Below are 71,378 nucleotides of genomic sequence, written 5' to 3' on the forward strand. Positions count from 1 at the left end.
AGATACCCCACTCCTACTGTTAGGAGTCCCACAAAAACACCAAGCTAACAACTCTAGCATATTTACAGAGGACTCAGTGCAGACCCATGCAGGCTCTGTGTTTGTCACTTCAGTCTCTGTGAACCCCTACGAGCCCTGCTTACCTAATTCTGTGGGCTGTGTCCTCCTGGTGTCCTCCACCCCTCTGGCTCCTACAATCCTTCCTCCTCCTCTTCTCAGGGGAGGGACCCAATGGAGACATACAATTAGAGTTCTCTCTCCACCTCATGTTTCGCTGTGGGTCTCCGCGTTTGTTTCCTTAAGCTGCTGGAGGAATCAGCTTCTCTGATGACAATTGGGCTAGGCATCGATCTATGAGTATAGCAAAATATCATTGGAAATCATGTTTCTGATTTTTTTTCTATCATAGGTCTCTGGACTATCCAGTTCCTGGTCATCCAGGCAGCTTTGGGCATGGGCTCCTTTTCTTGATGTGAGCCTCAAATTAAACCAGACATTGACTGGTCAGTCCCACAAGTTCTGTGCCTCTATTGCCTGTGCACATCTTGGATATATTGTAGGTCAAAGGATTTGTGGCTGAGTTGGTTTCCCAGTCCCACCACTGGAAGTTGCCTGGCTACAGGAGATGGCAGATTCAGGTTCTATACCCATCTTTACTAGCAGTCCTTGATAGAGTTACCCTAGTAGACTCCTTCGAGTTTCTACTGAACTAGGTTTCCACATTGCCCCCAAATGTCCTCCAATTCCAGTCATTTCTCCACTTATAAGTGAGTATGTATTATGTTTGTCTTTCTGGGTCTGGTTTACCTCACTCAGGATGATGTGTTTCTAGTTCCATCCATTTGCAGCAAATTTCATGATGTGTTGTTTTGTTTTGTTTTTAAACAGCTTAGTAATATTTCATTGTGTAAATGAACAACATTTTCTTTTGGCTTTTTTGAGACAGGGTTTCTCTTCTATAGCCCTGACTGTCTTGGAACTCACTTTGTAGATCAGGTTGGTCTAGAACTTACAGAGATCTGCCTAACTCTGCCTCCCAATTGCTAGGATTAAAGGCATGTGCCACCACCATCCTAATGTACCACATTTTCTTTATCCATTCAGTTGAAGAACATCTATGTTATTTCCAGATTCTAGCTATTATGAATAAAGACAGTATAAACATAGTTGAGCAAGTGTTTTTGTGGTATGATAGAGTATCTTTTAGGTATATGCCCAAGAGTGGTATAGCTGGGTCTTGAGGTATATCAATTCCCAGTTTTCTGCAGAACTGCCATATTGGTTTCCATAGTGTTTGTAGAAGTTTGCAGTCCCACCAGCAAGTATTCCCCTTGCTCCACATTCTAGCCAGAATTCTAGCTATCACTTGTGTTATCGTTCTTAGCCATTCTGATAAGTGTAAGATCAAATCTCAAAGTAGTTTTAATTTGCATTTCTCTGATTGCTAAAGATGTTGAACATTTCAAGTGTTTCTCAGCCATTTGAGATTCCTCTATTGAGAATTCTCTTTTTAGCTGTGTACCCCATTTTTAATTGGATTATTTGGTTTACTGATGTCTAGTTTCTAGAGTTCTTTTTATATTTTGTATATTAGCCCTCTATTAGATGTGGATTTGGCAAAAAATATTTTCCCATTCTGTAGGCTGCCATTTTGCAATATTGAAGGTGTCCTTTGCCTTACATGAAGCTTTTCAGTTTCATGAGGTTCCATTTTTAAAATTTTAATTATTTTGATCTTAGAGCATATAACCATTAAAGAGACATTTTAATTGCAAAACACAACAAACCTAAAGAAAACTATGTAAAGACAATAGAGACAGGTTAATAAAGGGTTATGAAGAGAACATCAAAGAAACCAGAATAGGGCATCCAGAATTCTATCACCTCACGTATGCTATTAAACAACCTTCTGCACTACCATATTCACTCTGTGGTATCCACTAACTATTTTCTTGATCTTTCTTCATAGGAATAACACTAGATACCAGTCCTTAAACAATGAGATAATGCCTCTTTGGGCTCTATGTAATTGGCATAACACACTATACATTCTTTAGCTTTTATTTTTCCATTCATTATTACATTTTTGTTTCATGAAAGTTCTTGTGTGTGGCTGTGGTTGACTGATTTTCACTGTGGTGATGATGACCGTACCATGACTCATTCATATTTTCTGCTAGTGATGATGTTTTGTTGTTGGGTTTTTTGTTTGGGGTTTTTTTCTTTGTTTTATTGGCTTTCTGAATTTGAGCTGTTACTAACCATTCTACTTAGTGTGTTTTTCTGTGCTCCTCCTCTGTTCACAGCCCCTCCTGTGCAGAGTGACATTATTTTTTAGATGGTTAGGTTGTGATCATTTCTCCGTTCTAACACCTAAGAACAATGACTCTACCCTCATTGGAAATAAAGAAAAATTTAAATTTCACAAATAAAGAATAATGTACAATGAATACAACATCAGATTATAACAACATAGCCTAACCTAGTGAATGATGAAATAGTCATAAGAATAACAATAATAAACTTTGTAAATAACCAAACTTTTAAAAGAGATAATTCAATGAACGCATTTGAGAGTCATAGCAGAAGAATGAAGGCAAGACTTGCAGGGATGATGCTATTTATACACACGATGATGGGTAGAGAGATAATTTGTAAGGATGTGGCAGAAGACATTCCAGAGCAGAGGGAATAACACAAGATTGCAAAGAAAAGGAAGGAAGTACGGAAGTACAGTAGGACAGAATGAAGGAAGGAAGGAAGGATGGAAGGAAGAAGTAGGTACAGGAAGTACAGGAACCTGTGGTAAAGTCACTTAGGCAAGTGCATAAAAGACTCTAAAAGAGGGCATTTTCAGTAACCTATTCAGTGAATTTTATTTAATATCTAAAAAATAGACTCAAGAAAATTTTAACACAACAGTCAATAAAAAGGGCCATATCAGATTTCAGGGAGAGTATAAAAATTAGAGGGGAATACAACCAACCAGTAATAACATTTTAAAAATGCAAAATTGACCCCAGGACAAATCTTTGTAAAATGCATATAAAACCAGCAAGATTGAGTCTTGTTAAGGAAAAAATAAAATTTCCTAAACAAAAGATTAGTGACAGTAGAAAAGTAGAAATGAGCTAGCCACAGAAGAAGAATGAACATTCCAAGTAAAAGAAAGAGCTCTGCAAAGGACCTAAGTGGACTGGGTGCAGAATAATAGTAAGGAAAAGGAATGTTGAGCCAAAATTTGAAAGATTTTAAAATGCCAAACAAAGACATTCCATCTTAGACATTTCAAGTTCCATGTAGTTGCAGATTATGGTCTATTTAATTCTTTATCAGATATAGAATGTTGGAGATGTTCAAATCACTTGCTGAGTTTACCCAAGAACTGACTTTACTTTTGTAGATATAGAAGGTAAGGCAGGGGTGGAGTGTGGCAAGAGAAATGAAGGGTGGAGTCAAGTAAATTATAATAGGACCTGGGTAGTAGTAATATGAAACATAAGTAGCGAGTGTAACCAGAGATGTCTGATGTTCTGGAGGATGAACTGTACCTAGACCTTCCAAAAAGCCTTGCAAGATGAAGGAGTGACTGAATTACATGACAAAGGTGGAGTAGGGGACAAAGGGTTATCTAAACAAACTCAATGAGGATGAATGTGCAGCCAATTACACAGCTTCCTATAGCCATCTCCCAACCCTATAATCGGACCCAAGGAGGAGTGTGGTAGCTGCATTTATTGACAAACATGCACATGATTTCTAGTTTCAAGGAAATTTGAGAACTCTTGACATAAAGAGGATAGGAAAAGAAAATGACATGTGCAATGTATAGGCATACTAGAGCGCCCAGAGGGAGACAGGAAGGAGACATTGTGAAGGTGATTGCTTAGATGGGATAGAAGAGTTGAGGATTCACCTGAGAAGCTTTACTGGGCGGACTAAAGAATTCCACACCTAATGGGGAACTGAGGGAATATCGGGCAAGGAAGTAACTTTTTACAGGGAAAAATAATCCAGAGAAATTGAGAGAATGAAACAGTGTTTCTAAGGAAGGGGGCTGTGTTTAGTGTCTATTTCCATGACACACCTAAGAAAGGGCAGGTGGAAAGTGAATTTGAGCTTCTTGGTACAGTAGACCACTTTAGTTAGGGAGGGAACTATACTGATATCTCTCTCTCTCTCTCTCTCTCTCTCTCTCTCTCTCTCTCTCTATATATATATATAATATATATTATATATATATATATATATATCAAATAACACAAAGCAGGTTCTTAGGCTGCTAGAAATGGAGAGCTCATGTTTCAAAGAAAGTTGTCACGATTAAGAATATAGGTAGAGGAGTTTCTGATATCGAAACCATTGGAATTGCATCTGTGTTAGGATGTAGTTAACAAACGGATCTCACACAAGTATATGGAGAAATTGATTTCTGTAAGTAATATCTAAAGAAAAACCAGAGAAAGAGAGTCAGGGATATGAGCAGCTGAATTTCAGTCTTTGCTATTCTGACCAGCTAATGCTCTGTCAGATCCTCAAGAGCTGAAAATTTTTTTTCTGTTGTGATTGGATTGATGAGATATATATTTGTCACCTATTTAGAACATTTACACACAGTAAAATTCTAGAAACTCTGCTGTTGCTTGATTCCACCAGCTAACATAAAACATTAATAAAACTTCAGGTAGACTGTTGAGCCTTAAATTTAAGAAATCTTGAGGGCTTGGTGAGTAAAGTGCTTGGTGTACAAGCCTAAGGACCTACGTTCTAATACCCAGAATGCACAGAAAAAGAATGGTGTGTGGCAATCATACCCACTTTACCCTCCAGGAGAATGTTTGGAGAATCTCGTAAGTCACATGGGAGACGTTGGATACTTTTCGGGTTCCTGACATGAGTCCAGTTGATTGTCACTCATCTACTCTGAGTGGTGTCCGGTATCATGCCAGTGGAATGACATCCCTGCCTGCCCCACCTACAAGGAAAGGCCTCTTCTTCGTTGCTGTGCAATGGCTCATCAGGCATCAAACAGCTCCTTTCCTCCTGTGTCACAGCAGTTTAATGAGTGAGTATGCGCGCTCTACACTGAGAAGCCCAAAGCACTTTGGTATGTGTGTTTTTTTCCTATCATGACTGAAACAAGAAAAAGAAACCTATAGAGAGAAAAAAAAAGCCTAATGCTTCTACTATGGGTGCATTTACTTCAAATTGAATAGTCAAGACAGTAATAACCAGTGTCCAGGTATGTCCCTTGATTCTTACATTTTGAGCCAGGTCTGCGCTGGCTGCTGGGATTACAGTCACTAAGAAAAACAAGAAATCATCGTGAGGCCGTTCTCGATTTTGGAGGCTCAGCGCGGAAAACAGTGGGTGCGGTTTCCGAAAGAGGACCTGAGTTTTTCTAAATCGTGAAAGCGAGAACCTCGGCTCCAGGAATTGAGCGCTACCAGGTTTCCCACCAACCCTGAGACTGAGGAACCTCCCGGGCAGCTAGCGCTTTGGTCGAGGACACTTCCCAGTACTCACCCAGGTCCCGCCCCGCACGCACACCCCGCCCCGCAGCCCCGCCCCGCACGCACGCCCCGCCCCGGGTCTGCGGCGATGCCCCGCCCCCTGCCTTTGCGGCGATAGAAAGATGGCGGAGTTGGACATCGGGCAGCACTGCCAGGTGCAGCACTGCCGGCAGCGAGGTGACGGTGGAAGCCCGATCCCCGGCCGCGGGAGACCTGGGCCGGGTTCTGACGGCCGGGGCGGTGGCGGCGGGTGAGGGAGGACGCGGGGCGCGAGTGGCCCTCAGGGGTGGCGGTGGTGCTATTTGTTGCTGTCCCACGGTTTAGGGGCGAAACTTGTGGCCCCCTCGATTTCCGCTCAGATCCTAAAGCAGACCTTGTAGACTTCTCGAGGTTTCCAAGTCAAGAAGTTTTGCCCAGGAAGCCTTGGGCCACGAAATGGCATAGACCAGAGTTCCAGTTCCCTTCAGTCCTTACCACTCAGACCTTGGAGCATCCATTGTCTCTGGCCTTTTCTTCAGTTATTTTTATTTTTATTTATTTATTTTTTGTCAGACGAATGAGTTGAACATCAGTTTTTGACTGTGTTCGTAGGTTTTTAAGTCTCGGGGTTTCTGATCCCCAAGCTATTCCAGTGGGTCCTTAGGGACTCCCTCCTCCCCCCTGCCCCACTCAAGCATTGTTTAATTATTGCTGTTTGAATACACAGAGCATTGATTTTGGTGCGGGATTCCCTTAAGTGATTAGTGCATTTTTGGAAAGGTTTAATAAATAATATGGTGATGGTCTCTCCACTGAACAGAGACACCGACATAAACATAGATCCTGGCAGTAGGTGTTATATTCCTGTGGCCGGCAAGTACTTCAAGTCTTAGACTCACAGACTGCTCAGCCTTTGCCTACTGGATTACACTTCAAATGTGTATACAGGGCTTCAGCTCGCTGCAGCTTCAGTCAATTCGTAGCAAGCCTTGTATCCAGCTCTTAGATTTGGCCTGGATTTAGTGTGACACCTGTGGTAAGCAGAGACAGCAGGACAGGTGATATAATTCATTGTCCTTTACTATTGACTGTAGTTATGAACCACTTAACAGATTAAAATTTGTTTTCATGTGGTCCTTTCCTATGGAAACTTAGCTGGGTTTGACTCTTACATTTATGTACATCTGGTCAGGCTGACTAATGTCTAAAAATGTCTACCATCTGTGATACAGCTCATCCTTTCGCCTTTCACATATCTTTAGTGTTTATTAGTCGAGTGTTAATCCAAGTGTCTCTTGGATTAGTAGAAAAGTTACTATCGTTGTCTAATACTTTCCATATCAGAGAATTGATACTTGTATGAACTTCCCAAAACACATGTATGTAGACAGCATTAGGACGAAATAACTAATAAAGTATGATAGACATAGATGCAGATCAGGTTGATACACATCTGCATGCATACATACACACGCGCGCACACACACACACACACACACACACACACACATATATATATATATGATATATACTATATAGTATATATTATATCCATGGCTTTACTATTAGGTAATCCATTTAGTATTGCTAGATTGATATGGAGTCAGAATTAAAACCCGGAATTTTTATGACAAATGCAGACTCTACAGTGTACAGTCCTCAAAACCAGCACCTCATAAATCTCAGAAACAAAATGAAAAAGAAAAATACCACCAAAAAGGTGATTTTTATGATTTAACAAAGTTATTATGAGTAATGTCAACCTCCTGTTGATTAAGCCACTTTTTCCTAGAGTTGAAAGTTTCGAAGTTTTGGCTTAATAGAGATTACATAATGACTTGCTACACAGGGACAGTCAAAAGAAAATTTTGCTTATAGAATTGGCCAGTAGCTTCTTTTTGTATAAGAAAAGTAAATCAAAGTCAGATACTGACCAGTACCTACCATGTTTTCCTCCAATTTTAGATTTTCTTCCATTTGTATGTGATGGTTGTTCAGGAATATTTTGGTAAGTTAAGTTTTTTATGTAGAATTTGAAAATAACTTCGGTATTTGTCAGTGTGGGATTAATTTCTGAAAATTAGAATGATTTTTAAAGTAGTTCTAACTAGCCATTGACAGTTGATGTTTAGCATTGTTGTCACTTGTGGAAAACTCAAGCTGACTAGTTATAGGCTCTAATTAGTTATACATATTATGTCATTAATCTTTGAAGTTCCAAGAAATGCAGTCATAAATGTGGATTTTAAGATTGGGTATCATAATTTACAATGATAAAATAATGTCCATATATAAAGAATATAGTTTTTAGAAATCCATCTATGGAGACTGGAGAGGTAGCTCAGAGGTTAAGAGCAGTGGCTGCTCTTCCAGAGTTCCGGAGTTCAAGTCCCAGCAACCACATGGTGGCTCACAACCATCTATAATGAGATCTGATTCCCTCTTCTGGCATGCAGGCAGAATGCTGTATACATAATAAATACTTAAATCATTAAAAAAAAGAAAGAAATCCAACCATGATTGTTCTCTGTACTTTAATTAACAGATGAAAAAAGTCCAACCTATAATGTTCTTAAAATGGATGGTGTATTGCACACATCACTTGTAAATATGACCTGTGGACAATTCAAGGTTTTAAGAAGACATGCCTTGACATTGCATATCCTCATTTAACTGAAGTTTCCATGCACTTTAAAGATAACTGAAGTGGTGCATTGGTTTTACTCAATTGTAGGTGAACATTTAGACACTCCTTTCTGTGGATTTCAGTTGGTTTTTACATGAAAGTCATTAGTGTAGTGAACATAATGTACCTTAAGAATGTGAGATGTTCAAATAACCCAAAATACTTCAGTTATCATTAAATGAATTAATTGATTGTATTTAAATAAACACTTTTTTGAAATCATTTAAGCCTTGAACACAGAAGCAAGGACTCTCATGGTTGCCCTGAGGTATGTTTAATTTTCTCTTATCTGACATAATTTATATATTTGTACTCATGTTAATTAGATTTAAAGCTAGTCGGTATACCAGACATTTAGCATCCTAAACTAATTATATATGAAGAATCTTTTGCTGCATTTCTGATATTTTTCTGTTTGAAGAAAATTGGCTCTGATTGGTATTTACACATTTTTATGCTCATAATCTTGATTCCTAACATTTCTGTTTAGGAAGCCCACTCATAGCACTAGGCTATGTATGATACACACTGGCCTCAGTGCCCACATCATACTGTCTTTCTAGGTCACTGTTCTGGTCATTGTAGTGTTCATTTTAACTGGTGTCTGCTGTTAGGATTCTGTGGCAGTCAAGGTTTTGGACCCAGTCAGCCTTAGACCACCTTAGTCCAACAAAAGAAAATCCTTATCCTGATTCCAAACATGAATAGATTGGGAGGGGAAGCCGAAGACAGAAACCAAATTACTACCCTATCACTACTAATAAAGGACTTAAATTAGTGCAGAGCCAGGTGGGTCTTTTGAGGAAACTCGGAACAGCTGTCCAAAGTCTGATGTTCAGATACTAGTTGGCATCACTTCTCTCCAAGGCAGGACACTGGGTTAGTTGAGAATTCCCCACACTGAAATGGAAACACCAGCTTGTAACTTGAGTAACTTTCAGTTGGTTTATCCCATTCATGGAGCCCTATTGGAGAATTTTCACTTTCATTCTCTCAGTTATAAAAAAACCGAGTTTGCATGGGTGTTAGTCCACATCTGACCCTTGTGTGTGATTTATTTGAAGAAAGTAAAAATTACCTAACTTGTTAGTATTATGTAAGACTGAGTAGAAAGAATGTATTATATTTAGGGTTATAGTAATTTATAATTCTTATTAAAAAATACATCTGGCCCTCTATGATTTTTTCTTATTATACCATTTGATTTTTATAAATAGTTCTTACATTAGCAGATACATTTTCAAGAAAAAATAATTTTACCTTTAGGTCATTGCAGCAAATTTGGGAAAAAGTTTATGTTTTTAATTATAATAGATGTTCCATAAATATAATGAATTTTCCTATGGTTACAGATTTCAAGCAATCATTTGCTTAGATTTACTTAATTCTAGAACTCTAGTTTCTCTATGCTCAATAATAATGTGGTTAGTCGGTTTCTTTCGTTCCTTCCCCCCCCCAAAAAAAAACCATGTTGTGTTTTGATGTAATGTTTTCTGATAATAAAATATTCCACTTAGCATGTTAATTAGTTTACAATTTTGAAAACTGCCTCATGTTACAGGTACGATTTTTAAGGGTTCTGTGTCCTAAACTGTTGTTCATTTCTTAAAACTGGCATAGGAAGTAGCTATGACTCCCTGTTTGAGGGTTGATGAATTGGCTACCTGGGCAAGGGCATCTTTATATGGCAATGTAACAAAGCAGAGAGTAAAACTGTAGGCAATAAACTAGGCACAGTGGTATACCCCTGTGATTCCAGCACTCAGAGGCTGAAATAGAAATACTTAAAAATCAGAACCAGCTGGGGTATTACATAGCAAGACCTGGTCTCAATAAAAAGATAGGGAAACTGAAAAGTCATTTTAATTTAACTTAAAACAAAACACGTCAGAAAAGTTATGACAAAGTGGAACAATAAGCGTAGTAATCATTTCTCATACAAATGTTCCTTGTAATTTGTATGTGAGAACATATAACTTAATCTAATAAACTTAAACCAAAATGATATGGGTGATGCTTTCTAACACTGGTTTTTGTGGTATTTTAATTGGGAACTATAGTTCGGTTTCTCCTGTTACTGTTTTAGGTGAATATAATCAAGGAGAGACCAAAGACAGATGAACACAAATCTTACTCGTGTTCATTCAAGGACTGTCCTGAAGTAGAGCTGGTGGCAGTGATATGTCCTTATTGTGAGAAGAACTTTTGCCTAAGGTATCACCTGGACCATTCAAGCTTTACATAACTGTTTAGTTGTACATGAGCCAGTGACAACTCTTCTGTTATTTATAGACACCGTCATCAGTCAGATCATGGGTGTGAAAAACTGGAGCTCCCAAAGCCTCGAATGGCTGCCACACAGAAACTTGTCAAAGACATTATCGGTGAGTTCTAGCAAATATGTGTGGCTGCTTTGCTTCCTGGAGTACATCTCTTACTCCGCTGCTCCTGCCTCTTATGTGTGATCACCAGTTATAGAGATTTCGTTAGCAGCCCAGTGTAAGAACTTGCATTCTTTTCTAAAATTTTGTTTTAAAATTATTTGTATGGGTGTTTTGCCTGCATGAATGTATGTGTACCGCTTGCATGCCTGATACTCTTGGAGGCCAGAGGGGATTTGGATCCCCTGGAACTGTAGCTATATACAGCTAAGAGCCATGCAGGGGCTGAGAATTGAACCCAGGTCCTCCGGAAAAGTAGCCAGTGCTCTTAAGAGCTAAACCATCTCTACAGCCCCAAGGATGTACATTTTAATAACATTAGCATATTTTGTACAAAGCCTTCCTGACCAGTGAAAATCAGGAAATTGTAGATGATCTCATTTGTTCGGTAGCTTAGGTCTATTGTTAAGGATTATAATTAGGTATGTTGATGAGGTTGGCATGATGGATGGCTTTGTCTACAGAATACATTCTACTAAGGTGATTTGGCTGTGCTGTGAATGTCAACGGGGCACCAGGAAAGAACATTGCTGTTTCTCTGGAAATATGTTAGTTCAGTAGAACTTTTATCCCATATTAATGGTGGGGCCTTTGTTGAAACCACAAGTGTTCTATAAAAGCATCAATGGCCACTTTAGATTGAATCGGTTAGGCCAGAAAGAAGTAAGTACCTGTGAATTTATTTAAGGTAGAAGTTACTTAGATTGACCATTAGTCATGTAAATATACTTAGCTGTGCTGTGCAATTTATGTATGTTGAAGGCCATAATGGTAAAGTTGGACATGGTGCTGTATGCTTTAGTCCCATCAGAGGCAGGCGGATCTCAAGCCAGCCAAGGTTACCTAGGGGAGACCTTGTCTCAGAACAAGAGAAAAGAACTAAAAGGAAAAGAAAGTGAAGAAAAAAGGAAAGAAATTCTGGAAACTTCGATGGGAAAGTGCTTACATGCTTATACTTCTTTCTTCCTTAGACTCCAAGACAGGAGGGGCAGTAAATAAAGGAAGGAAGGGTGCAAAAACCAGCGGGACAGCCGCAAAGGTGGCTCTGATGAAGCTAAAGATGCATGCTGACGGCGATAAGTCACTGCCACAGGTGAAAAAACAAGCGTGTCAAATGGTCTTAAAGTCTCCTTTCTCTTCCTCCCTGCCATTGAATACAACTTAAACCTAACGTAGCATTTCTAAAAATCATGTGCTGTAGAGTCTGTGTAAATACTTCATATTGCTGTATTTTTTCCCTTTGTAAAGATGGAAACCAACCACACGTAGCTGCCTTTCCCCCACTTTGCATCATGTTTTTACTATTTATCTGTACTCAAGGTGTGGTCTAGTTCCTTCAGTAGCCACACGTTATTCTGTTATATGACTGTGGCCTACTTTACTTCTGTAAGTAAATCTCAGATTTAGTCAATACATTTTATTAACACCTGTTCTCCAATGAAAATCCAAGTGTTTGGGAGGGGAACTTCTCTAGAGAGTATCTTTAGAATCCCAACACCTAGGAGACTGAGTTTAAGAGTTCAGAGTTAACTTGAGCTACAGAGTGAGTGACAGGAAAAAACTAATAGTTATATACCTTAATACAGATTCATTAATTAATATTTAGCCATTTATATGTGTCCCTGCATCTCTGCTGCTGTGATAAAACACTGACCAAAACCAATTTGGGGAGGAAAGGGTTTATTTCAGCCCCCACAGTCCATCATTGAGGCACATCAGGGCATGAACTCAGGCAGGAAGTGCTACTGATTGGCTTGCTCCCCCTGCCTTGCTCAGCCATCTTTCTTTTTTTTTTTTTTTTTTTCATTGATTTATTTAGTTCATAAATAAAGTCATGCACAATTATGATACAGAATACAGTATGTTCACAATGGCATGGCTAAATTAAACCAATTAACATGTTATATCACACATATTCATCATTTTTGTTTTGAGAACACTTAAAGTATACTATCTCACAACTTTTAAAATATAGCATATTGTTATCAACCATATTTATCATGCTCTCAGTAGACCTCAAGACTTCACAGAATCCATGCCTCTTGTCCAACTGCAGTTTTATATCCTTAAACCAATCCTTTCCCCATTGTTAAAAGTCCCACATTGAAGCCTAATAGCCACAATTCTGCTCTCTGTTCCCATAAGTTCATCATTTCTAGGTTACACATAAAATTGAAATTGTGTGACATTTGTCTTCCAGTGTGTCACTTTTTTTTTTTTTTTTGGCAAGCATATAACTTTACTACTTACTAAAGATGAAATCAAATTTGCATGCACAGGTGAAATCAAGTTTTCATGCACAGGTGAGCACTAACTGAAGCACCTTGGATTCATCACATATTTGAGTTTCAATTAGCATATATATATATAGAGAGAGCAATAATGGCAATATATTATACATCAATAACAGCAACAGCTTTTCCAGGTTCTGTAGTCCTTTGAACAAAATTATAGAGACATCCAGCACACTCCATTTTAAAAAAAAACAAAAACTAAAAAAACAAACAAACAACAACAACAAAAAGCAAAAAACACAATCCCAGAAGACAGCGCAGTTCTGTTACTCTTGTGGTACTTGGCACCATTTTTTTTTTAATTAGTTTCTCAGTCATCATCTGGGAGGAAACCATTCTGAGCAACATCATTAAAAACAGCTCTGATAAAGCATGGTCACTACTGTGTATCATAAAGCAGGTCCACATATGAGTGAGTACATATCATGTTTGTCTTTTTGTGATTGGGTTACCTTGCTCAGAATGGTTTCTTCGAGTTCCATCCATTTTCCTGCAAATTTCAAGATTCCATTGTTTTTTTCTGCTGAGTAGTACTCCATTGTGTAAATGTGCCACAATTTCTCTATCCATTCTTCAGTTGAGGGGCATCTAGGCTGCTTCCAATTTCTGGCTATTACAAATAATGCTGCTATGAATATGGTTGAACATATGTCCTTGTTATATGAATGTGCTTCTTTGGGGTATATGCCTAGGAGTGGAATTGCTGGATCTTGTGGTAGACTCATTTCCATTTTCTTGAGGAGTCGCCATACTGATTTCCACAGTGGCTGTACAAGTTGGCACTCTCACCAGCAGTGGAGGAGTGTTCCTCTTTCTCCGCATCCTCTCCCGCATAAACTGTCATTGGTGTTTTTGATTTTAGCCATTCTGACAGGAGTAAGATGGTATCTCAAAGTTGTTTTGATTTGCATTTCCCTGATGACTAAGGATGTTGAACACTTTCTCATGTGTCTTTCAACCATTTTAGATTTCTCTATTGAGAATTGTCTATTTAGTTCTGTACCCACTTTTTAATTGGGTTGTTTGGTGTTTGGGGACTAGCTTTTTGAGTTCTTTGTATATTTTGGAGATCAGCCCCCTGTCAGATGTGGGGTTGGTGAATATCTTTTCCCAGTCTGTGGGCTGCCATTTTGTCTTGCTGACTGTCTCCTTTGCCTTACAGAAGCTTCTCAGTTTCAGGAGGTTCCATTTATCAATTGTTGACCTCAGTGTCTGTGCCATCTTTCTTATACAGCCCAGGACAGCATGCTCAGGGATGGCACGGTCCACAGTGGGCTGGACCCTCTTCCATCACTTAGCAATCAATCTAGAACAGGACACACAGACATGCCAACAGGCCAATCTGATGGAGGCAATTCCTCAGTTGAGGCTTCTTCCCAGCTGTCTCTAGTTTGTGTAAATTCAGTAAAACTGACCAGCACATGTTACATGTGTGTTTGTGAATATCTATATAATATTTATATATATGTTGAGTGGTGAGGGCTATAAATGAAATACAGCATGTTTCAGATAGTCATCTCTGAATGTATGCCCATTGCAAAGTAGAAAAAAAAAACTGTGCTATTACTGCTGACCCTTTATTAAAATGTGCATCATATTCCGTGAAATATGTGATGTGGCTTTTTGCCATCTTCCTACTGATAAATACTGATTCTGTTGCTTTTTTAATTTTTTTTTTTTTTTTTTTTTTTTTTTTTTTTTTTGGCTTTTTGAGATAGCATTTCTCTGTGTAGCTTTGGAGTCTGTCCTGGAACTCCATTTGTAGACCAGGCTGGCCTCAAACTCAAAGAGATCCACCTACCTCTGCCTCCCATGTGCTGGCATTAAGGGTGGGCACCACCACCACCTGGCTTATTCTGTCTCCTCTTTGATTATTTTCTTTTTGAGATATGTTCTTATGTAGTCCAGGCTGCCCCAGGAACCTACAATTCCTTTTTGTGCCCCTTTATGCTACCTTCTAGATGACCTTCAAATCCACCATCTCATTAACTAAGCCTTTAATTGTGGATGACAAATTTGCTTAGCTTGACTTTCTTATTTTAGAAGTCATATATTTAGCTTTTGTATTTCTTTTTGGATATCTACATCTTGTTTTCATTTTATAACATGTTCATGGGAAATATTATATAATGTCTTTCACTACATCCCAACTTTAATGTTCTTTAATATTTCTGTTATGTTCATTACTTTAAAATTTAAGATTATTGATCCCACAAGTTCATCTTGACTTTGAGGGACTTCCTGTATTTTTCTCTCTCCTTACTTTCCAGTCCCTCCTGTAGTTCACTGTTTTCCCTCTAGCCCAGCCATCCAGAGTATTAGTTTCAAGCCTAAGCTTGAGCTAAGTGATGCTTCTGCTCTGGAGAGATTCTGAGGTTGTTGCAGTGGCAGGCAGTGAGCTGGGAGAGCTCAACTCTGTGGTCAGGGAGGCACAGCTATGCTTCTGTACCTTCCCCTGTCCTGCCGTGTGAGCAGTCTCCAGACCAGCGCTCAGCAGTCAGTCCCTTAACCTGCTCTGTAGATTCTAGTCTCCCTGAAATCGTTAGTTAAGAAAAAATAAATTGTAAGCTGGCTCATAAGATATGGAGTCCAACACCAGGCTCTCCATAGGCCATGAGCACCCAACAGTCATGTCTTTATCTCTGTTTACTTCCCACTTGGCCACCATTAAGCTCAGCACCACCTGTTCTGAAGCCCTGACAGCCTGTGTGGTTTGTTTCTGTTTCTTCTTTCTTATGTATTTTGTTGTTGTTATTGTTACTTATTTAGAGACTTGGTCTCCCAAGCTGTTCTTAAATTTACAAACTTCTGAACCTCTTGCTTCAGTTTCCTGTCAGCTCATTTTTGATCCCAAGATATTTTTAGAGGCTATAAATTTTCATTTTCCCTTTCCTATCTGCACTCTTGCTCCTTTCCTTTGGGAGCAGGGCTGGTGGGGCTAGAAGTGCACCAGCTCTTCGGCTCTTTCTCTTTTCCTTTGATTTTTTTTTTTTTTTAATCTATAGTACATCCCACTGACCTTCAACAAATCTGAATTCCTTTCTGCTGAGACAGGAATTGTTTTCACTGTGTTATTTCTTAAAATGACTCTGATTGTTCCCTGACATTTTCCATTAGAGATGCTTCACTTAGAGCAACATTTTTATTGTTCAGAAGTTGTCCTATGAAGACAGTCTCCCTAAAGCAGTTTTTAGGAATTGAGGAAGACCCTATTCCCCCTATTTTTTTAATAAAGTTAATTAGGTAACAAATTACAAGTGAAGAACACAGTGAGGCACAGATTATGGTAGAGATCCTATCTCTGAAACCCTGTTTTATTAACAAAGTATTTTCCTGGGGCTTTATTGTACTTTAGATTTTCACTTTCTTTGTTCTCAAAAATCTTGCTGCCTCCAATAAATAGTAACGTCTTTCACATACAAACAAGTGTTTTGTATCAGAAATATTGTCTTGAGAGTGACAGGAACTTGACTCTAAGAAGTACAGTTGAAACCAGTTTGTTTCAGAAGAGAACACAGCAGGGGGCCCATGTCTAGGGGTTCTGATGTTCATGAATGATCCATCAATTTTGTTGATTTCTCTCTGTTCGTGTTGAACTCATTCTTAACTGAGGAGTGGCTGAGGGATAGGAGGGAAGCCTATAGTCCAGGTCTGAATCACTGGAACTCAACCCAGAAAAGAGAGAGCTCCTTCTGCCCCAGTCCCTGAACATAAAAGGGTCACACAACTGTCGTTACACAGATCACCTAACTAGGGTTTGGGGTCCTTGGCACATGCAGATAGTTAGATGGGCTGCATGATTGGTTTACTCACTAAAACTTACATCATTATAGTGTTTTCCTTCTTTGACCAAAAGAAGAAAGGAAAGGGTACCACTAGCTGAAAAAGGAATGTCTTATTTTACGTGTCTAATCTGTTAACTTTTGTTTACACAGACAGAAAGAATTTACTTTCAGGTTTACTTACCAAAGGGGAGCAAAGAGAAGAGCAAAGCCATGTTCTTCTGCCTCCGATGGAGCATTGGAAAGGTCGTGGACTTCGCAGCTTCTCTAGCCAGTCTTAGAAATGAAAACAACAAGTTGACGGCGAAGGTAACGTGCAGTCACCATTCATCCTTGGGTTCTGGGATGTGTCCATGAGTGTGTGTTATTACCACTATGTGATTTGTTTCTCTCCCAGCAGAAGCTGAGGCTGTGTCACATCCCTTCAGGAGAAGCCCTGCCCTTGGACCACACTTTGGAAGCGTGGATCAATAAGGAGGACCACCCTTTGTATAACGGAGGAAATGTTATTTTGGAGTATCTTAACGATGAAGAACAGTTTTTAAAAAATGTTGACTCTTATTTGGAATAGTCACTCAAGGATTAGAGTCAGAATTTACAAGCAGAAATCATTCTATATAGATAGTCAATTTCTTTTACTACAGATGCGTTTTTAAAACTCTAAAAGTTGCTTTAAAGTTTAACTGTGTATTGGTAGTTATGGCAAAGTATTATTTTTTTTACTGTTTCTGGATTATGCTGTAAAAATATCAGCAACTGGTCGTTTCTGTTAGGCCAGTGCCAGCTACTGACTGGCTGCTGTGGCACGCTCTGTACCACTTTCACCCTAAGGTCCGGCTCACATGACACCCACCTTTTCGTGATTTTGCCATTCTTGTGGCAGATGCATCAGTACTTGTTGCTTTTGTTTTAAGAAAGTCCTATGATTAAGTCTAGTTGATTACAGGGCTAGAAAACATAGCCTACTGTATACCTAAATGATGAAGTATGAATTGATATATGCACATGAATTACAGAATCTTAGACATCCTCTCATTCAGTCTTCCAGGTATTTGGATAAGAAACCTCAAACCTAAGAAGGGAAAGTTATTTTCTTTGGTATCATGTAATTGCACTGAATATATTTCTGGTAAAGAATTTTCTCCAATAGGAGTCACCTTTTTGTTGGTATGACTATATTACAAGTGAGAAGGGCAATAAATGGACTGACTTTGTTACAGTCTTTTTCATTGTAGCAAAGCAAAACATACACAGAAATTATTGTATTTTACCTGTAAATTGAAGTAAGTCCTCTTGTGGAATGCTTTTTGGCTATACCTGAGGAGTAGTTCTATCTATGAGTGTGTTCTATGTATAGTGGATGAAGAACTAAACCAGAGAAGGAAATAAAGTATTTTTAAATGCCCCCCCTTTTCTGTGCCAATTTTTATGACTTTAGGTTTAATTAAAAGAATAAACAGCATGTTCTTTTGATCTTCTTCAGCTCCATCTTTTTCACATACATGTGATAAATAGTGGTAACTTCTGGCTTTTGTAAGGTTCTGAATTCATTCCTTCACATAGTTACCTGCATACCTACTTGATACATTAATATCTAATTGCTAAAATAGGCACAATGAAGATATTATACATATACTTAGAATTGTCATACAAAATTGTAATGCCAGTTACAAATAACTGAATACACAGTATAGCTATGTCCTAATAGCTGTTTTATTGGAAACTATCAAACTAACGATAGAAATAATCTTTTAAAAATCCATATACCAGAAGTTGGTTTTGTTTTTCGTTTGGTTTGGTATTTTGTTTGTTCTTTTGAGATACCAGAAAGTTTTAATACCACCAACCAGAACTATACATTAATCACAATTACATGCACACAATAGGTGCAAGCATATATAATTGAATGAAAACTAAATATGCCAGAAAAATAATACCTACTGAGGAGAGGGCAAATAAGGCTGGCAGAAATTGAAACCTACGAAGGATGAAAAAAAAAATGTCTTCTCTCTTTGATCAGACAAAAGGGACAAGGCTATTCAGAGGGGACCAACAACAATAGGTACACTGTCCTTAAGCTAGGTCAGGTCCTAGCTTTTATAAGGTCTGGAGGATACCAGGGATGGGCATTCTTGGTACTAAAGACTGGCAGCTAAAGCATGCTTAGTCTAAAGAGGACAAGGTGTGGGTGAGAGTCTCACTCTCCTAATTCCCTGTGTCCAAATCACTGAAAGCAGAATACTCAGGACTTCGAGTTAAGTCTGCCTAATGAAATGGTAGGGTTACACTGTCCCCATCCTCCCTAGTGGTTTTTTTTTTTTTTTTTTTTTTTTTTTGTCACTTTAAAGTTCCTTGGGACACATGAGTGTGGTGGCTCATGCCTTTAATCCCAGCACTCAGGAGGCAGAAGGCAGATCTCTGTGAGGTCAGGACCAGCCTGATAAGCATATCGAGTTCCAGGACAGCCAACCAGAGGTTCACAGTGATACTCTGTCCCTAAAAAAGTTCCTTTGGAATTTTACTCGTGTCACCCAACAGAGCTTAATCCTAGTCCCTGTCCTCACCACTGGTAAATGTGTTTTTCTTAATGTTCCACATGGAAATAAATGAGTGACGCCCAACTCTACCATGTTTGAAAGACACATACACAGTCTTTTAAAAAATCCGTCAAACTGAAAATGCCATGATGAAGCTGATTACTTTTTATTCTAACACACACAGTAGACATTTGTAGTAGTGGGGAGTTGATCTGAATTTTTACTGCTTGGCATCGTCTCATTTGGGAAATACACACAGCTGAGTTTGTGGATTGCTTTTCCTCAGCCATGGCATGGCTGGGTCAGTTGACTGATGCCCATGCCCCTAGCTGTGCATAGTGAGTCATGTTACTAAGAAAAAACGAGACCATTAGAATTAAGGTCAGTAACTTTCCACTATGGAATTCCAAATGCGGAGTAGCAACAACCACCTAGCCAGGTTATAAACCTTTAACTACCTACTTAGGTTTTCAAGTTAACCTGATGACAGTGCCAGATGTTTTCCTACATACAGACATCAAGAGTAGTCTAAGGGTTTGTTTTGCCTGATGGAATTGCTCTAGAACTCCAAAAAACAATTAGCATCAAGGATGTTCTTAAGGCCAGCCATTGTAGCCCCTGATGGCAGCCACATGACTAACCTCAAGAGAGCAAAGTTGTACCTCACTTGGTCACTATGACTTTCTGTTAGGGCCCCGGTGTTATTATAGGAGTGAACCAGGGCACCTTCTTCAAGTTCCAATTGTTTGCGTCCCTGAACAGGGAATTGGATTAGGGACGGACACATGGATGGCAGCTGGAAAAGATAGTTTATTAAGAGAGTGTTTCCAGGGCACTGGAGAAGGGTTAGGAGTTTATTGGTGCCTGTTCAGAGCAGATTGGCACATTAGTACCACACATTGTTTTTCCAGGCATGCTCAGTTAGAAGACAGTCTTGGTAAGAAGGGGCTTCCAGTCTTTCGTCTAACTGGTATCTTTCTTTCATATGCCCATTTTCACTAATTCTCTCTTTCTCTGTCTCCCTCCCTCCTCCCCTACACCCTTCCCTCTTCTTCTCCCTCAACCCCTCCCCCTCCTTCTCTATCCCCACCACACACTTACCCATCATACCAGTATGTAGACATGCTCTTTGCTTCTGACTTGGTAGAAACGGAATAATGATCTCCAAGCATTAGTATCTATCTTAGACTTTTATTCCTGGCTGCTTTTATTTTATTATTTTCCTTAGGAAGAAGGAGAACTAAAAAAAAACTAATAACTCCAAAATCTTATCCTCAGGTAACAAGGAACTCTGGGAAAGAAATTGGATTTTTGTTTGTGGTGGTGATACCTATTAAACACAAGGCTTTATTTTTCAGTTGCCCTAACTACAAGTTAAACTGGTTGTGTCACTCACTAGACAGCTTTATATTCGTTCAAAGTACAGCAGTTCCTCCTCTTGGACCTTGACCCAACAAAGCCCAGTTGTTACCTAACTCACATTTATGCCTTCTGCCACTGAAGACCTTCAAGAAGAATGGCCTTTTGTTTTTTTTGTTTTTTTTAAAGAAAAAAAAAAAAACCTAAGTTACCACATATGGTTTATCTAACCGTTCAAAATGTTTGGAAATTTTTTTCTAATCCTACTTCTGTTGGTGACACCAGGAGAAGCAAGGAAGTCGTTTCTCAGTTTTCTGAATATACAAAATACAGAAATACTGTCATTTGCAAAGACAGAAGAAACGGTCGTTGTAAGGTCCAGTTATAAAGATAAACGGCCTAACTCCAGCTACCTTTTTGTAAAATTAGAAGATCCAAAGGTGCTTCAGGTGGTGAACGTGACCAAGACCTTGCTGGATGTCACAGACTTTACCATCAGCCTAATGACTTCCCCAGGGGAGACGAATCTGACCATTCAACTCTGGGATTCTGAAGGTAGGCAAAAAATACTCATCGAAGAGATAAAGAATGTTAAAGTCAAAGTGCTGCTACAGACAAAAGGCAGCCTCTTCCAGGCACCGATGCATGTCAATAGATACATCTTGATGCTTATTTTATCAATGGTCCTTTTAAATAAATGTGCCTTTGGCTGCAAGATTGAATTCCAGGTACTTCAAACAGTATGGAAGAAACCTTTGCCAGTAGTTCTTGGGACAGTTACACAGTTTTTTCTTATGCCATTCTGTGGTTTTCTTTTGTCTCAGATTTTTGGATTGTCCAAAGCACAAGCTTTTGGATTTGTACTGACTTGCACATGTCCAGGAGGAGGTGGGGGGTATCTTTTTGCTCTCCTTCTGGAAGGAGATATCACTTTGGCCATTTTGATGACTTGCACATCAACAACCCTGGCTCTGATAATGATGCCTGTCAATTCTTACTTATACAGTAGGCTATTGGGATTACCGGGTGTATTTCATGTTCCTGTTTTAAAGATTGTTTCTACACTCCTTTTCATCCTCACACCAATATCGATTGGTGTAGTCATCAAGCACAAAACACCCCAAAAAGCAGCCTGCTTAGAGAGAGTAGTTCGGCCTCTGAGTTTGACTTTAATGTTTGTAGGGATCTATTTGGCTTTCAGGATGGGATTGGTATTTCTGAGAATGGCCAACTTAGATATGCTTCTTTTGGGGCTTTTGGTCCCTGCACTGGGCTTTTTGTTTGGCTATTCCTTTGCTAAGGTCTCCATGCTACCTCTTCCTGTTTGCAAAACGGTTGCTATCGAAAGTGGGATGTTGAATAGTTTCTTAGCCCTGGCCATTATTCAGCTCTCTTTTTCACAGTCCAAGGCCTATGAAGCCTCTGTAGCTCCTTTTACAACAGCCATGTGTTCTGGATGTGAAATGTTGCTACTCCTTCTGATCTACAAGGGTAAGAAAAGAGGAATCCTTAGCACAGGAACTGAAAAAACTCCTCTAGTCTAAACTTACAGCACTCCTAATTCTTGCTCTGGCTGAAATACTGTGGGAAATTCAAACTATGCATAAATAATGCCTGCTCTAAAGTTACCTTTCATCTGGCTAAAAGCTTGACATGGGCGGTGAGGAGATTATTTCTTCTAATACCTTTATGTGTATGTTTTATATATTTCTGTGTGTAACATATAGGTGTATAATACGTTATACACCTATATGTATGTCATATATGTTTGTATGTATATCTTATATGTGTCATATATGTGGTCACATATATATTCTATATAACACATAAATAGAATACACACACATATATGTTACCCATAGTAAGCACCTAATGACTGCTACAGTATATATTGCAGTTTGATAGTTTGCTAAAGATTTTACAATCTTTTAATGAGGAACAGCAATGGAAATAACCAGTGACTTGTGTATATCCTCAGTTTTTAAGGAAAAAGTCCTTACGATGGGCAGAAAATGTTGACTCAGGGAATGGGTATGCAAATTCCTATCTGGCATTCCCACTAGCTCATTTGGAAGCAGCATGCCTGGAATAAACGCAGCAGCTCTGTTTCCACAGCCACATGTGCTTCTGACTTCTATACTCCCCACCAAAGGTACTGCCACTTATCTGGAAAGGACATCTCCTCCCTCATCTGTCCCTTTTAAAGAACAGTCAACTTTATTATCGTGAAGTGTTTCAGTTAGCCTGCTCCCTGTTCCCAGGGCTATTGCTCTTGTTACTGGTATATTGCTTCTTCCCCAAACCTTTCCAAAGTGGCTTTGGTTTCTTTCTTATAACTCCAGTCAATCACATGAATCTTATAAAAGTCTAACTTGGATCGCATAATTTCTCTGCAGTGAAGCCCATTTGCTATGAACATAAAGCTCCTATTCCCGGGTAAGTCATTTATCACCCAAATTTAATACAGCTTTCTGGTTTGTTCCCTGCGGCTTCTTTACATTCTGTGGGTTTCTTTTGGCTCTGCCTAGGGAACACGCTCTTGTCTTATACAGACTTTTGCTTCTGTGTAAAGCAGAGGCGAGTGGCTCACAGGTAAATCTTGTGTAAGCTAACCCAGTTGTTTTATAGCAAATTTTGTTCTGTTTAATCTCCTTACTCATCCTTAAGCATGAAACCCATTTTGATTTTTTCCTATCACTCTAGCACATAATTTCCCATATGCTTATTCAAACAAACTGTTAAAGCACAATCTAGGACTCAGATGAAGACTATGCTTCAAAAGTAATCGATTAGTCTTCGGTGGGGTGTGTAGTTTAGGAGGAGTGCTTGTCTGCCATATTTGAGGCTCTGGATTTTAACACTGCAAAAATAAACACACACACACACACACACTCCTACCTCTATATGCACTTCATGGGATAGATTTTTGCATCATCAAAAATTTATAACTGAAATTTTCAATGCATTTTTTAGTATTTAAGACAGTCTGTATTCTTGTCAAAGACAATGTGGCCATTAAGCTTAAAAAAAAATACCACTCTTTAGAATATGCCTTTCCCTATTTGCTATTTCCTTGTTGTTGGAGGCAAAATAATTACCCCACAGTCCAGTTCCCTTATTTTAAAAAGGTGGAAATAATGATGTCAACTCCATTAGATTGCCCTGGGAATTATATTCAACTATACATATACTGTGCTTAGCAGAGCACAGGGTTAACTATATTAGTTTTGTTGAGTTTAAACTGTTGACACTGACAGATACATACTAGTGGTTTGAAATATCAATTAGATAACTATGTTTGGAGCCTAAACCTTTAATATTTTCCTATTGTTGTTCTTGCCTATAGTATTGTGGTACTGGGAACTTCTGTTTTCTACTGATAAAAGATAGACAAATCTGTTCTTTCTTATGTCACTAAGTCTAGTGTATAAAAAACAAGATTCATAAGAGACCTGATGGTGTGATGGTGGATGGCTATCCTGATTTTAAAAGCAATGATTGCCTCCCTGGAATATTTGACTCCTTTTAATAGAAATGTCTATTCAGAGGCTCAAAATATAAGCATATTTATATAGCACAAACTTAACTAGGCACCTCTTAATGAACGTAATTTGCCAACTGCAAGCCAGGAAACCTGCCTTTCTAGTTGTGCTTTATGATCAACCTTATGACACTGAGAGTATCCGTTTTCAAATCTGTAAAACCTAGACAGGTATCATGCCCCCCCCCCCCCGCCTCCATCTCTGTCTCTATTTTTCTCTCTCTCTGTCTCTGTGTGTGTGTGTGTGTGTGTGTGTGTGTGTGTGTGTGTGTGTGTGTGTGTGTTTAAAATTTCTCTATCATCTCAAGAGTCTTTCTCTTGTCATGTATGGAGGTCTCTACAACCATCAGAATCAACTTTCACACACTCAATAACAGGGTTTTGTACATTGTGGCACCAGCTTGTAGCATTGCCATAATGGAATCAGAACATCAGACACTTTTGAGCACTTTACTTTCAGAAATCACTTGGCAACAGAATGGACTGTGCTGAAAAACCTGAGTTGCCTTACAATAATAGTTCTAAGAAGCATCGGAAGCTGCTATAAAAAAACAAAACAAAGCCGGGGGTTGGTGGTGCACACCTTTAATCCCAGCACTCGGGAGGCAGAGGCAGGCGGATCTCTGTGAGTTAGAGACCAGCCTGGTCTACAAGAGCTAGTTCCAGGATAGCCTCCAAAGCCTCAGAGAAACCCTGTCTCAAAAAACCAAAACAAACAAACAAAAACAAAAACAAAACCAGAGTTCCTGTTCATCTGATTAGGAAGCTAGCATTAGCTTTAATGTAAATGAATCATATATATATATATATATATATATATATATATATATATATATTCCCTTGTTTATCTTACTTCAAGATGCTTACATTGATTTTAGTGGCCTTGCCAAGGCAGTGGGACAACTTTAACTTATAAAAGGTTGAAGGTTGATATTTTTTTAAGTGCTTGGAGAATTCCATTTGCTCACAATCCATGCCTGTCAGCATACATTTGATAAGATTTTTATTTCAAAATGGAATGGATAACCCAAAACCCTAGTTCTTGAAGACCTTAAAAAGAAGTATTTGATAGAGGTATCCAAATCAGTTTCTTAAGGTAACATTCTTCAGAAGAGCAAAGGTAAGTTTTGGCTCTTTGTGGAATTTACAAGTTGGATTCAACATTCCTGCCACTCATCTCTCAGACATGTTGCACATCATTAATAATTTATTTTCTTTTTATTAAGTCAAGAGGAGCAATGAATTCACAAGCAATTATGCAAGGACATTGTGGTCCTCTTGTGGGTAGGTCATGTGTGTAGAGTTTTCCACTTAGGAGTAACATACCTGCATCATACCTGACCTACCATTTCATGTAAATAAACATTTTAAGAACCATACACTAGCCTGTGTTGCCCATACGGAGCAACCTGGTTGAGCCATGTATATTCTCTGTATGTGCATTTCTGAGTCCGGGAGATATGCTCATGCTGCTTGAGTTTGGGACAAACCCCTTAACTTCTCCAAGTTCCAGTTTCATTATCTGTATAATGAAGAGAATCTTCATGGAACTGTTGCAACACTTACGTTTAAGCATGTAAGAACACAATTGCTGCCTTGGTGTGGTGGCACATACATATAACCTAAGAACTCCAGAAGTGAAGACATGAGGATCAAGGACTTCAGAAGCCAACCTAGGCTACATAATGGGACATTGTTAAAAATCCATGGCTGGGAAGGTAGCCCAATGATAGGGTGCTTGTATACTATTTGCAAAACCCTAGGTTTTATCCTTAGAACTGAGGGTTGGGGTGGGTGGGAAGCACAACTTCCTGCAGCATGTCAAGTCCTCAACTAACAACAACCGGTATCCAAGTGAATTACTGAGAAGAAGAGTGTTGGTGCTGAGGGCCAATTTTCAAAAATTTAAAATCTCCGTTAGGCTTACCTAGGACACGTTTAGTAAAGAAGAGCTGCACAATGATAGTCACAACTCCAATTTATCTTGACCAAAGAACAAGATGGAACTCAAGCAGCAGATGGGAGAAAGTGGAGAATTGCAAAATAGACGTGCAGGAGAATGCCAGAATACACCAACTTCAACCAGACCAAGCCTTGCAATGCCAAGGATGTCCCGTCTGGCAACACCCAGCACAGTCCAGACGTGAAGGCGGGGTTCCTAGACGTCCCGGGCCGGCCCCCAGGCGTTCAGGGGCGGGACTTCCTGTCAGAGCAACCCCCGTTACCTCCGGAAAAGCCGAGCCTTCGACCCCGGCAGTTGAGCATCGCGGTACGCTCACGCGAGGTAAGTCCGTTCTGTCCCTGCATCTCCGCGCAGCGTTATTCGGTGGCCGAGGCGCTGGCTCTGGCGAGCTGCATCCATGCTGGGCTGGGGCGGCGGCCGGGCCCTTCTCCCTGCGGTGCTTTCCGTAGTTCTCCGGAAACACACGAACGGGTTCGCTAGGTCATCCTCCTTGATCTCTGAGATTCTGTGTCGCAAAATAAGCCCGACTCTATCGAAGCCCTCAGGGATCTCTCTGGCAAGTCCTGGGTCGAAAAATCACAAGGTTAGGGATGGACAGGCCCAGGTCCGGTGATGTCTTGCATCGGGAGCGGGGACTGGTGATAGGAGAATGGAGCGGTAGTGCAGGATAGAAACAGTTTTAAGTCTGTATGATTTTGTTCCCAAGGTGAAGGCCGATAGAATATGACCCCCGTGAAAACAAGTCTTGTGTCAGAGAGGTCTTTGAAATAAAAGGGTGTATTGAGCCATTTACATATACTAGCTAGGGCACATTTTGTAAACTACCAACAAGGGTAAAAAGTGCTTTCGAGATCTATAGCTAACGTATTTGTGGATTTAAATGCACAGGCCTTTTATTTCTCCATTATTGTCCCCACCCCACAAAAAAAGAACAAACTCTAAACAGCTGTTACCTAATTGACCTTCCTGATCTCTTCCTTCTTCTGGACCTCGGTAAATTTCAGGGTATCTTAGAAAATTTCATATATCAGTCCCCTTTCCTCAAGAAATGTATTCAGAGTGATTGAGGAGATATAGCATGTATACAAATGATTAAATGCTGTGTAGCTGCAAATTTCTATTGGTTGGTATCTATTCAGCTGAATAATTCTTTGAAGAGGTGATGGATAGCTTTTGAAATGGTCTTGGGGAATTGGTGGGTGTTCTGTTAGTGTTGTCACAAAGTGATATGTGAGAGGCTTGAGTTTCTGGTGAGGAAGCAGACCAGCTCAAGAGTGTCGAGTTGTGATGAGACGATAAGAACAAGAATGATAAAGTTTGGAAACCATTCTTGAAGAGCTCTAAGAAGTTAATCATATAACTCAAAAGGTAGTCTTTTATACAGTTACTTGAGTGCTTGTATCACAAGGAAAAGGCATTTAATCACGATGGCATATGCCTGTAATCCCTGCCAGCATTCTGAAACCTGAGCCAGGATAGTCAAGAGTTTGAAGCCCACCCTATCTCAAGTAAAAAAGGAAAACGAAGCAGCAGCCAGTGGATGCTGGTACATCTGCTCTGTGTCCCTGTGCTTCTCTCCTGTGCAGTGAGGCAGAGATTTCAGATGCTTAAAGAGGAAGCACGGTATCCCTTGCGTTCATTTGTGAAGAGGAGTTAGTGTGGCTTTATAAAGAAGGCCGCCTTTTTCTGAGCTTGACTGCTTCCATGCTTCCCTGTGCTAGGAACCCTTGTTAGTATGTGGTCAAGACTGTGGTAGGTCTCCAGTGGCCAGCAGAAAGCTGGCAAGTCACACAGTAATGCTTTCCCCTCCCTGAAGCCCAGAGGTAAATGGTGTCTTTGCTTTTATAATTATATTTTTAGACCTTGAGTTTTCTTCCCTCAGAATGCTGTAACAGAAAGCAAGGAATGTCCACTCATACACCTACCTAGCCCTTAGACTATTTCTTGACCTGTCTATTACCTAAGTTCAGTTGGACCCCCACCATTCCCACAACGTGATATGGTATGGTCACTCCCCAAAATGTGATATTGAATGGACTCTTTGCTTTGATAATTCTTCTATTAAGTTGGTTATAGTGGCACATGCCTGTAATCCTAGCACTTGGGCAGTAGAGGCAGGGGGATCAGGAGTTCAAGTAAGTAGTCATCCTTGACTATTTACTGAGTTTGAGACCTGCCTTGACTATGAGACACGGACTCAAAACAACAGCAGTAACAAAAAGTTCCCACTCTAGAGGTGAAGTATGGGATATTTCAGAATGATTTTTACTGGGCCTATATCTTGGGAAAAAATATAGAACTGTAGACCAGGGAAGGGGTGAATCAAAATAAAAGTAAGTTTCTAATTGAGATGCTTGTGTAAATGAATGCCTGCAGAGTTTAACTGATTTGTGCTTACCTGTGTTGAATATGTTTAGAAGATGTCAGACCCCTGGCAGGAGTGCATGGATTATGCGGTAACCCTCGCAAGACAAGCTGGAGAGGTATGAACTACAGTTTTGTTGCCAGAATGATGTGTGTAGATACTGCAGTACGGCCTTGTTCCATACAGCATATTTTGAGTAGGCTACACTTTAAATACAGTGGAATTGATTGTGTGTGTGTGTGTGGGGGGTAACTAGCGATGGAACCTGGGACTATGTGAGGGGGTTAGGCACGCACTGGCACTGCATGACATTTCCAGCTGGAATTTTCAGCTTGTATTGTTAAGCTTTAGTGACAACAGTCCTGAATTTAAACTAGGATATGAAATCATGTAATATTTTACCTAGAAGGTCGTAACTCTAAACTGTCTTATTTCATAGACACTTTTGAAAGAAAAATTTAAGAACATCATGTAAGACAGACTGAATGTTTGAAATTATTTTTGTAATTTACCTTTTTGTTTGGTTTAAAATTACTTACATCTTTTTTTTATTTGCTTGCCCAAAAACATCTTTTTAGATGATTCGGGAAGCTCTAAAAAGTGAGATGAATGTCATGATTAAAAGTTCTCCAGCTGACTTGGTAACAGTTACCGATCAGAAAGTTGAAAAGATGCTTCTCTCTTCTATAAAGGAAAAGTACCCATCTCACAGGTATTTCTTGCGCCAATTTAAAGTAGTAAAATTAAGCCTAGGTTGTAATCTATGCACAAAGCCAGTGTTGTTTCTAGATACAGAGTGGTAAGTTGACTTAAGCTAGAAAAAGACCTTATTTGAGGGTATTGGGTGGCTTAGGCCAAGATGATGGGAAGGAAGAATACCCACCTGTGGGTGATGTCTGGGCCATTGCTTTGGATAGTGTGTGCGGTCTTGGTCTTGGTCTTGGTCTTGACTGATGGCTTTGGCTGTTTCTGACCAATCTGTTCTATATTTTTACCTCATTGATTAAGGTTCCAAATCCTGAGAAAGATTCCCTGGTGCTGAGTTGGGATGGGGCAAGAGGACATCTTTGGATTCCTTAGTAATGGGAGGAATTTGTAGATGGTGGAACTAATTGTCTTCTTTTGTAGGCACAATTGAAAATCTCAGTTAAACTCTGCACTGCAAACTTTCTTATGTGTGTGAGAGAAAAGGTAGTTAGTAGTGGGAAGTTTGAGAGAAAATCCTAAAGTCAAGACTCTGTACAGACACAAAAATTTAGCAGAAACACTGTTGTTAGCCAGGCAAGGTGGCAGATGCCCCTAATTCTAGCACTCGGTGTTGTAATTTAAGAAAAGCATAATGCAAGAGAAAGATGCCATGAGACAGGGTTCAAGCACAGGGTTTTTGTTTTGTTTTTAGGAAAAGGGATCATAAAAAGGGGACAGGGGAGGGGGGAGACTGGCCTTCGGAGACAGGAGCAGCAGGAGAGAGGAGAGAGAGGGGAACAGACAGAGGGAGACAAAGAAAGAGAGCAGGATGGGAGGTGGGCAGGGCCCTTTTAAAAGGGAACATAGTGAATATGCACAGGTGATGCTCTTAGGCTGCAGCTGAGGGCGTATCCTGTCAGAACCCCAAGGGCAGGCCAGTACAGATGCCTGAATACTGACACTATGAAGATGGAGTTAAGAGGCATGGGGATGTATAGCCAGCCAGGGCTCCACAGTGAGACCTTGTCTCAGGAAACTCCAGGTTGGAAACAGGTCAGCGGTAGAATACTCTTTGAATGAACAAATCCCCAAGTCTGATCCCCAGAACTTTAAGAAATCAAAAGCCATCCTTTGAAAGTGTGAGTGCTGTAGTTCTGTTACTTTTCCCTTCTATAGCATCAGCTATTGTCAGTCTTTTAGCCACTGAGAAGGAAAAATATCTAAAGTTGTGATTGAATATGCTTCCTTAAATGAAACAGCTTGGAAGTGAGAGAAAGGGGGAAAGGGACAAATATTTATTAGGACAGTTCAATGTCAAACAATAAAAAAATTCAAAAAAGAAAATAGGAGAGAAGAAAACCAATGAACTCAGACACCATTTATAAAATCAACTTATGGTTGTTGTATAATCATTTTGCTGGGCAGTTTATATTCTCATTAATTTACTGACTGCTCTCTGTTATTTATTACTCCTTTAAAAATAATTCTAAATGACAGACACAGTGCTTTATAATTTTGCCAGAGTTGGGGAGATGGGAGGGAGTAGCTGGGCTGTATGGCCCTGGCTGAGGTCTTAGTCAGTGGTCCGGAGGTGCAGTGACCATGGCTCCAGTAGTTCTGGAGTGTCCCTTCACGTCTGTGCTTGCTGGCAGCTTCAGCTCCTGGTGGCTTGTCTGCTGGCAGTTCTGCACTTTTGAGGCATCCTCCCAGAGCTGCATGGAAGCTGGCTTCTCCTGGGACAGGAAGAGAGAAACAGTGTGGACAAGATGGCAACTACCAAGCCAGTAATGAGACCATATAACCATCACTCCTGCTGTATTCTGTGGATAGAAGTCACCTTTAAACTCAGGAGAAAATGCTGTATGGCCTCCACATCTTGATAGGTCCTAGACAATTTGTGGTCTTTGTACTATTCTTTCAGTTTGTTTGATTTTAAGACAGAGTCTCACTCTTGCCCAGGCTATCCAGGAATTCATTATTCTTTCTCCTGTACCTCTTGAGCACCAGGATTTTAGGCAGCCACACCCTCCCTGTGCTCTTACTTTTGAAATCTCTGTATTTCCTTAATTTCTCATTTAAGGATGACCTTTTTGGATGTGTGAGCTTTTCCCTACATTTATGCCATCATTTGTTTAGAATTTAGGATTCTGTACTGTTTCACATGCCTTTGTTCTGGGGGAAAGTAGGGATTTGTCGTGTTTATCCAGTGTGTGTGTGTGTGTGTGTGTGTGTGTGTGCGTGCGTGCGTGCGTGCGTGCGTGTGTGTGTGTGTGTGTGTGTGTGTGTGTGTGTGTGTTTTATTTTTAGAAAGAAAACAGGCCAGGCAGTGGTGGCTCACACCTTTAATCTTAGCGCTTGGGAGGCAGAGGCAGGTGAATCTCTTTGAGTTTGAGGTCAGCCTGGTGTACAAAGAGAGTTCCAGGACAGCCAGGGCTGTTACACAGAGAAACCCCTTGTCTCAAAAACCAAAAAACCCAAAAAGCCACAATAGGACAATAGTCTAGACTTGGCTGTGTTTCATGGAAAACACTGTAGCTAAGGAAATGAAGCATAAAGTCCTGAATCCACCTTAGAGGTTTGAAGTTTGTGTTTCTTGCTTTCAGTTTCATTGGGGAAGAATCTGTGGCAGCTGGGGAAAAGACCGTCTTCACAGACAAGCCCACGTGGATCATTGACCCTGTTGATGGAACCACTAACTTTGTACATAAGTATGCCTTTAATTTTAATGTAATTACCATAGTGTGTGTTAACTGGATGATGACTTTCTGTTGAAGCCAAACATACTTTAGGAAATTGTTTTTGTTTCTTTATTCCAAGAAACTGTATATAAAGTGTAATGGTGGAGCTAAATGTACTATGCAAGTTTTCTCTAAGATGTGGAGGAAGTGAAGAAATGGTACTGTATGGATTTGTGTGATGTGCCTGGTCGCCATTCTTTCTCTTACTGTGAAGACTATATAAACACATGAGGGGATGATAGGGGACTTCAGTAAAGGAATTGGTAATTTCACTGATGCAATGTTATCTGTACAGTGAGTTCCCTCTAAGAGTGAAAAGAGGGGTGCTAAAGGGATGTGGGTACTAGATCTACAGACTGAGATCTGAATCCTTCAGCTTGTTTATTGCCTTTGTGACTTTGCACAAGTTAGTCTTTCTAAGCCTCAGTTTAGAAACTACTTAAAACTAGGGTGGAGATATGGCTCAGTGGTTAAGAGCACGGGTTGCTCTTAACCAGAGGACCCTGGTTACAGTCTCAGTACACACATAGCCTCTCACAGCCATTTGGAACTTCAGTCCCATGGGATCCAACACCCTCTTCTGGTCTGCACAGATACTGCATGAATATGGTGCTTAAACACCCAAAAAATAAAAATAAAGGTTAAAAAAAAAACCTTAAAATCCAAATGTTTCAGTTTGCTATCTGTTACTGCGATTAAAAACCATGACCAAAAGCAACTTGGGAAAGAAAGGGCTATTTCATCTTACTCTACAGTTAACCATTGAGGAAAGGCAAGCAGGAACCCAGGGCAGGAGCTGATGCACAAACCATGGAGGACTGCTTACTGGTTAGCTTCCCCCCCACCCCCTGCTCTGGTGCCTTCTATGGCCCAGGCCCACCTGCCCAGAGATGGCACCACCAACAGGAGGTTGGCCTTTCTTACATCAATTAGTAATTAAGAAAATGTCCCACAGATATTCCTATAGGCCAGTTTGATGTAGACAATTCCTCAATTGAGATTTCCTCTTCTTAGCTATGTCTAGATGTGTGTCAAGTTGACAAAATATGATAGTATAATCCTAGCACTTGGGAAGTGGAGGCAGGAGGATCATGGGTTTGAGGGCAGCCTGGCCTAGCCTAAACTACATAGTAATACCTATGTTTTAAAAGACCTTGTAAAATGGCCATATTAATAGCACCTGCTTCATCAAATTGCTTCTTGCTGGGATTCTTGTATACTTCCATAAGAACTTAGTGTAGTGCTTGACATGGTAAGTGTAAGTTGTCTTGTAGCTGTATATGTGCACATGTATGTGTATGCTACATATACTATATATGCAGTTACTAAAGTCTATAAAGCTATAAGGTATAGAATCTACATGTGACAAGGCACTGTGCCTTTTAAATATGGAAGCTGCTTGAGATACACTGAATAAAACAAAAGATTGTAATGTGTTTTTATTAAAATAAAAACTCCATGTTAAACACTTAGGCTTATTTTCAGTTCAGTATTAAATAAAGCTTAGTTAGGTTTGAACCTATTTTGCCTAATTTTTTAAAAATTCCAATTCACTTGTGTGAGAGAATATAGAATATCTGTGCAGACTAGAAGCCTTGATACCACTGTGGCTAACTGTTTTTCTAACATTCAGTTCCAAGTTTCATGTCAGAATAGGAACACACAGTTTTTTTTCTCCCTGTGTTTGCTGGTTGTGGCAAAAATGAAAGGACTCTTTTCTTTTTAACTGTGACCAGTGTTAAGGAACTTTAAATTTGTATTTTGGAAAAAAAAGTCCTGTAAGTAACTGCTTATTTACAGTATTTGACATTCAAGAGCTGTAGGATGGTGTGCAAGACCATTTTCTCCCCACTTCTGTCTCCCTGATACTGGGGATCCATTTCTGGAAGTGACATTGTTCCAGTTCCTCATGACCCTTTCAGTCATGTTAATGTCTGTAGAAGCAGTGTGTGTGTGTGTGTGTGTGTGTGTGTGTGTGTGTGTGTGTGTGTGTGTGTAAATCATGCCTCTTTCTCCCATTTATATGCATAACTTGTGACATATTCCATCCTCAGGGTTATTCAAATTAATCTTATAAGTACTTTTGAAATTAAATTCTGTCTTGGTTAGTTTGTGGATTTTTTTTTTTTTTAAGGTTCCCTTTTGTAGCTGTTTCAATTGGCTTTGTTGTAAAGAAACAGGTATGTCTTAAATGTTTGGTTCATAAAATATCTTGCTTTACTTTTCTGATAAAAAGTAAATTTTTCTTAGTTTGGTTTATGCCACAGGATCACTGTAAACATAAGCTACAAGACCGGCCACATTTTCACATACATTTCCAGTGGATAAGGTTATGTCCTGAGAAGACATAGTGTGAATGAGGAACAGAACAAGTAAACACCAATCACTGTCATACTTGTGACACACACAGCTATGACAGGAATTAATGTTTAAAATGTCTCATAGACAAGGTGGGACTTTTCTAAGCATGTTTTCATGATATTAAAGAAGGAAGACATTGAAAAACAACAACTTGTGGGGTGGTGGTGGCACTTGCCTTTAATCCCAGCACTTAAGAGGCAGAAACAGGTGGATCTCTGTGAGTTCAAGGCCAGTCTGGTCTACAGAGTGAATTTCAGGACAGCCAGGGCTACACAGAGAACTCTGTCTCAGGGGTGGGAGAGTGGGTGGTTGGAGAAAGACAACAATGTGTCAGGGGCCAAAGGAAGGCTGGAACGAAGACATAATTGAAAGCTAACATACAAAACTTAGTAGAGTAAGATGTTAGCTATTGTGCTCTCTCTTTGTTCGTTCCCTGCTGTTTGGCTGCTTGGCTGCTGTCTTCAAGGAGCTTGTTCACTGCATTTGATCAGCATGAGCAAAAATGAATTTAAGAAATTTCTGAAATAAAAGCCCAAGGCTAAGTGGTAGAGCGCTTGCCTAGTATATATAAACCTCAGTTGAATCCCTAGCAAGGTTCGTGCCCGGCACACAGTTACACACACACACACACACACGCACGCACGCACGCACGCACACTAGTACAAACGAGCTCTTGGTTACAGGCTGCATCGGTCATGTAGCGTTGGTCGCATAGCACACCTGGTGGTCCTAAATAAGCCCTTAGCACAGACTCAGCCTGAGAAGAAAAGTGGTCTCTGCTTTTGAATCTGCAGTTTGTTACAGTCAGCTGTGTCATCAGGCAAAGGTAACGTGTAGCGGAAGGCAGAAAAGACCATACACAGTTCATCCGTAGTGCAATGGGGCACTCCTCATAGCAGAAGGTATCTTAGAAGTTGGCTGTGTTAGTTGCCACTTTGAAAATTAGTCATTTTCCAGCTTAAAAAAAAACAAAAACAATGAAAGGAAGGAAGAAAAAAAAAAGGAAGGAAGACAGTTTTATCAGATAGACTAATTTGGCAAAGTTGGTATGATTTTGACCTCTTTGAAAGGTTTCTGCAAGACAGTTACAAAGCATAGACTCCCGTGATAGAATTTATGGGAGCCAAAATTATTATTGTTAGTAGTTGAATCTGAATCTGAAGGTACTATGAGAATCTGGAGTGCTAGGAGGGAAATGGAAGCAATGCAAGATGGGTTGGAAGCCTGGGGTGTCTACTTTTAAGGGACAGCCCAGGAAACCATGGAGTTTTTGAATTAAGTGTTACAGAGCTTTGAGGATGGCTGTCCATCTCCAGTTGTTTAGACAAAAAGCCTTTGGGGTCAGCAAAGATTTATTACAGTTACAGTAGACCGACCGGCTGGCCAGTGCAGAGCTCAGACTGCAGGGTGTGAGCAGGATATCAGGAAGTACAAAATGTGAAGGGGTTGCTTTAACAGGACCTGGGAGGCTGGGTAATGAATGTGAATACATTGGCTCACTGTGGAGGGTGGGGTTTAAGGTTGGTGTCTGGTGAGGCCACTCTCTCCTGAGGCTGTGCTCCTTGTGCTCCTGTAGAGGAAGCAGACTGAATCCTGACATGGCTGAAGGCAGATGCCTCTTAAAGGCCAGGCCTCCCAGGACCCTTCTGTTAGTAACTAAATTCAGCATGAAGGTGGAGGGCCAAGAATCCGAAAGAGCAACAAGGAAGGGAGAAACTTAGAGAGAAGGCACCAGAAGAGAAGGAGGATCCGTGGATGGAGTTTGTCAGAGACTGGATGAGCAGGGATCCTGACGCAAGAGGACACAGTGTTCATTATAGAAAATACAAAAGGCTGCCTCCTCCCGAGGCTAGGAGAGAGGGACAGTGTGTTCTCATCTAGACTTGAGTGGGAGGAGAGCTAAGGACTGAGGTCTGATGGCCTGCTGTGTGGGGGCTTCAGTTGAGCACCTGCTCCCACAGCTGTTTGAGTATATTTTATTAGTATACTAGATTTTCTTGTTACTTTATTCAGAAAAAGATGACCACTAATTTAAAAACTCAGGTTTGCTAAAAAAAAGACTTGCTTCCCTATGCAGATGGAGTTTGGAGTTGTGTACAGCTGTGTGGAAGACAAGATGTATACCGGCAGGAAAGGAAAAGGAGCCTTTTGTAATGGTCAGAGGCTTCAGGTCTCACAACAGGAAGGTAGGTGTGCCCTCCGGTGCTTGGTGCCCTTAGAGAAATGTGCTTGCACTTTACATATTTGTATATTAGCCTCTGGACTTGGCACATATTAGCTGACCTGAGATTGTATTATGTTTCCTTTTCCTTCCTGACCTCAGTTCGTAGTGTGATAGTTGGAACAGGAAAAGCAGATGTCACTGAGCAAGTGCACTCTGGGTTAGGTGATGTCAACAGATTTGATTGTGTATGACAGGGTTTCTGTTCTGAAGGTTCGTGACCCAGTGCTTCAACCTCAGTATCCCATTCTTCCTAGAGTTTCTGGATTTGACTGGTGCCACTCAGCCCATTTATCAATAAATGATAAATAATGCAAGTTAAAGCCAAAATCAGTTGGGCATGGGGGTGTGCGTATTCCTAGAATCCCAACACTCAGTAGGTAGAGACAGGAGGACCAGTAGTTTGAGGACAGCCTGGGCAAAGCAAGCTCTAGGGCAACCTGTGTTCTGTAGCAAAACTCCATCAGAGAAAAAAAAATTATGTACTTTTCCCAACAAGCAAAACCACCTGAGAATCCCTAAGAATGATACACAGTAGTTTCTCAGTCTGTGTCAGGGTCAAGTCCCTCATAGAAAATAATGTATTTGCATATAACCTACCCACATACCCTTTTTTTCCTTGTCTCTAGGTTATTTACAACTAATACAGTATTGATACTGTATAAATGGTTGTTAAACTCTATGGCCTAGACAGATAACATGGGAAAAGAATCCATATTCAGTACAGATACAGAGTTTCTTTTGGGGGTGGGGGTTGTTTGTCATCTGAGAGGAGTTAAGTCTGTGAATGTGGACTCTGTACAAGTGTGTGTGTGTGTTTGTGTGTATATATACATACATACATACTCACTGAAGTAGACATGGGTGTTTTAACTGTTTCAGTATGACAGTTAATTGGCAGTTTAAGTCACCTTTCTTTCATAAAGTCAGTCCTACATTTTCTGGTTTGCACAATCAGGATCCTCTTAGTTTAGTGTGTACTTTAAACTTGCAAACAGTCTTGATTTTGAAATCTTTGCAGACTGTTATAAACTAGCCTTCCTTCCTTCCCTTTTCCTTCCTTCCTTCCCTCACTCCCTCCCTCTCTCCCTCCCTCCCTGGCTTGGTTTTGAATCAAGGTCTCACTGTAGCTCTTGCCTGGAACTGGCTGTCTAGGTCAGCTTGGCCTTGAACTGAGAGATCCACCTGCCTCTGGATTAAAGATGTACACCACTATGCCCAGCCATAACCTTTCTCTTAAATACTTGAGGGCATAGTTTTAGTTCATTTCCTTTTGTTGTTGTTTTTAAATGATTTATTTTTATTTTTAATTGCAGGGTTGTGGCAAGCAACATACCTAATTTTTAAGTATTTTATTTAATATCTGAAGCTTGGGAAAAAGTTTGTTAAAACTAGGAAAAAGGATTTAAACATCCCATTTTATTCCGAATTATGTTAGATTTTTTCTAGAGTTTTGGTTATTAACATCTAGTGGTTTATTTGAAATAACTTCCCCTTTCAGACATTACCAAATCACTCTTGGTGACTGAGTTGGGCTCATCCAGGAAGCCAGAGACTTTACGGACTGTCCTCTCCAACATGGAAAAGCTTTGCTCCATTCCCATCCATGGGTAAGTATTCTCATTCCCACCAAACTGCCAGATAAGTTCACTTTTTGAAGGTATTCATTTTTATTTTTCTGTGTGTGTGCATACCCACATTGTGCACATGCCTCGGGACACTTGAGCATGTGTGTCCATGTCCACTGTGCTCATGTGGAGGTTAGAGTTGATCTAGAGTTGGCCTTGGATATCTGCCTCATGGCTTTAGATGAATTTTGTTTGTTTTGTTTTTTGTTTTTACAATATGGTTTTGCTGTGTATCTCAGGCAGGCCTGCTGCCTCAGCCTCCCCAATGCCACAGTCTCCTCGATGCTGGGCTTAGGTGTATGCCACAATGCCTAACCTTGTCTTTCTATTTTTGTCTCTCCACATTACGTATGTCTCTTGTATAAAACATAGGGTGGAGTTTCAATTTATAAATTAATTTGCAAATTTTTTATTGACAAAACAATATATTGATAATGCTATTCCTTCATTCTGTATTGTGTTGTTATTGTTCTCTGTATTATTTGTAGTTACTTTATTTTTTCCATTAATTCTTTGCTTTGTTTTAATTTTTTTGTATTTATAAATGCTTATGTTTTTAACAGATTTCTTTTGTATTAAATCTAATGTTCTTTGTGTGTGCGTGTGTGTGTGTGTGTGTGTGTGTGTGTGTGTGTGTGTGTATTTTTTCTTTTTGTGTGTGTGTCTGAGATAGGATGTCACTGTGTAACACAGGCTGGTCTGGTATTTGTGATCCTCCTGCCTCAGCCTCTTGAGTGATAACTAGGGTTGATTATATGTTTTACACTCGTGATAACACTGCTCTTCAACTTCATAGTAATTTAATAATGATAGGTTATGTAAGTGAATAAAACAAAAGTTAATATTGCTGGGGATGATGGCACATGTTGACATTATTGCTTACTTAGGAGGCTGAGGCAGGAGGATTGATTGATTCCTGAAGTTAGGGTTTAGTCGAGAAAACATAGTGAGATCCTAGCTCAAAAATGTTTGATTTTGAAGCAAGTACTTACCCTAGAGGTTTTAGGAAAAGCTAATGATTTGATGTCCTTAAATTTAACACAGTTATTGGTTATATTAGTAGTAATTTTATGACCTTTATTATAGTTGTCTCAGTAAAGATAATCATTAAAAAAGCTACTAAAGCAAGGCATGGCAGAGCATACCTGTAACGTTGGCCTCTAGGAAGCTGAGACAAGAGGACTGCAGAACTTCGTTCAAGGATACCCTGAGCTGCACAAGAAGAGACTGTGTCAAGTGAACCGGAAGCCATTGAGAAGCAAGGCTTCATAACATGTCTGTCATCCCAGCCACTGAGCAAGCCAAGGCTACATAGCGAGAGCACATTTCAAAAAAAATTAAATTAGGCTATTGAATAGCAGGAGAATTTTATGATTTTGTCTTATTGCCAGTTGTTGCTACTCTTTTTGTCCTGAAAGTATGGTCAGGGATAGACCCTGAGAATTCCTCAGGGGTCATCTGGTAACCCAGCCTTGTTTTGTAGCTGAGGTCAGAGGTTCAGTTGCATGAAGTGGTTCCAGGAGATCACACAGCTAGATGGAAATAGGACCACAGCCCTGGCTGCCAGATCCTTCTCTTCTTCATTTTTAGCTTCTCTTTTAGGAGTTAAGATATACCAGGTCCATTTTGGCCATGCTACAAACTATGGTTTGGCACTATAAATCTGTGGTCTGTGTAGTCATGAGTAAGGTAAATGAGAGGTTTTGTCACCTCGCTACCAACCTCCCGGAACATGGAACTCTTGAGGCCCAAGGCTTAGTATCCTTGAGGCAAGAACAGTGTGCCTTTTAAAGCTACTGCTACAGTTGGCTGTTAAAGTGGTACTTTAACCAGGGGTACTAAAATGACTGTGAAACAGCTTCAGCTTCAAGTGCTTTATACTGTAGGTTTTTATTTGTTATTGACTGAAATAAAAATAAGTTTTAGGTTTTATTTTTGTTTTGTTTTTTATTTAAACCAGGAAAATGTTAGCAAGGATAAGAACTGTTGCCTTACTCCTTTTTGTGCTCTGTTGTATTCAGCCAGTTGTTTAATTTTCAGTCATTTCAGAATTGCTCATACAAAACAGAGATCAAAAAGTCATGATTTGTCTGACCAACTGAAACGGGTAAACCAGCCATCCAGTTCCTGAGGAGGTTACAACAGGCATGAGCAAAGTAAATTATGATGAATCAGTTGCTTGGCTTGGGGGAAATTAATGCAGATGTGTCCAACATTTTGAGATTTTGACATAACAGTGTCATCTTCAGGGTTCATATCTGAGAACTGTACAATCAAGTTACAAAAAATAATCACATACAGCCTCGTAAAGTTTCGTGTTAAGTCTACAATTTTCTGTAAACTCAAATTGGGCAGGGCCACAATAGAGCAGTTTTGTAGTAAGCATGGTACTCTTTACTAATATATCATTTGTATTCATTGCATTTGTAGTTTAAGGTAAGTTGCTCCCCTTTTATTGACAAAAAAATGTGAAAATCTGAAGAAATTATGAAGCAGCTGAGCATGAGAGACCCAGCTCTTTTGATGCAGTGCAAGCTCTCTTCCCTCTTGCGCACACTCAGTCTAGATGGATCGGATGAAGATCCAGTTCATCTTGCTGTCACTGCTAGCAGAGTGATGTCCTAGGTGATCCTTAGGGCTTGTTCCCAGAAGAATAAGCTCCCACTGACTGCCAAACCCCTGCCTGAGAGCCCTTGGTGCCAACCATAGGCCAGCAGGAGTTTCCCTGGTCAGGGGACTGAGTGTTAGGTGCCTCTGAGTGTTAGGGGACAAGTGCTTACTTGTGATCAGTCCTGGTCATTCTTCCCACAACTTGAGCTCTGAACTTCCCCATGCCCCTGTCTCACGGAAGAGGTAGGGAGGTAGCCTGCCCTGATTTGCTTTCAGTTTGTTTCCTTTCAGGCAGTCTTACTGTGTAGCCCAGAATAGCATCAGGCATACAGTAGCTCAGGATAGTATCAGGCTTACAATAGCCCAGGATAGCATCAGATTCTCAGTAGCCCAGGGTAGCACCAGACTTACAGTGCCCCTTCCAGAGCCTCCTGAGTTCTGGGATTCTAGGCATCACCATTGTGTTCACCTGACCTTTCTTAATAAGCTAAAACTTGTCACTTGGAATTGGATTGACTCTTCTTGCTAGTTCTTCACTAAATTTGTTATGAAGCAAAAATGTAAGTTGTAAAACACATTCAAAGGGGGGTTCAGTAAAGAAACTGCCAACACGACTGCTCCACTGTGTGTGGTTATGGTTCTGACTATACATATGAGAGAGAGTAGCCAAGGGCATCTGGAGGAGTCCGGAACAGAGGGAAAAAGTAGACTGAACATGTCCAGGGCTGGCAAGCAGGAGCAAACAGAGGAGAAAGAGAAGAGAAGAGAAGAGAGAGAGAGAGAGAGAGAGAGAGAGAGAACGCAGTGAGACTAGCTATAAGGAGAGTGAGTAGCCAGAGAGAGGGAAGGGCCAATAGACTGGCGTGGGGGCTTTGACATGTGAAACAAGTACTTGTGGGGGGACTGAGGTAGCCTGGAAGCTGCTATGTCAGTGGAGCCATATGTCCCTTCTGCCAAGGTAAGGGAATGAATGACTCCTTTTGACAGATGGGAACCAGTTTTACAAGTTCATGAGGAATACTGGCTTTTGTCTAATAGCCAGAAATCCTGTTGTCAGGTAGAACTGGGCCTAAACTCAATTTTAGATGAGTCAGTGGGTTTGTTCTTTTTAGGGGGAAGTGGAGTAAATCCCTTTGGACCTGACGTTCCTATCCTTTTAAAAAATCTGGCCTGTGAAACATATTAGTGCAGCTTTTATTTTTGTTTTGTAGATATAGAAAAAAGCCACACAATTTGCCACTTTTCCAGTACTTCTGAAAAAATATAAACTTTGAGAGAATGAATCTCCGCCTTATGTCCAGAGGTTTAGATATTAGTTACAGAAGGAGTTTGAGTCTGGAGCATTTAGTGAAGCCCTGTCTCAAAAACAACAGCAACACTCCTCCCTCCCAAAAAATGCCTAAAACAAATAAATAAAATTAAAAGGGAAATTTGGTTAAAAGTTTGAAAGTAACTTCCCTTGCTCCCTAGCTCCCTTTTGTTATGGTTGTTGCTGTGCGTTTGTTTTTGAGACAAGGTCCCATTCTGCCTATGCTGGCCTCAAACTCATGACAGTCCTCCTCAGCCTCCTCCGACCTACACTCCAGAGCTGTGGTTCTCAACCTTCCCAGTGCTGTCACCCTTTAATACGGTCCCTCATGTTGTGGTTTTTCTCGTTCCAAAAGCAATATTTAATTAAGTTTGTAAAGCTATACCAGGCTTTATTTTATTGCTACTTCATAACTGGAGTTTTGCTACTGTTATAAATTGTATTGTACATATTTTTGGAGATAGAGGTTTGCCAAAGGAGTCGAGACCCACAGGTTGAGAACTGGTGCTCTGACCTGTTTATTTCTTAGTAAGAGATGCTCATTCGCATAAGCACATCAAGCAGGAGTACTCACATTTCTGCATGTGTGTCAGTCCAACCATGGAGACCACATGACAGCTTCTAGGACTCCCTCCACTGTGAGCTGCAGGGATTGGACTCAGATTAGCAGACTTGCCAGACAGTTAAATTGAGTCGCTAAGCCATCTCGACAGCCTCTCTATTTTTGAGGGACTCACTTTGCAGCCTCAGCTGGCCTTAAATTTAATATGCGAAGACCAATACTAGACCACCAAGTTTTGCATTTATGCATGGTTTTTCCTGAATTCATGAACCTCCTGCCTTGGCTTCCCAAGTGCTGAGTTTAAGGTGTGTACCAGTATACACAGTTTGATTCTCATTGCTCATCCATTTCCTTTAAAGTAGTTTCATAGTCTTTCATTTTGTTTTGAGCTTGAAATTTTTGAGCATTTTAAAGCTCCTAATAATTGTAGAAAACAGTGACGGTTTTGAAAAGTGAAGACTGAATGTTCATGCAGAGCCCAGCTAGCCTGTTGTGGATTCAAGTACAACCATGAAGCTTTTCCAGTTGGCAGTGAGCAGTAGCATGGTGTTTTACACAACCCGGAGACTGTTTACACTGTGCTGACGATGTAGAATGAAGGCATTGTAGTATCTGGGTCCAAACACAGGAATGTAACTAAGTGTCATTGTTCTTCAATGTTAGTCTATTTTTGTTTTTTGATACAATGTACTCCAGGCTGGCCTGGAACTCACCATCTTTCCACTATAGCCACTCAAGTGCTGTAATTACAGGTGTGCACTATCACACCCGACTCTCTCTGGTGTTTTTATTTTGTTTTCCCTTAGTCTTTGTTATCATGTTTGCCTTATTAAATGGTTACTTTATGATAAATTCATGATTTACATAGTACATAGCGATTGGATGTTGGAAAAGATTTATTTTTGTTTATATGTATGAATGTTTGCTTGTGTATATGTGTGTGTGTGTACCACATATGTGTAGTGACTGCAGAAGCTAGAAGAGGGCATTAGATCCTTCTGGAACTGTAGTTCCAGGTGGTTGTGAGCCACCATGTGAATGCTGGGAACTAAACTCAGGTCCTTGCAAGAGTAGCAAGTGCTGTTAACCACTAAGCCATTTCCCCCAGCCCTGGTCTTTAATTTTATATACTTTATTTTAAGTATATAGAGAACATTATAAAAATAGAAAGTATAAACTTTATCCACAATTATTCTCTAGATTTAGGCAAGCAGTCTCAGCTGGCATTGAGAGTGACCTTAAAGAGGAATACCCTTTTTTGAGAGTTTTTTTTTTTTTCTTCCAATTTTATTTTCATATTAGAATCCGGAGTGTCGGAACAGCTGCTGTTAATATGTGCCTTGTGGCAACTGGAGGAGCAGATGCATATTATGAAATGGGGATTCACTGCTGGGACATGGCCGGAGCTGGCATCATCGTCACCGAAGCAGGTGGAGTGCTGATGGACGTGACAGGTGAAGTCCTGGCACCGCAAAGCATGCTTCCTTCACATCGGTTAGGCTCTCCTCTCTGTGTCCTCTACATGTCCCAGTACAGAAACGGCTGCGTAATTTTCTATAAAATCAAACATTAGGAGATAGAGACAAAGATGATAGCTTGTGGTAATACATTAATGAGAAATGATTGAGACTCTTCAAGTGCTAATTGTCAGGCACTCCTGAGAGGCCTTGGGAAGGTCTACTCTCCTCTGAGGCTCATATCATGGACTTTGAACAGGCCACAGTGAGAGGAGACAACAGGCTTTGTCCACCACCTTTTTTTTTGCTCTGGGCTAGGTGTGTTAAATATTAACTCTGAGCTGTAGGATTGTGGTCTCTTTATTTACACCAAGGTAAAACACAGGCCAGAGCTAGGTTATAGAACCCAGCCAGCGCGGCCAGAACAAAAAGGGCCAGGGTCCCCACATGTAGCCCCTTAAGAAGCTCTCTTACGTCACCCCGGCTTTCCTTCACCCCGCCCTTATGGGCGAGTCCCGGGTCCACCTGGAACCTGTCCCAGGACTATTGGGCGGGGCTAGGGTGTCTCCCTACACTGAGCAGAAGGTGAAATTGCAGAGAATAAGTGTAGGCAGTAGTTTCCCTGTCCTGCAGCTTCTGCCAATCACTCAAAGGCTAATATTAATTATAAATGCTTGGCCAATAGTTCAGGCTTATTACTAACTGGCTCTTATATTTTAAGTTAACCCATATTCCTTATGTATGTTCTGCCACCTGTCGGTACCTTTATTAACATGACACATTCATCTTCTGCTCCCTCTGCATCAACTGGTGGTGCCTCTGACTCTGCCCTTCCTCATCCCATCATTCTGTCTGGTTTGGCCACCTAACTGTATTCTATTCAGCTATTGGCCAGTAAGCTTGTTTATTAAGCTAGTCACAGTGACAGATCTTCACACAGTGTAAAGAAAGAAGCCATAGCAAATAAGCCTGGGTTCCAAGAGTTTAGCAGTAACCAAGAAGATACAGCATAGTGAACCAGGAAGTAGGAAGAAAGCGATGAGAAAGTGCATCGGAGTGAAAGCATGTATCTGTGAACACTTGGGTGGTGAATAAGTGTAAGAGTGCCCACAAGAAGCAGAAAGAGAGGGTGGCATTTCCACTTGAAATCCCTCATATTGGTACTTACTCAGAAAAGATGCCTAGAAACTTACATCCTCTCAAGGCTGAACACTGTCATTGGGTGATGGGTTTTTAAAAAAAAGAAAACTGAGCAATTAAAATATTAGCATAGTCATGCCGGGCATTGGTGGTGCACACCTTTAATCCCAGCACTTGGGAGGCTGAGGCAGGCGGATCTCTGTGAGTTCGAGGCCAGGATAGGCTCCATAGCTACACAGAAAAACCCTGTCTCGAAAAAACAAACAAACAAAAAAACCAAAACAAACAAACAAAAATATTAGCATAGCCATAGCCATAAGATATAGCTGTGTACTTGCTTTTCTCCTTATTGTTGTCGTACACTGTATAACTTTTCCATATTTAATTTGCTTTCAGGTGGACCATTTGATTTGATGTCTCGGAGAATAATTGCTGCAAATAATAAAACATTAGCTGAAAGAATAGCCAAAGAAATTGAGATAATACCTTTACAAAGAGATGATGAAAGTTAGTTGGCACAGAACAGTGTCCATTCCATCACACTTGCTGACCCTGGGATGTTTGAAATGTATGATGTCACTGATTTCAATTTGTCTTTGAGACCCTGATTTGAAAATGGGAACATTTTTAAAGATGACTCATGCAAAATTGGATGGAGTATTTGATTGTTGAAAGAAAATTTGCATGTAAGACTATCTTAGGGAAAATATACAGGAAGCATAATTAATGAACTAGCCATTGAATAATCACCAGTCCACATGAGACCCTTCGATTTTAATGTACAATTTATATGCACAATTCTCAATTAGAAAGTTTTCTTTTTGTAAAAGTGTTTCTCTTTGTTCTAAAAGCCATACTTAATTGAGTTTGTGAGACTGTAACAAGCAGGTTCTCTCCTTGCAGAGAGCCCTCTTGTTTTAGGAATTACAGTACCTGACGAACAGTAGGTGATCTAAAACCATCACCTTACAGTGAGTCCTGGAAGCTTCAGTTCCTGCTCCTGATGGGGACATAATGAGATGATCATTCTGTATCTTTGCTTCCTGTTTGGAAGTAAACGTTACCTCACTGTCCTTTTTGTTTCATATTGCCATGCCATTTCATAGGACCATCCTGCCAGAGACGATTGCTTACTATGGGTATTTCTACAGCTAGTATACTACTCTATGTTGTAGGTTCTATCTAAAGTCTCTGTGCTGGAGAAGAGATTTCACAGAAATCTTTTATGTGTCTGGTGTAGTTAGTTGCAGTGTAACGTTTTACTAAATGTGGTATTCACATTCATTACCTAAACTGTTTTTGGCTCTGCTGACAGAGGTATTGTGGCACATGTATTAATGGTGAACTTTTTGATTTCTTTCCAAACTTGTTGCTTAATTTCATCACTGCTGTCTATATATTCTGTGAGGATCTTGGGCCTCTCAAACTCAAGAAGAAAAATTAATGGTTCCTATTTCTTTTTAAAGTATTAATTTATTGTCTAGCCTTGGTCCTTGGATATGAACAAATATTTTGTTTTTTAGTATGTTTGAACCTTGCATTTGATAAAATGAAGTGTTCTTGTAAGTTTCAAGGCAGGAAACATTTTATTGTTGGGTGATTTAATAGATTAAATCTCTATGATATTCTGATGTGGGCACTGTAATGTATTTCTGCTGTTAACTACAAGATTTAAAACGTCACACAATATGTAAGTTCTATTATAAGACAGGTTGTTTTTACAATTAAATTTATTTTAAGTAAGACGATTACGAATAACATTTTGTTTTATTTATGAATCCCAAGCTGGCCTCAGAATTGTTATATATTTGAGAATGAACTTGAATTCCTGAATGGTCCTTACTCACTCTAAGTTTGTAGTATCCCATCTTTGTGGGGCTTCAGTCAGATCCAGCAAAATAGCCTGGTTTGTACCTGAGATGGGAGTGTGGATTGAGAAATGGCAGGTAAAAATGCTAAGGAAAAGACAGACACAGAATAGAGTCAAGAGGGCAATCCAGTGCATTCTTAAATACCTCATCCAAAAAGGGTTAAATGGCAAAAGACTTTTTTACCAGGTTACAAGGAAGAGACCTTCTTCCTTAATTCTCCAAACATTTGGTAACCACGCCTTACACTGAATCTCTCGTTATCTGGCCTTGAGGGTTAACAGTAACCACACCTCAGACCAAGTCTCTTGTTATTTAGAGAAAACATCCACGCCTAAGACCAAACATCCTACAGTAGCCATGCCTTAGACCTTTAGGTCTTATGACTTTAACCTTGGAAGAGTAAGGATAGTTTTGAATTCTCTGACCCTAAGATGAAGTGAAGCCTTCTCTGTGGCCCTGACATAAGTTCTAAAATGCAGAGAGGATGGCAGTGTGCCATCGCAGCTGGTTCATGTGTCACTCGGGACTGAACCCAGGGCATCATGCTTGCTAGATAAGCACTCCAGCCCATGAATAACATCTAAAAAGTATAATTAACAATGTATCATCAGTCTATAGTCTTAGCACATTTCAGGGGGTTTGAGTTGAGTTACCAATATTTGAAACTAATATGATTGGTTATATATTTTCACCTTTTTTCATATAGTTTCCCAATGTAGGTAAACACTTGGTATTTTCCCCCTGTGGCTAGCTATCTTTATTCTATATGCAATTGAGTATTATCTTACTTAGATATTGAAAAAGGATGGTAGTACCCCCAAAATAATTGGGAAATGTTATTTTCTATAACAGAGCCTCTTACGTTAAACATGTTACGGTATTCTAGGATTTACCTCCTCTAGTTCTCATTTTCAGGCATTTCTTGCTCTGATCTCTTAACTTTTGAGAACCCTCAACTCTCTGATAGACAATCCTTTTGTTTTGGAAATAGAGTTGGTAGGCTGCAACTTGAGACTGTATGTAAGGAGGTCTGTAACCTTAAATGCAAGGCAAAAAAACATTGGTTAGAAGGACTAGGTCTAATTCATTGTTCATGTGATTAGAAAATACAAAAGAGTCTTCAGAAGCATCATTAAAATGAATGATGTCGCTGGAGATGAGGTTGATGCCACTGCTTGTATAAGCAGGAGTGTGCACAATAGCACTTCGGGAATACATCAGCATGTGGAAGACTGTTCTAATGGAAGCTGTGCAAGAGCCGTGCACACAACTCTAAATCGTTACTGAGAAAAAAAAAATGTTAACGATTCTTTAAAAAATTATATGAGGGGGGTGGTGTTGGTGTGCATACAAGCTCCAGTGTGCCTGTGGCTGTCAGGGCAATTTTGGGAATTGGTTCCTTTTTCATTATGTTCTGGGATCAAACTTAGGCTGTCAGGCTTGGACAAGCCCCTTTCTCTACCAATCCATATTACCAGCCTGAAGTTCTGATAAACATAATGTGTGCTTATGCTTCAGGGCCCTCAGTATTGCTCAGATGGGTGTTCTCTCAGGTGCATATGTAGTTTATATTTTCAATGCCCTCCCAATCAGATTTTGATGGTATTTAGAGCTTTGCTTGCTTGTATCTGTGTGAAGGTTTCAGAAGACCTGAAACTGGAGTGACAGACAGTGTGAGCTGTCATGTGGGTGCTGGGAATTGAACCTGGGTCATCTGGAAGAGTAGACAGACCACAGACCACTGAGCCACCTCTCCCTGCATTTAGGGTTCTTTTGAGGCAGGTTTTACCATGTAGTCCAGGCTGGCCTAGAACTCACTGTCTTCCTATATCTGCCTCCATAATGTTACCATTACAGGCATGTACTACCACACTGGCTGGGACCACCCTTTACTACACATGCCTTTGGAGGACAGCCAATTTCCAAACTCTTCAAAAAAAGAGGTGAGGCAAGAAAGTTAACAATTAACACAGAAATTCAGAGCACCCTAAATGGCTGAAACCCATCCGGAATAAGAAGGCAAAGTTCGAGTCTGACTATTCACCAGATATGAGTGGAGTGCCATAATTAATGCAGTGGTGTTTGCCCAAGGCCAGACAAGGAGGTCAGTGAGATAAGAGTCCCAGTTAGACCGTGGTTTAGTTTATGAAAGATAACACTGCAATTGGGTAAGGGAAGGGTTAGTCTTCCTGTGAGTAGCATGCAATTGGATGTTCATGGAAATAGGAGAAAAACTGACTCCATCCCAACAAGTACAAGGATCAGTTTCTAGAACTAAAATCATACAAAAAGTAAAAAGAGGCCACTGAGATGCGTCAATATGGGCAAATGTGCTTACCACCAAGGCTGACAACCTGAGTTTGATCCCTGGGATTCCTGTGGTGGAAGGGGAGAACTGACTCCTGGAAGCTGTCCTGAGAACTAAGCTTATACCATGCTTGTGCACATCCCATCCCCATATTAAGTTTTTAAAAAGTAACAGAGTTTCTGAAAGATAGCATGTTTTCTCACACTTTGGGCCATACAATACACGCAACCTAAAGAAAGATGGATACACTGAACTATGTTGGTAACTTTATTACTGAAACACCAAGGCTTCAGAAGCCAAAGCATCCATACTCCAGTAATCCTGGCACTCAGGAGGTGCAGGCAGGAGGACCAGCAGTCTCAAAAAAGAAAAGAACTATAGTTCAGGAAGTTTGCTCTATATGTTAGAAACTGTCTATAAAAAACATCCCCATATAGAGGACAATGCATTTGCAAATGTAAGCAAATATGTAGTTCACAAAACAAGCAAACATAAAACTACTCTGTACAGTTACCCAAGAAATGAAAAGAATAACACCCCCACACCAGAATGGTTAAAACAAAAAACTGAAGCCCAGCAACACCAAATACCAAATATTTGGTAAAACAGGTACTCTGTTTTACCTAGGTGGACAGCATGGATTGGTAACCATGTGAAACACCTCAACTGCCATGCACCCCTGCAAGTGTACTTTGATGTATTTCACGATACTCAGGAAGTATCCAACCAGGAGAGTGGCAGTTGTCTCAGGATCCAGTCTCCACTCCTTGGCATATACCTCACAGAAGCATGCCTCAAATATCCACCCTGCATGGCCAAAGTTGCCCTATGTGTAAAACAGTCTACCAAACAGCAGGTTGGCTTTAAAGGGTATGGAAGAGTCTCATAGTGAATACTACACAGCACTGAAAAAGGGAGGGCTGATAGTTACCAGGAAAATGTGATGACTTCCAGCCCGTCTCAGTCACTGCTTTTCAAAGGCATGCCCCTTCTGAAACCACCAGCAGTGGCTTAATTTAAAGAAGCCAAATTGTGGTGTACCCAAATGGTGCCTCTAAGTTGATCTGCATTTCTGTCCCCTTGTTCTTTTTTTAGAACCACCTTAAGGTTTTACTATGGTATGACATTGTCCCTAGGTTGCAACCAAGGAAGGCACACACATGCCCATGGATTTGACTATCTCATCCTTGATTTGGACTCTCAGGTCTCAACTTTCAGCCGTGTTTACCTTCCAAAAGTTCACCTGAATGTACTTCTGGTTCCCAGGAGGTACTCTGTTTTGTGTGTCAAACTGCTGGATTTTTCTCAGAGTGTCATGCAATGCTCCATTTTCTCTCCCCTTTTGAATGGGAACTCATTTATTTGATCTTTACTTGTCCCAAGTCTCCTACATTCTGATTTGTGATAGCCAGACACTTTGTAGCGTGAATCTGTGGAAATTCTCACTGAACACTGCAGCACACTAGAAACTAGCACTTACTGGACTCCTTTCCAGCTGTCACTCCAGCTGTCCACAATAGATCTTTCATTGTATAGTTATAAAGATGCCCACATGTCACACTGGTTCTTTTTCCCTGGGCACTAACCCTAGCACATGGCTGTGCCCATATTTTGCACTTGTAGTCTATTTTTGCCTGCAAGAAGTCATGAGGACACCAGACCCACCAAGGTAGGGTAAGAAGTAACATAGTTGGGTGTGATCCTAGTACTCGGGACACCCAGGAAGGGGGATTTCAAGTTCTGGGCCAGTAGGGGTAACATAGGAAGACTTAGCTCATACTACCAGAAAAATGAAAGAAACTGCTTCTTGAGAGAGATGTCCCTCATCTTGAGTTGGGTATGAGCATTCAATATCACGTCAGTATGTTCAGAAGGAACAGAAATGTATCTACTTCTAATGTTCCAAATATACGATGTTTTCTTTTAAGTACTTTATCCTTTCAAATCTTTCCAGTTCCTGTCTTTTTATTAACTCCTACACAATCACTTGTCCTGTGGTTTGTTGAAGCAGTAACTCAATATATTGAGCACAGTAATGTCTGAAAGTGGCTGGCCATGAAAACTCTAGTGCCACATTGGAAGGGCAGTCTTCATGAAGGTTCAGAACAGTCAATGTGACCTCCTCTTATGTGGTTCCCCTTGGGCATGGTGTATTCCTCCTCCTCTTCTCAGGACCATCATGAAGTTTCAACACAAGATGGAGAGTGGACCCCTTTTGGATGCTTTAGTCAGACAAATTACAGCATCTCTCAGCAGTTCGTCAGCCTTTGATGACAAAATGGAATCTCTTCCTTGTCTTTACATTTTCAACAGTGTCTGCAGGTCCAACATTGAGTAGACGATCTTCTCTGTGAGGGTTTATCTGAATGACAATCTGCATCTTGGTTGCAGTTTCATTGTAAACAGTGAATGTGGATGGAAAAGCAACCAGGGGCCCATGGGGTTTCTGGGCCAGAGGCCTTTAAAATAGCCCTCAAAGTATTTCTTTGATAATGTTACTAGTGATTTTTATTGAAGCAAGAGGTTCATATGTGCAAGACCAATCTGGGCTTGTATACTAGGCTAGAGTTTTTTAGTTTAGCTTGGGCTTCATAGAGAGACCTTGTTCCAAACAATAAAGGTTTGCATTTGTTGAGCACATTATGCAGAACACTAGATAGTCAATGTATTTACCAGGGTTGATGGTGCTGCATGCTCATAATCCCAGCATTGGGCTGAGGTAGGAAAATTGTGAGTTTGAGGCCAGCCTAGGCTACATAGGGAATACCCAGTCAGCCACGGCTACCAAAGCAAGATCAATCTCAATAAACCACAAACAATAATCTTAATGGAGATTATAATTGCCATAGAAACAGATGCTATTCAATCTGCCGACTTTCCGTGCACAGATAACCCAGCTAAGCTACGAGTTTCTGTGGAGACCCCTGGCTGCACGTTAGAATCACCTTTGGACACATGCCACTGATGAGGTCCTAGCCAGCGAATCTCTGTAATTTCCATTTCCCAGGTAATACCATCAGGTAGCCTGGGGAAAGAAGCATTTTGTTTCCCTGAAAGAACTGATTTCTTAGAAGTAGCCAGGTTACTCTCCTACCTCCACAACCAACAGTTTTATGGTACAGATGTAGAAATGTTTCATGTAGAAACTTTGGGTCAACTCTTTGAAAAACAAAAAAGAAGTAATTCTAATTAGCTTTTTGAAGTTCCAAAAATGAACACTAGATGGCAAATGACACATAGAGAATCATTGGATTGCTTCAAGTGTTTTATCGCTGAAATGTTTTCTCATTCAAATAATAACCTCAGCTGATCTTTGATGTTAATAATGTAGTATTTAAGCCAGTAGTACTGATACATCATCACTGCAGAAATAAATAAAGAAACAAACAACACAGGAGAATTCTTTCTGAATTGTGCTGTGGGCTGACTCACATTCCTTACCCAGAACTGGGGGTACCCATACATGTGATGCCCTGGATTTTAGCTGCCTTCTAGATTCTTTCTTAAGGTAGATAATTTATCATAAACATATACAAAATAGAACACCTGTCTTTTGTTGTCGTATTTAAGAATGCTTTTCCTATTAATGTATTTTAATATCCTTCTTAAGTAATTGACCTACTTACATTTACACGGCTCACTCTTCTTTCTCCGGCCGCTTGTAGCAACTTCAGAAGTATACAGCAGAGGGCGCAAATTCACCACTTTCTGCCACTTAACCGATCTTTGGAAACTCCTGGAAGATTGAGACTCAGGCAAAATCTGAGTACAAAGAATTACACCGATTGCGTTACATTAAAGAATACTACAGTAACATCGTTGGGGTAGTCTCACAACGCCCGGCACCCTCAGGTCCCAGACCTCCAGATGGCTGTATGCACCATCACAACAGTTGCTCCTTTGCATTCTCATCATGGAAGCACAATATTTGGAAAGTACCAATCGAGCAGTGTTTCTGAACACATGCATAGGGCTCCAGTGTTTAACGACATCTCTTATACCACTTTGTACTCAGATTTGAGAGCCAGAACTTTAAGCATGCCTGCAAAATATAGTTTGTCTAGAATTCCAAATTGTCCCTCCCCCAGAAATACCAAGGACCACGTCATTTAGTACTTGGTATGTGTTAAATCCAAAGCCAATGAAACTCTATGGAACACCCCAAAGCCTTGCAGGTTACTTCAGATTCAAAGTGAGATGAAGGAGATGTAAAATATATAATAAACTTCCTCTTCTGCTACGGAAGTGAACAAAGCTATGTGATAACGAAACATTCCCAGATACTGAGAATGTTACTACATTGAGAACTTTGGGTGATCAGGATCCTAAAAACCAGCCTGTGGTCCTCCCAGGGAGCAATTTTATGATGACAATAAGCCGCATCCCACCGCTCCTCTGCCTCTTTCCTCCACAACTCACAGATGGAGGCCTGGAGGAAGGATTCAAGTTGAAGACAAGATTAAACTGGATTACATCCCTCCAAAACCTCTTGAGAGTTCTCAGCTAATCCTCCATGCTGACTGGTCTACCTGACCTATTTACCAAGAGCTGCATTTTCTATCTGCCCTAGCTTAGGCCAAACTAACAAAAACCAAGGTCCCGGGGACTATTATTATGATTCTTGCTTCACTTTCATCCAGTCTCAACGAAGCACAGGGCTGTATGAAAATCTAATCTGAAGGCCACAGTAACCACCACAGATCCCTATGTCTCTGAGTGAGTATCCAGTGACAAGCTTCCCTTTGTCACCTCCCAGAACAGGGTTCTCTCTGGTTTTAATATAAAAACCATGTTGTCCTGAATTTTCTTTCTCTCTCTCCTGAAAGATCAGTGGGAATTTATAACATGACAAACTTCAGGGACTCACTTTATACCTACAAATTTTGAAACTTTGTAGATGACTCTGAGTGATTCTAGCATTGCAGGTTCTTCTAGTAATTCAAGTACATACAGAAGTGAGGGCACCCTTACAGACTAATGTAATCAACAGGTTTCTTCATCAGACTGCATGACTGGGGAGTTAACAGCAGATCAGTGACTCATTGATAGGTAGACTAGTAAGCTTTTTTCTTCTTGACCTATCTATATCGCCTGTGCTTTTATCTTTGGTTTGCCTTTCTTCTTTCTTTGACCTCACTTCTAATTTAAATTCACGTCATGTTGCATATCCAAATAAGTCACCTTAAGACTGTCTTACAACATGGCAAGGAACCGGACGGACACATTAATAACTTATTATATCCAACTTCTGTAGAGAAAATAATGTTCTTGTCAATAAGCGCCGAGTGAGAACCTTTGAATGAACTGGAGAAGGCCATGTGTGTGTGTCTCTGTGTGTGTGTGTCTGTCTATCTGTCCATCTCTCTCTCTGTGTGTGTGGGTATGTTTGCCACTCTTGCTGCCTGGCAGGAAGGCGGAAATTGTACATATGAATGAAAAGACTACATATTTATTAATTGTTTTTAAATTTCCCACAAAAGAACAACTGCACTGACTATGTCTGGTGTCATATACCTATAATTCTAGCTTTTAGGGGTCCAAGGTAGGAGTATCTTGAGTTCACAGGCAGCCTGTTCTACATAGAGAATTCTGGACCAGTCTGAGTTATAGGGCATGATTCTGTCTCAAAAAAACTGCCCCCCCAAATAAAATGGGGAGGGGGCAAAAGCACTTCCCTATTTCTCTTGACTGTGCTAATTGTACATGAACACCTGGAATGCTCTCATTAGAAACAGTGATTTGAATGTTTGGGAAGGACAAATCCCCCTTTTGTGCCCTTTCTTTGGCCCTAAACCTTTTCACTGTAATCCCTATATTAGTGTTCCTCCCTTGGTCACTAATCCCACGAAAGGTATGAACTATGGGTGCTCCAGTGTGTGGTCCTCGGGTTTAGATAAACTTCCATGAGGGGAATTCATTCTGTCCTTCCATTGGTGCTGCTCCCACGCCGCTTTCACCAGTCCCAGTCAATGGGGACAATTAAGCCCAGGACAGTTTCATACAAGGTGTGTATGCTTTATCTGGTGTATGGGGTGGGAGCGTGAGACAGACACAGGCATCACTAAACTGGACTACTGGACTACTAGAAATAAGAGAATAGGGAAAACAAACTAGGAGTACAATGAACAATGTGCCATAAAACTCTGGAGGGAGCTTGGCAGGCCGAGGGCGAGGCATCTAGAGTTGAAGGTCATCCTGGGCTTCCTAGTAAAACCATGCCTCGGGTACACACATGGATAATAAATTATATACTTTCTATACCATATTTTTACACACATATACAGGGTGAATTGAGAAACATGTGCCATAAAACCCATCCTTGAGCCTAGGCATTTTCCCAAGGCCTTGACTGGTGAGCCTGCCACACCCTTTTAGTCATTCTGGGACAGAGCTCCAACCTGGGCAAACATTTGTTCTAGTCAGAAGCACTTCAGACAGCAAGATTACTTCTTCAGTATCAACTATTCCACCACTGGAAACTGGGCCAGAGTGTTTCAAACACAGAGTGAAAAGTTAATATATGTGAATGATATGTTAGACTCTTGGGTCACCTGGCTGGGAGCAAATTAATGCATAGGAATATCATGATGGGAGAGTAATTAGCATACACCAACAGGAACAATCCTGGCTCTGAAATCTACTTGAATAGGTTCCTGGGTGCCATGGGTGGGGCAGCTGAGTGCTACCATACCCATTGTCACCTCACAGCCTCAATGCCCTATGACGGAAACCCATGGAATTCAGGAGCAATGGCAAATGAGTATCTGCTGGAAGATTTTGAATTTTGGGAAGAATCAAATTGTTTCTTTTATACACATTTCTCTTCATGGACTGAAAATAGGAGAGTCCCACATTTCCAAACTGATGTCCTTGGACCAGTGCACCAAGGACTTTGGAGTCAAGCACACCTGCATTCCGCTCTGTGTTCATTTACTTTATTATTTAAGGTCGTGTGTGTGTGTGTGTGTGTGTGTGTGTGTGTGTGTGTGTGTGTGTGTGTGTGTGTGTGTGTGTTGGGGTTGGGCTTCTGGAGAGACAACAGTGTGGGCTTTGGCTGTTAGGGCTTTGGGGATGCGAAGTCAGCCAGCCTTCCTCACTCCAGTTGAAGGAAACAGTTGTGGAAAAGATCACGGTAATGCTTAGAAAGAGGACCCTAAGCTCAGAGCCACTGGTCAGTCTCCTTGACAGAGTGACTGTGTGAGGAAAGCTCTTGATGGTATTCTTGTCTTTCTCTGACCTGCCGTGTGATCTTTGGTACATTCTTATTCTTGGCTGATTCCTGCCTAGAGTTGGACAGTTCACTTCAGTAATAACTTCAGACAATGATGTCACAGTCTGGCCATTAGGGAGCACAGGATAATGCCATCTGATGTTTTAGGGTCCACAGAGCAGGATTTGGAATTGTTTTTCTTTATTTGGGTGCTTACAGACACTTGGCAGAGCTTCAATGGAGGCAGAAAGACTTTGATGACAAAGAGCCCGCCTAGAAAAATGACAATAATGCAGACAAATACAAAGAAGTAATTTTAAGGGAATCCAAACCACGTAGCAGAGTCAATGCTCAGAAGTTACAGTTCTAATTCATCTTCAAAGAAATCAACCATGTCTGTCGTCTTCTTCCTCCACTAGAAGAAGGAACGTGTCAGCTTCTCTCAAGCACTCTCAAGCTTCTTTGAAATGATGAGAGCTGGGTGTTGGTGGCTGACTTCTGAAAAATCCCAGCAACTCGGAAATTGAAGCAGGATGGTCATGCGTTCCAAGTCTGAAAATAAACAGAATGATCAAATAACTATACCCTGCATACTGCTAGGTGATTTAAAAGGTTGGAGGGTCTCAGCTCATCAGGCAACAGGCAAAGGAAATGATCCAAAGGTGATGATTCCTAGAAACTTGAAACTTCGTATCCCAAGAATCAAAATCCAAGGAAAAACTTGCTTCAATTTTGTTAAAAGCAAACGGAATAACATGTCACCACAAGGTAACGTCTGTGGGTTTTAACCCTTTTGCACCCACATTATGAGGTCTTGAAAATCCCATGGAAATGTTTACACTTCCCTGTCTTACAAAGCTGAAGTCGGCATTCACTTTTGCTTGTGAGCCTGCGTGAGGAACAGGGTACTTTGCTTTTCATTCAAGCTTCCTTCTCTCTATCTCATATTCTTGTTAAGCATTCTTGGTCACAATGAAGGCTGGATGGGACACGCATTGGGATGATGGGGCGGGAGCCAAAAGCAGAGCAGTAATCCTCTCACAGAGCATAGAAATCCTTTAACCACAGGGTGCATGGACAAAGGCTGCCCCTGCATCATGAGACAAAGGAACCCAAGGACCTTTCTCAGGTGACTGTGTATGCTTTCATGGGACTCTCAGGTATGAGACACTTGCCTAAATGCTGATTTTTATTTTATTATAATGAGAACAACTTTAGGAATGCCTGTTAAGTTGATTACATAGAGACAACGGGGGTGTGGGAGTACAAGCCTGTAGTCAACATGGGGGGGGGGCTCAAGCAGGAGGATCTTGAGTTTGAAGCCAGCCTGTGCTATAGCCTGGACTACAGAATGGTATTCTTTCTCAAAAAAGAAAAGAAGAGGAATGAAGAAAAAGGAGCAGAAAGAAAGGGAAGGAAGGGTGGAAGGAGAAAGAAAGGAGAGAGGGAGGAGGTAAAGAAGAAAGTTGTGTTGAGTCCAATTTCTCAGGTTGTTTGAAATTCTAGAGACTCAACACTCTATCAAAGTCATGCGACGGTTCAAATTTAAGGTGCCCACTTCCCAAGTACTGGGATTACACCAAACCTAGATAACAACTTAGAAATAAATGACTTTTTTTTTCCTAGTAAAACATTTCAGTTTGTCCATAAGTGTCCATTTCTCATAATTCATTGTTATCATGTGTACATTTAAGATTACTCTGAGTTTTGCCACATGGAAGGAAATCTAAGTCTGGCCAATTTAGCTCATCTGGTTTCCTTTACATTCGTTGAGCATATGGATCATGTTTTCTGAGACTGCCCTTATCCCCGACCTCTGACCTCCGTCTGGGCTTTTCTCTCTGGCTGCCCGGCCTCCTCTAATAGGATGGTTCCTAATCCCTCAGTTAACGCAAGCAGCAAGTGTGTCTCATGCTCCGCATGTTTTCAGGAGAGTCTCTTCTCTGGAGCATCCCACTTTGAGATTTAGCAAACCAAGGATGTGCTGTGTATGTTCCATGCTTTTGGCTTGTTTAGCTACTTAGCTCTCCAAATGTATACAGTGCTTCCCTTTCCACTAAGTTCCTCTTCTGCTGTCTTTTCTCAGATCCCAAATGAAGTATATGTGTGTATGTGTGTGTGTGTGTGTGTGGCTTTTATGTGTTCACATTAGATAATAATTTGTCTTAGTCACTTGTGGATCCTATAGCAAATCCTTTTAAACTGTTGAATTAAACAACAGAAATTTCCTCTCACCTAGTTCTCGAGGCCAGAAATTTGAACTTCATTATCACTAGACCATAAATTAAAATCCCAATATGGTGGGTGCATTCTTATTGGGGGCTCTGTGGGAAGGTGCTCCCTTGCTTCCTCCTACTCTGGAGGTCTCTGCCTGTGTTCCTCGACTTGGGCTCGTTAGCCCAGCCTCTGTGTCTATGTTCACATGGTCTTCTCTGTGGTGTGATACTCTCCCTCTCTGTCTCTTTAGAGAGCCTTGTGATGCTCATCAGAACAGCTTAGAGGGCACAGGAGTGACCTTTCCTCAAGACTCAAAACTTAATAACATCCACAGGTCTGGTTCTCCTGAACCCTGTGTGTGTGTGTGTGTGTGTGTGTGTGTGTGTGTGTGTGTGTGTGTGTGTGTGTTGGTCTCTTTCTCTCTCTCTCTCTCTCTCTCTTCTCTCTCTCTCTCTCTCTCTCTCTCTCTGTGTGTGTGTGTGTGTGTGTGTGGTCTCTCTCTCTCTCTCTCTCTCTCTCTCTCTATCTCTCTCTGTGTGTGTGTGTGTGTGTGTGTGTGTCCAGAGAACCATCTTTCACCTTTAGTGAATGTCCTGTTGACTAAGTCTTCAGTTTGTTTATACAGTGCAGGGCTGGTGACCTTTTGTGTGCTCATTGCAGCACCACAGGCCTGTGGACACATTCCTCATGTCTTCTCACCTGAGTTGCTGTTAACCTCTTTTGTGACCCTGAGTTCACCATGTGTTTCACTGGTGTGTTAATTACTGTTTCATTGTTTGTGCAAAATACTTGACAGAAACACCATGAGGGAGGAAAGACTTATTTTTGAATCTCAGTTTCATCCATCCTGGTGGAAGACATGCTGGGTTTCATGGTGGTGGGAGTATGTGGTGGAATCCTCTCACATGATGGTCGACTTAGGAATAGACAGGAAGGAACCAGGGCCCAGGCTGTACCCTTCAATGGCCCACCCATAGTGACCTGATTCTCCAGCTGGGTTCTGCCTCCTGAATGTTTTATTGCCTCCAAAAATCGTGAAACCAACCAGCAGCTAAGGAACGGAGTTCAAAACAGGAGGCTGTGGAGGATGTTTCAGATCAAACTTTTAGCAACTTCTTTCTCTCAAGTCAGAAAAACAAACACAAACTTTAGCTTATGAAAATTTCAAAGTGCAGAGAAAGCCTGCTGCAAGTGCCCCTTAGTGTCCCTGACCTTGAGTGGTCCTTTCCTTTCTGGGTGTTGGCCTCATTGTGAAGTTCCCTAGTGCAGAACTTCTACACTGGCAGGTTCCCTGGGCATCTGCTCAGGGGCTGAGCCTCCTCCTTTGGCAAACAGAATTTCTGATCTTACAGGGAGTGGCTGCCTTTCAAGTAGGATTTCACTGAACTCACTCAGAGGAAGCTGGCAGACCAGGTTTAAAAAAAAATGTACTAAATTATATTAAAATTGCAGAAATAGACCAGGTATGGTGAAGTATGTCTGTAATCCTAGCCCTTGGAAGCTGAGGCAGGAAAATCATGAATTGCTGTCCAGCTGAGCCACAGAGTGAGACCTTGCTTCAAAACTCTTGGGGAAAAAAAATCCATAGCCAAGAACTCTACAGTTTGGCTTTGGACATATTATGAAGATAAAAGACTCAATCTCCAACTTATACAACTGTGGAGTGAATGCCAAAACAAACATGTGCTCAGCCTACAGTTCAGGCACATAGCATGTCTTTCTGTGGTGAGCCCATACACATCCACTTCTAAAGCCCCAGTGGAGTAAATGCAAGTAAGATATACTATAGCATTAATCTCCTAATTGGGGAGAGAGGATGTGAAGGGGCACAAGGCACAGGTGGACCCAAGGAGTAACCTCTTCACAAGGTGATCGTCTTGTAATCAGTAATTTTAAGGAGTGCGTTACTGATTCTCATGAGACTTTCACAGTTCCCAGTTCATTCCACTAACTCACACCCCACCTTGCTAACTTTGCTGTTTGCTGTGGCATAACAGCATCACCAGCAAAGGAATAGTACAGTCACATGTTTTATTCCAGTCTTCTCTAGAAAGTAATTAATTCCTGGTTCCTTCCTTGGTTCCAGAAAGTTCATAATTTTTGTTTGTTTTGTTTTTTTTCAAGACAAATTTTTTTTTCTGTGTACTCTGGGCATTTACTCTGTAAACCAGGCTAACTGTGAACTCAGAGATCCCTGTATGTGTTAAAGTAAATCAATGACAAGTATCTTTCACAAAGTGGAAAAACCAGGCTACATATAGGCACAGAATACTCTGCTTTGAGGAAATAAACGTTCATTCTGAGCCAAGTATGAGTGAGCACAGCCTGTAAGCATGGATTCAAATGACCTTGTCTGGCATGTTCCCTCGTGGAAAAGTAACACAAACTCCATAGGCGCAGAGCAGGAAGTGAGAAACCAGTGTGCTTATGAAACCCATAGGTGGGTCGTCACAGGTGTCCCCATGAAGGCAGAAAATCTCTGGGATTAGAAGTCCTCTGCATCACCTTCTGAAGGGCTGGTGATGGCTAGATGAACCATATTTTGGGATGGCTTCCAAGAATATTGTGGGAAAATTAAGAGGATATTAGGTCAGGAGCAGAGGTTGATAGCCAATAGCTACTCAAGTCATTACTACTATTCTTCTCAGATAACCTACCAATTATATGTATAAAAGTTGTATATACAGGCAGTGGTGGCTCATGCCTTTAATCCCAACACTCAGGAGGCAGAGGCAGGTGGATCTTTGTGAGTTTGAGACCAGCCTGGTCTACAAAAGTTAGTTCCAAGCCAGCCTCCAAAGTCACAGAGAAACCCTGTCTCAAAAAACAAAACAAAACAAAAAGTTATCTAATAATGGCTGTATATTATTCTAAACAAAATGCCATGAGAATAGCATTACATTCTTATTATAAGCAAAAGGAACATGCTTATAAGTGAAAACCTTATCATCTGGTATCTAAAAGATTTTTAAAATGATTTTTGTAAATATTTCTTCCTAAATTCAACCATTTGTTTTTATTTGGAAAATGAGTTTGCTTTTGAAATTGACAGTGTTGTTGAATTTTCTTTTATTCTAGCCTCACATTGGAACATCAAGATGTAGTTGTATTTTACTTTTCTTTTCTTTGTTCTTTTTGGGGGGGGCACCACCAAGTTACCAAATGAATCACATGCAGAGTCTTATTCTTTCTTATTAATGACTGGCCTTTGCTTGGTTTGTTTCTTGTCCCCTTCTCTTAAATTAAGTTATGCCATCTACCCTTTACCTCTGGGCCTTTCCTTTTCTTGCTTCTGTATATCTTACTTTCACCCTTACTCAGTGGCTGGCTGTGTAACTGGGTGGCTGGCCCCTATCTTCCTCCTCTCCTTTTTCTCTCTTGCATCTTCATCTTCTTCCAGATTTCTCCTGCTATTTATACTCTATGCCTGCCAGCCCCACCTATCCTTTCTCCTGCCTCGATATTGGCCATTCAGCTCTTTATTAAACCATCAGGTGTTTTAGACAGGCAAAGAATCACAGCTTCACAGAGTTAAACAAATGCTACAGAAACAAAAGCACCACATCTTTACATCATTAAACAAATGTTCCAGAGCATAAACACACCTTAAAATAATTTTCAACAACATGGCAGTTTCTCTATTTCTTTTTTTCTTAATAAGTAAAAAGATCAAGGGGTGTTTGTTGGGTTCCAGGTGTGGTGGAGTCCTGAAATCATAGCATAGGTGGCAGAAGCAGGGGAATCACCACTTCCATGCCAGCCTGAGCTACTGACTTACAGGACCTTGGGAAGTTGTTTAAAGCTTCTCTGGACCTCTGTTTCTACATATACAATGTGTAGAATAACAATAAATTTCCAATACAGTTATAGTGCCGATTACCGTTCAGTCACAAAAACTCTAAGTAATTCTCAGTGACACTTTCTTTTAGCTCATGACAGTTTTTCTTTTGTTAGTGAGTTATGCCCTTTTCATTTAATTAATTAATCAAAAAATTTGAGATAGGTCTTGCCCTGTAGCCCATGAAACATCCTTTTGTCTTGCCTCCCAAGCATTGGAATGCATGCTTTACCATACAAGACTCCCAATCAATTGGAGGTCCTCAAGGTGATTCTTTGCCTTGGAATGGTGCCCCGTGTCCACCTTTGTACATGGTAGCTACCTAAGAAGGATCTGTAGGATGAAATTGTTAGAGAGTTCAAGACCACTAGGAAGACTCCACACTATGTTTAGATTAGAATTAAGCAAACTTATTAAAGCTTCTAGCAGGGCCACAGTCTCTTACCCAAATCAGAGACATACCCCACAGAGGCAGGCGAAGGAAGGGCTTTTTAAAGACAAAAACCACAGGAGCTGTTCTGTTCTGCCAAGATTAGATAGTCAAGGTGACCCCAAAATAGTCCTTGAATGTCTGCATAAGCAAGTTGCAAAAGTGAAAACCAGCAGTTAGTCCTATCATAACGAGAAGATGGTCATAGCTATGTATTTCTAGGTGAGGATCAAGGAATCAGGGATGCTGGGAACTATCTTCCAGGAAATTGAGTCAGAGACAAATGGCTATTAGGTACCAAGATGGATGCCTAGCACAAAATGGAATTTCTTTAAGCACCACAAAATTAGCTCAGATGTTTGAATGTCTGTGAATGTAACCTTTTGAGGTGTCAAATAATAATCACAAGAGACCATTGTTTTGAACCAAACTCCTTTGGGAGGTCCTGATACACCAAGTCAATACTCAAGTGGAGCTACTCACATGAAAGTTGTGGCTGCCTTCCTCAAACCAAGCTACTTCTCTGGGGTTCTGAAAAGTGAGCTTTAGAGGAATCGCAGCCAACTTTCCCAAAGAGATCAGTTTCCATCATCAGGATGAGTCCCTCGGCTTTAATTTACAGGGTGCAGCCTGAAGGTGGCCAGTCAGTCATTTTCCCACAGTCTGATTCCTTGTTCCCCTTTTACAAGGACCATAACTTTGAAATGACAACATTGCTTTTTTGTTTTCTTTTTTGATTTCTTCTTTGTCTATATTCACCTCTACTCATCCTATCGGATGCTTTTTGTTATTTCAGGATATGAAATACTGTCTCATTCTAAACAGAAAATAAAACCAACTGAGACATCTAAACTAAGTTGGTGTAATTTTGTCTTTTGTCAGAGATTTCAAGGCTTACCAGAAACTATTTTTTCATTATAATGGTTTTATTTATTTATTTATTTATTTATTTATTATGTATACAGTGTTCTGCCTGCATGTATGACTGACTGCCAGAAGAGGGCAGAAGATGTCATTATAGATGGTTCTGAACCACCATGTGGTTGCTGGGGAATTGAATTCAAGACCTCTGGAAGAGCAGCCAGTGCCCTTAACCTCTGAACCATCTCTTTAGCCCCACTAATCAGAAATTTGGTATATTGCCTAAGACTGTAGTAAAGGACTGAATGTTATCTTAAAATCTGGAGGTTTCTCTCCCTCTACCACTCATAAACTTGTATTAATTGAAAATCAAACTTAACCCACTTAGAGTTGAGGATTTGATAGAGAGAGATGAGTCCACCAGTCCCACCAGAACTTCCAACAGTAAAACTGATTATCCTGCCTCTTCAAACTGGCCATGTCTCCCTATTGTTCCACGTGTGTATGGGACGTTCCAACCAGCCCTCTGCTTTGCTTCACCTAGGTAACGGACAGTGAACTGTAGTCACCGCACAGTTATATTTTCTTGAAATTTTCTCAACCAAACAAAGTAGTCCATTGCTTCTGAATTTAGCATTATTCAGTTTTTTAGGACACAGCTTGCCTAGAATGTAACACGAATGGCTTTTAGCTTGAGTCCCAACAGAGTCCTTGTTCTCCTTTTAATTGTGGGCACAGTCTAGACTGTGTATGCACAGTATTCTGGTCTTCTCCATTGTAATCAAAAGCACCCTTTAAGCCCTACTCATACAATTCCAGGGATTTTGTTGTTTGTTTGTTTGTTTTGCCTACTGCTCTAAACTCTTCATGTTCCTCCTACAAACTGATTCCAAAGGCTTGCAGAGTTTTCCAGGTTTATCACAGCTATGAACTTCTACTCATTGAGTATTTCTGTATTTGTCTTTGTTATGATTATTATTAATGTGATGAAACACTATGGCCAAAAGCAAACTGGGGAGGGAAGGGTTTATTTGGCTTACCCTTCCCCATCACTATTCATCATTGCAAGAAGTCATGGTAGGAACTTGGAGGCCCGGAGCTGATGCACAGTCCATTGAGGAGTGCTGCCTAGTTGCTTGCTCCCCAATGGCTTGCTTAGTCTGCTTTCCTGTAGAACCCAGTACCATCAGCCCAGAGGTGATATCACCCACAATTATTAATAAAAAAATGGCCTATAGGCTTGTGTACAGCCAGATCTCATGGAGGTATCATATGTATATATATATATATATATATATATATATATATATATATATATATGTATGTATGATTCTTCTCCCATACAATACATCCTGGCAACATTCCCCCTGACACTCCTCCACTCCTCCCAGCTTCTACCCACTTCTAATCTTCCCAGGATCCACCCACCCTCCATCTCCCATCAGTAAAGAGCAGGCCTCTAAGAGCCAACACCAAACACAACAACAACAACAAAAATACAACAAGGCAAGAGGCCTCACATCGAAAAGCTGGACAAGGCAAACTACCAGGAAGAAAAGAATCCCAAGAATAGTCAAAAGAGTCAGAGAAATACCCATTCCCACTGTTAGGAGTCCCACAAAAGCACCAAGTTGACAGCCACAATATATAATATGCAGAGGACCTGGTGTAGGCCCAGCTAGGATCTGTGCTTGCTGCTTCCATCTCTGTTGGGCCACATGATCCCTGGTGAGTTCATTCAGTGGGCCATGTTCTCCGGGCGTCCTCCATTCATTATGACTCCTAGATTTCTCCAGACCCCATCATCTGTAGAATTTCACAGGCTCCAAGGGGAGTGACCCAATGGAGACCTCCAATTTAGACTTTCTCTTTGCATAGTATCTGGCTGTGAGTCTGTGCATCCTTTAACCATTCTGTAGGCTGCTGTTTTGTTCTATTAATGTGTCCTTTGCCTTACAGAAGCTTTTCAGTTTTATGAAATCCTGTTATTGTACAGCATTGTTTTAGCTATCCTGGCTTTTTTGTTTCCATATAAAGTTAAGAATTGTCCTTTCAAGGTCTATAAAGAATTGTGTTGGACTGTGTCACATTGCAGTTTTCATGATGAGATTTTCCCTTTCTGCCCTTTCCCCCCTTTTTTACTCTTAAAATTATTTTGTTTTATTCTAGGGGGAGGGAGATGGATAGGATTGGGAGGCATGATGTGAAAGATACAAAGAATAAATGAAAAGAAAGTTTAAAAAATTGGGTTGGAATTTTGAAGGGGATTGAGTTGAATCTGTAGATTGTTTTTACATGTTAATACTGCTGATCCATGGGCGATGGAAGATCTTTTCATCTTCTGATACCTTCTCCAATTTCTCTCTTCAGTGTTTTAACTTTTTTAGCATTCAAGTCTTCCGCTTTCTTGGTTAGACTTACTCCAAGATATTTTATATTATTTGAGTTGTTGTGAAAGGTGTTGTTTCCTGATTTCTTTCTCCATCTGTTTGTTCTTTGTATATAGGAGTTAATCTCATATCAAGCAATTTCCATAAGGTGTTTATCAGCTGTAGGAATTCCCCGGTGAAATTCTTCTGGTCCCTTATGTATACCACCAGATGTGGTATACAAATAACAGTAGAATTATTAAAATAACAGTATTTTAACTTCTTTCTTTCCAATTTGTATCCCCTTGATCTGTTTCAGTTGTCTTATTGCTCCAGCTAGAACTTCAATTACTATATTGATTAGTCATGGAGAGAGTGGACAACCTTGGCTTGGTCTTGATTTTCATGAAATTGCTTTGAGTTTCCTTCCATTTAATTTGATGTTGGCTATGGCCTTATTGTAAATTGCCTTTATTATGTTTAGGTATGTCCCTTGTATCCCTAACTTCTCCAGGACTTCTTTTGTGAAGGGGTGTTGGATTTTGTAAAATAACTTATATGCATCTAATGAGATTATCATGCGGGTTTTTTTCTTGTTTATTTGGTGGATTACATTGACAGATTTTCATAAGTTAAACCACCCTGCATCTCTGGGATTAAGCCTATTTGATCATGGTGGTTGATCCTTTTGATGTGTTCCTGGATTTGGTTTGCTAGTGTTTTATTATTTCTGTGTCTGTGTTCTGTCTGTGTTCTGTCTGTCTGGAAACAGGCCTGTAATTTCCTTTCTTGTTGAGTTTGTGACTTAAGTATAAGAGTAACTGTGACCTCAAAAAATTAATTTGGCAATGTTTCTTCTGTTTATATTGTGTGGAATAATTTGAGGAGCATTAGTGTTAACTCTTCTTTGAAAGTCTGGTAGAATTCTCTGCTAAAACCATCTTCTCCCTCTTTTTTGGTTGGGATATTTTTAATGATTGCTTCTATTTTACTAGGGGTTATAGTTCTATTTAAATTGTTTATCTGATCTTTATTTAACTTTGGTTAGTGGTACCTATTGAGAAAATTATTCATTTCTTGTAGATTTTCAAATTGGTGGAATTCAGGTTTTTAAAGTACATCCTTTTGATTGTCTGGATTGCCTCAGTGTTTGTTATTATGTTTCCCCTTTCACTTAAATTTTTTTAATTTGTGTATTCTGCCCCCCCACCTTTTAGTTAGTTTGGGTAAGAGTTTGTTTATCTTCATTAAGTTTCTCAAAGAGCCAACTCTTTGTTTCATTGATTCTTTGTGTTGCTCTCTTTATTTCTATTTTGTTGATTTCAGCACTCCATTTGATTTTTTCCTGCAGTTTACTCCTTTTGGGTGGGCATACTTCCTTTTTCCTAGAGCTTTCAGATGTGCTGTTAAGTTGCTAGCATGAGATCGCTCCTTTTTTTTTTTTTCCCTGTAAGTACTTAGTGCTATGAACTTTCTTTTTAGCACTGCTTTCATTTGCGTTCCATAAGTTTGAGTAGGCTGTATATTCATTTTCATTGAATTCTAGAGTTTTAATTTCTTTCTTTCTTTATGCTTTGACCAAATTTTCATTCAGTAGAAAGTTGTTCTGTTTCCATCAGTTTTTAAGGTTTCTGTTGCTGTTGCTTTCATCTGTGGTGGTCTGATCAGATGCAGGGGGTTATTTCAATTTTCTTGTATCTGTTGAGAATTGCTTTGTGTCTAAGTATGTGGTCTATTTTGGAGAAAGTTCTGTGAAGTACAGAGAAGAAGGTTCATCCTTTTGTGTTTGGGTGAAATGTTCTATAAATTTCTGTTAAATCCATTTGGTTTATAATGTCTGATAGCTCTAATATTTCCCTGTTTAGGTTTTTCCTGGATGATCTGTGCATTGGTGACACAGATCAATATGTGACTTAAGCTATATTAGTACTTCTTTTATAAAAGTGGGTTCCCTTGTGTTTGGTGCATCAGTGTCAAGAATTGAAGTATCATCTTGGTGGATTTTTCTTTTGATGAGTATGTAGCATCTTTCCCTATCTCTTTTGATCAGTTTTGGTTTGAAATCTACTCTGTTAGATATTAAAATGGCTAAACCAGCTTGCTTCTTAGGTCCATTTGCTTAGAATATTTTTTCCAACCTTTTACCCTGAGATAATATCTATCCTTGGGGTTGAGGTTGAGGTGTGTTTCTTGGATGCAGCAGCAGGATGGTCCTGTTTTCTCATCCATTCTGTTAGTCTGTGTCTTTTTATTGTGGAATTGAGACTATTGATATTGAGAAATGTCAATGACCAATGAGTATTGATTCCTCTTGTTTCCTTGTTGTTGTTGTTGTTATTGTGTGTGTGTCCATACATGCCTGAAAGTATACTAACCTATGTGCCCATGCTTCCCTTTTTTGGTTTTGCTGGTGTAAGATTATTTCCTGCGTTTTCATGGCTGTAGTTCCTGGGTCGGAGTTTTCCTTCTTGGACCTTCTGTATGGCTGGATTTGCAGACAAATATTGTTTAAATTTGACTTTGTCATGAAACATCTTATTTTCCCCGTCTATGGTGATTGGAAGTTTTGCTGGGTATAGTAGTCTGGGCTGGCATCTGTAGTCTCTTAGAGTCTGCAGCACATCTGTCCAAAACCTTCTGTATTTCAGAGTCTTCATTGAGAAGTCAGGTATAATTCTAATAGCTCTGCTTTTATATGTTGCTTCCTCTTTTTCCCTTGTAGCTTCTAATATTCTTTCTTTGTTCTATTGAAAGACTTAAAAATTAGCAAAGAAATATAGCCCAGATAAGGAAACTCTCCAAACTGAATGTAGGGCAGCCTAACCCAGAAACTAAGGCCACTACTATGACTTAGTGCCTGGAATTTACCAGCTTACAAGGCCATAAGATAACTGGGTACCAAGAATTCCCAGATGGCCACCCTCCCCAAGGTGCTCATGGAGGAAACAGATTGCCCCACTGGCCAATATGTCAATAATTAACAATTAAGGGTCCCTGTGAAACAAAGAGATAGCTACCATTTGCTCAGGCAAGATAAGCATATCCTGAGGTCTGCAGGTTTACAACTGGTGGGTCAGGAGGCCATCTGATTCCCAGCCCTCTCCTCAAGACAAAGGGCCTCCTAGAAACCCATGACTCTGGACACATACTCAATGAACAGAGAGTCGAGGCCCCTCCCTAAGCTTGTGGTTTTTGCCTTTAAAAACACCTGTGCCTGGGGGACAGGGCTGCTCTCTAGCCTGCATGCTGAGAGAGCCTGTTTGTACAAACAAAGTCCACCTTTCATTAAAGCCTCTTGCTGTTTGCATCAAGTTTCTGCCTCCTCATGGTGATTGGGGTGGCCGCAGTCCTGGGAAAAGATATTGGAGGCCTGAGCTTCCGGGGTTGGGGGGGGGGGGGGGATGGGATGGGGGTTGGGGATGTGGGGGTGTGGGGTGTGGGGGGGTGTGGGGGTCTTACATTATATGTTTAGTGTTTTGATTGTTATGTGGCTAAGAGACTTTCCTTTTGATCCAATATATTTGGTGTTTTGTATGCGTCTTGTATTTACATAGGCATCTCCTTATTTAGGTTAGGGAAATTTTTTTCTTCTATGATTTTGTTCAAAATATTTTCTGAGTCTTTGAGCTGGAATTCTTCTCCTTTTTCTAATCTTATAATTCTTAGGTTTGGTCTCTTCATAGTGTCACAGATTTCCTAGATGTTTTGTGTCAGGAATTTTTAAAATGTAACATATTCCTTGACAGATTTGCCCATTTCTTCTACTCTATCTTTAATGCCTGAAATTCTTTCTTCATCTCTTGTATTCTATTGGTGAATCTTGCCTCTGTAGTTCCTGTTTGAATTCCTAAATAATTCATTTCCAGAATTCCCTTAGTTTGTGTTCTTTATTGCTTCTATTTCCATTTTCAGGTCTTGAACATATTTGTTTCCTTCAAATCTTTGTTTTTATTGGTTTTATTTAAGGGATTTTTCCATTTCCTTCAATTGTTTGTTTGTGTTTTCTTGGACTTCTTCAAGGGATTTGTTCATTTGCTCTTTAAGGAGCTGTATCATCTTCCTTCTTAAATCCAGTTGGATTTAAGGCCTTTTTTTTTCTTGTGTTTCAGCTCTGTTGGAATAGTCGGGGCTTGCTGTAGTAGGATAACTGGGCTCTAGTGGAGACATATTGCCCTGGTTGCTATTGATTTTGTTCTTATGCCGGTATATATGCATCTGGGTTTGGGATGGTTAAGTATCTAGCTGCTGATTTCTCGGTTTGTCTTTGTTGGGTGGATTTTTTTTCCTCCTTGGTTTCTGCTTCCTCTCTGGATTTTCAGAGTGTCATGGCTGTATGTTGCCTGTTTTACTGACCTGCTCAGCTGGTGTGATCACAGAGAATGCCTCTAGTGTTGATAGGCTGGGATGCAGATAGTGTAGGGAATGGAGGTCAGGAAGGGATTGTCAGTGGGATCCACAAGAGATGTAGGTATGGGGCAGGGGGTAGGGGTGAAGGTTGAAGCTGGTAATCTGTTGCAGTGCTAGGGAGAAGATTGAGGGATGGCTCTAGGGAACAGAGAGAGTGGAGAAATTCTGCAGACAGCACAACTGGTTTTCTGGCAGATGAACGGGATGTGTGTTCTTGAGTCAGGGATTTGGATATGTTGATGAGTAGGGGAAGGAGTTTAGGAAGGGATATTCTGTGGGAGCCACAGGAAGCATTGACAGGGAGGAAGAGAGGCTTCAGCTGGTGTTCTGTTGTGGCAGTAGGGAACAGGCTGAGGACTTGGGTCTGGGGGAACAGAGTGTTTAGAGAAAATCTGCCAACAAGCTACCTGGTCTTCCGGCAAGCATGGTCTGTGGTTGAGCAGAGGGTGTCTGCTTGAGTTGGGGGCTGGGACACAGCCATGAGTGGTGGGAGGATGCCAGGAGAGGATGGGCTGTGGGATCTCCCAGAGACATGGATAGGGAGGGAAGGGAGGCTGCAGTTGTTGTTCTGTTACAGCACAAGGCAGGAGCCTGAAGGATTGTGGAGGCATTTCTTTATTGAGGGTCCCTCCTCTCAGATGACTTTAGCTCTATCGAGGTCCCTCCTCTCAGATGTTGAGTTGCCAGAAAACTG

The 71,378-nt window shown here is 40.5% G+C and overlaps 3 protein-coding genes across 7 annotated transcripts; all 3 read left to right on the top strand.

Annotated features, from left to right (window-relative positions):
- The first annotated feature begins 4,878 nt into the window (after positions 1 to 4,878).
- Positions 4,879 to 18,101, top strand: Zfand1 (zinc finger AN1-type containing 1). Of its 3 annotated transcripts, none has more exons than XM_027398758.2 (8): positions 4,879 to 5,065; positions 7,458 to 7,500; positions 8,407 to 8,446; positions 10,265 to 10,392; positions 10,471 to 10,562; positions 11,591 to 11,712; positions 16,849 to 17,004; positions 17,096 to 18,101. In XM_027398758.2, exons 1-8 carry the CDS (start codon positions 4,894 to 4,896, stop codon positions 17,264 to 17,266), a joined length of 924 nt encoding a protein of 307 aa, XP_027254559.1. In that variant the 5' UTR covers positions 4,879 to 4,893; the 3' UTR covers positions 17,267 to 18,101. The 3 variants fall into 3 exon arrangements, with proteins under 3 accessions (XP_027254559.1, XP_027254560.1, XP_027254561.1); XM_027398759.2 differs by lacking the exon at positions 4,879 to 5,065 and adding an exon at positions 5,595 to 5,690 and having other exon boundaries at positions 17,093 to 18,101; XM_027398760.2 differs by lacking the exon at positions 4,879 to 5,065 and adding an exon at positions 5,595 to 5,690.
- A 2,249-nt stretch (positions 18,102 to 20,350) lies between these two features.
- On the top strand, positions 20,351 to 22,244 carry Slc10a5 (solute carrier family 10 member 5). The gene has a single exon (XM_027398761.2). It carries the CDS (start codon positions 20,831 to 20,833, stop codon positions 22,133 to 22,135), a length of 1,305 nt encoding a protein of 434 aa, XP_027254562.1. The 5' UTR covers positions 20,351 to 20,830; the 3' UTR covers positions 22,136 to 22,244.
- A 4,056-nt stretch (positions 22,245 to 26,300) lies between these two features.
- On the top strand, positions 26,301 to 46,924 carry Impa1 (inositol monophosphatase 1). Of its 3 annotated transcripts, none has more exons than XM_027398763.2 (9): positions 26,301 to 26,416; positions 28,513 to 28,578; positions 29,039 to 29,172; positions 31,751 to 31,855; positions 34,020 to 34,065; positions 36,324 to 36,432; positions 37,969 to 38,077; positions 43,879 to 44,070; positions 45,570 to 46,924. In XM_027398763.2, the coding sequence occupies exons 2-9, from the start codon at positions 28,516 to 28,518 to the stop codon at positions 45,580 to 45,582; spliced, it is 771 nt and encodes a 256-aa protein (XP_027254564.2). In that variant the 5' UTR covers positions 26,301 to 26,416; positions 28,513 to 28,515; the 3' UTR covers positions 45,583 to 46,924. The 3 variants fall into 3 exon arrangements, with proteins under 3 accessions (XP_027254564.2, XP_027254563.2, XP_035295880.1); XM_027398762.2 differs by having other exon boundaries at positions 43,879 to 44,030; XM_035439989.1 differs by having other exon boundaries at positions 43,879 to 44,006.
- The last annotated feature ends 24,454 nt before the right edge of the window (positions 46,925 to 71,378 follow it).

The sequence above is a fragment of the Cricetulus griseus genome, chromosome 2 (genome assembly GCF_003668045.3).
Source record: "Cricetulus griseus strain 17A/GY chromosome 2, alternate assembly CriGri-PICRH-1.0, whole genome shotgun sequence".
Classification (NCBI taxonomy): domain Eukaryota; kingdom Metazoa; phylum Chordata; class Mammalia; order Rodentia; family Cricetidae; genus Cricetulus; species Cricetulus griseus.

Coding starts and splice junctions, on each gene's coding strand:
- Zfand1 (XM_027398758.2), top strand. CDS start 4,894: ATGAGTCCAGTTGATTGTCACTCATCTACTCTGAGTGGTGTCCGGTAT. Junction 8,447..10,264: donor ACTCTCATGGTTGCCCTGAG/GTATGTTTAATT, acceptor TTACTGTTTTAG/GTGAATATAATCAAGGAGAG. Junction 11,713..16,848: donor GCGATAAGTCACTGCCACAG/GTGAAAAAACAA, acceptor TTGTTTACACAG/ACAGAAAGAATTTACTTTCA.
- Slc10a5 (XM_027398761.2), top strand. CDS start 20,831: ATGTTTGGAAATTTTTTTCTAATCCTACTTCTGTTGGTGACACCAGGA.
- Impa1 (XM_027398762.2), top strand. CDS start 28,516: ATGTCAGACCCCTGGCAGGAGTGCATGGATTATGCGGTAACCCTCGCA. Junction 29,173..31,750: donor GAAAAGTACCCATCTCACAG/GTATTTCTTGCG, acceptor TCTTGCTTTCAG/TTTCATTGGGGAAGAATCTG. Junction 31,856..34,019: donor ACCACTAACTTTGTACATAA/GTATGCCTTTAA, acceptor TTTTTTTTTAAG/GTTCCCTTTTGTAGCTGTTT.